At 36.5% G+C, this 60,378-nt stretch overlaps 1 protein-coding gene across 2 annotated transcripts; it reads left to right on the top strand.

Moving 5' to 3' along the window:
* Nucleotides 1–7,736: 7,736 nt before the first annotated feature.
* Nucleotides 7,737–56,355, top strand: LOC121423899 (microtubule-associated serine/threonine-protein kinase 1-like). Of its 2 annotated transcripts, none has more exons than XM_041619431.1 (19): nucleotides 7,737–7,824; nucleotides 11,833–11,981; nucleotides 12,698–12,864; nucleotides 18,314–18,425; nucleotides 18,922–19,101; nucleotides 21,712–21,810; nucleotides 22,583–22,712; nucleotides 26,183–26,268; nucleotides 27,553–27,638; nucleotides 28,346–28,520; nucleotides 29,193–29,284; nucleotides 30,705–30,785; nucleotides 31,288–31,358; nucleotides 40,304–40,531; nucleotides 41,166–41,390; nucleotides 42,087–42,354; nucleotides 48,675–49,000; nucleotides 50,494–50,711; nucleotides 51,044–56,355. In XM_041619431.1, exons 1-19 carry the CDS (start codon nucleotides 7,788–7,790, stop codon nucleotides 52,058–52,060), a joined length of 3,747 nt encoding a protein of 1,248 aa, XP_041475365.1. In that variant the 5' UTR covers nucleotides 7,737–7,787; the 3' UTR covers nucleotides 52,061–56,355. The 2 variants fall into 2 exon arrangements, with proteins under 2 accessions (XP_041475365.1, XP_041475366.1); XM_041619432.1 differs by having other exon boundaries at nucleotides 26,204–26,268.
* Nucleotides 56,356–60,378: the final 4,023 nt, after the last annotated feature.

Raw genomic sequence — 60,378 nt, forward strand, 5'->3', positions numbered from 1 at the left:
CATGCGATGTAGCGAAATGATCCTGCACTTTGTCTTGAGGCCTGTAATGTCAAAGTATGTTTCCAAACCCATGAAAACACAGAAAATTTGTTTGATATTTCTCTTTTTCATTAGATTGCAAGTATTCAGTCGAATGCATGTGAAAATTAATATAAGAATAAAGATACTATACATGGTACTCTATGAATGGCAAGCAGAGAGATTTTGAAATTTTGTCGTCCTCTAATATCTCAATCTTTCTTCATGTAGCTTGACCAGTTTGTGACCTCAGTCATCCTATAAATAAAAATCCACTTGTCTGGATTAGAAAAATGTAGCACAACCGTACTGTATATTTTATTCACATACATGTATGTTACATTGTGCAACCCTGTCAGTGAGAATGGGGTCCTAACGTGTTTTCTCCTTTTCTTCTCCCATCTCTAGCTGCATCAGATTGGGTGGTTTCAGACCGCCTCGAAGTTCATCAGTTCGTCAGGTATTCTCTGATAGGGAAATTTACCCTGATCAAAAAATACCAGGTATTTTGGTAATGTGAAAGCAAACTACGCGTAATCTCCCCGAAAGAAAATACCCGCTAAATAGTAGGTACTTGGCGAAATTACGAGAACTTTCGCGGGGATTTTTCCAAGGTCGCAGGTATTTTGGCGATGTGAAAGCAAATTACGGGAACTTTTAGCCCAGCGTGTCGTTGGGCGTGGGAGCTGTGGGTGGCTGCTGGGCTAGTGATTTTGAATCTCGCGCCTTGCCTGCTTATCAGACCATACTATGCGCATGCTCGTAACTTCAGGAACTTATCTCGAAGGGTATGTTTCGGGGCGGTGTGAATGCAGGAATTTCTGGGTATTTTTTAGCCGAAAACAGTTCCCCCCACCGATTTAACGGGGATTCTTGTGATTGAGGCGGTTTGAAATCACCTATTGTGACCTCAATATTCCTAATCAAAATCCACTTGTCTGGAGCAGATCCTCCTTTCCTGCTTACCACCGATCAATCACCATCTACCCTGTCCAGTCCGATTAGCATGTCTGTTTACCGACTTCATCTGCCTCAATCCTTTCCTTCTGATTTATTCCGTTCCATAAATTCATATTGTTTGTCCATCTTTCCTAAAGGTTGGCATCTGTTGAGATGCGTGTATTCTTAGTTTGTTTACAACTGTCTCATTCCTTGATTTTTCCCCACGAGTGCTTCCAAAGACCAAGTCGTCTCTTAATGTCCTGTATGTCAATACATGATGAGTATTGACTGTTAATAAATATTGATAATTTTAAATGGCAAGGATGTATCAACGTACTGCTCTAAGATTCAGCTGAATCTGCACCCTTCAGCTTCGACTGCAGCAAAAAAATTCTATATACATGTTTACACATGCAAGTATACAAGCTTACATAAATGTTTGACATTTCTTTACGTTGAATTGATTTTGTTATGAATATGGAATGTAAAACATGTGATATGGTACTGAAATAGATGTGAGTGAAAGCATATTACTTGAATATAGTAAGGTAATAATATGACACTTGCTCAAGGCAAACATAATGCACTGATTTTACCCACATTAGTTTGCACCATATTCTGTGATGTAAATAAGGTCTACGTTCTTCAAATCTGATGTTGCTGTGGTGTTTTTCTTTTAAAATTTGCACCTTTGCATTCTCCTTAAAAACTGCATTTGCCTTCCCATCCATCACCCATCTCATCAGTTTTCTTCATGTTTGCCTTCTTGGGGGCTGTTTACCTGATAAACCAATGTCAGCCAGGATCCCTGATCCTCTCAATCCAATTTTGTTTGTCTGTGAAGGAGATTTCTGTCTTGGCCTGTCTTGTGGTCTCATCTTCCGGCTGTTGGGAAACCTATCTTATCCAGTCTCTCTTCTTTGATGATAATTAGTGGTTATATTATGTTTTTGTGGTGCATCATACAGGGAATCTCTTTGGTATTCTCACTTCATCTTGCTCATCTTCCCTTTTCTCCAACCATGTATTGCCTGTCATTAGATCTTACCTCATCACTTCTTTAAGCCTCTACTTTCTTTTCTCCCTCATCCTGTTCTCTCTCTCGCTCTCTCCCTTCTCTTGCTCTATCACATTTCTCTTTCTTTAAAGCGAAAGAAATTGCTCCTCTTCTTCACACCTCTGTCCATCAACTCAATCCTCTCCTGTATTATAACACCCTCTCTCTCTCTCTTGTCTCTGTATCCTTTTCTCTCTATCTGTCTCATTTTCTCCATCTCTGTCTCCCGCAGTGTCTTTTTTGCTCTCTTTCCCCCTTCCATCCCTTTTCTCCCTCCCCATCCCTTCTCACTTCATCCCTATCTATCTTCATCTCCCATCATTTCATTCTACAAATAGTAGTATATCAAAATTTCTCTGTGTGTGTCTCTTTTCTTAACTCTCCATCTATCTCTTTCTCTCTATCTCGGTTTCTCAGAGAGTGTCTTCACCCCCCCCCCCCTATCAAAGTCTTATATTTTGTCTCTCCCCGGAACAATCGCTGCCCCATTCCTTCTCACTCCACCTTCCTGCATCTCCCAAGAATTTATTCTACAAATATTGATGTTTCAGCAACAACTATCTATTCCCCTTTACCCAAATTACCCCATCCGCAATCACTCTTTCTTCTTATCCTCCTCTCTTTGTTTCAGTGTCTCTTTTTCAGTCTCTCACTTTCCATTTCCATCTCACACCTGGATAACCTCAGTTTCTCACCATCTCGTTTTGCATTTCCACCTCTCACCGAGGGAGCATTTCATAAAACAAATAGTGATTTTCACTGTCTTTCCTTTTTAGCTATAATGCAGATCCTTGCTTCTGATTGGCTGATAGCAAATTAATTATTAAATAACTGACAAAACTATTCATGAAACACTTCTCCTAGTACGCCCTTTCTCCATCTACACCTTTTCACCCTGTTATTATTTAGGAAACTCTTCATTCAGAGAGATTTTTTCTCAATATATTTGAAAATTCATATTTTTTGTTCTCTGCTTTCATTTTTCTGGGAGGACGTGAAAGATATTGAGTCTATTCTACCTCATCACACAGGTAATATATTGCCTGTAGTCATTGTCGTCAAATCAACATCCAGCTAATTGTACATGCTGATCCTCTACCCCCAACTCTGAAAAGGAGGTCATCTGCAATGCGTCATCCCTTTGCAAGCTGCAAATGTCAAGTTCCCATGGCAACCGTACCTTTTAGTAGTCCCAATATTATTCTAAATTAATTAGTCTCATCCGTAGCTGGAGATGATTTTTACTTCAAAGAAGAGTCCGTGCAAGAGTGCTCAATTTGTCTTGGATCAAGGCAACATGGTGGCGGGAAAAAAAAAGATGACTCTTTTCGGCCTTTCTCACCACTGGTTATGTGTAACTTTATTACGATATGTTAACACAGAAAAGTGACTTCATTGAGATTTAGAGGTGAAGAATTGTGTTGTCTCCACTAATGTATAACTCTTTGTACCTTTGCTTTTTGGATGCTGAGGTGTGTAAACCTCATATCTCAAAATCAAAATGGCTGAGGAATGGCTCAGAGAATGCTTGATTTCAGATTTAAAGGCCACCGCACACTCTACGACTGTTTGCGATCCGATTTTGGAACAAATCGCAATTTGCTCATTTTCTGAAAATGTGAATGGAACATATTTTATTTGAGGTTAAAATTAATTGAAAGAATACTAATATAACCATTTTGTAAGGTTGTAAGCCTTTATTTTGGAGTAAAGGCCAAATTAGTTTCAAATCGTAGCCAATCGTACAACTGCTATGATGTCATAACGACTTGATATTAGATTCGCTTTTATTCTAAGAAGAAAGATAGAATAGGATACAGATTTGTACATAGGTATTCGTACGATGATTTAGAACATTACACAGTAAGATATTCCAAGTCTCAATATTAGCATCAAATTCTACTACATTTTATTCTGAAATCGGGTCGCAGACCAATCGTAAGGTGTGTGCCGTCGCCTTAAGACATCAACATTCTTTTGCCTAGAAAGAGTTCTCTACAGGATTTTAGGAGAACATTTCCAGACATTATGAGCCATATTTCTAAAATACAGCCTTATCTGAGCTGCCCTCAAAACATTGTAAGATCTGGGGTTTTAACAACCTTGTGATGTTTTAGTAAGAACAAAATGTACAAATGTCACATTTCAAACTTCAGATATTGGAGAAAAAAATCATTATAGTGAAGAAGACCCTTATATTTAATCAAAATGATAACTATATTGTCTATGCTGCATCATAAAAATCACTTTTTATTAGACAGTAAGTTGGCAACAGCCTCAAGCAGCCCCTTCTTGATTTATGAGTTTCCGGCTGCTAGTTTTCATCCAACATTTACCTTAGCCCCAAATATTCTTGGGTCAGACTGTCGACAGGTTTTGCCTTTGGCTAGATTTTATTATTTTCATCGTTATTTCAGCCAGTGTTTTTTGTCTCGCTCAAGTCTGCTAGCCCCCAACCATGGAGGTTTTCTTTTGCTTTTAGTCCCACCTGAGGGTTTTGGTGTGGGAGGACTTGAGTCCTGGGGTAGTAACCCTCTTGTCTTAACGAATCAGGGGAGATAAAACAGGATTGATTTTTATTTTGTGGTTTTCTATTACTTAAGCCACCAATTGTAAAACCTTCCAACAATAGTTCTGATGTGATTGTGGTTTTTCCCCTCTAGATTCCAGTGAGGTACTTGATTGGGATGCTTTCAGGTAGAAAATCAATATAATGCAGGAAAGTTTCCACTAATTTCAAATTTATTGGACAGTTTTTAGATACACTTATCCCCCACACCTTTCTTTTTATTCCAGACAAGCTTGTCATATTACTTTTTTAATTAATATTTTGAATTTTGATGAATTACTGGGAGAGGCATTATATATAAAGAGCAGGCAGTACAGTGGAAACACAGGAAGAATGCTGGAGGGGGGGGGGGGGGGGGGCAGAAATTAGAAAATTATCACAGAATGTTTTGAGAATACGAAATTATGAGAAGAGCAGTTGAATTTGCAAAATAAGGAGTGAGAAATAATATATGGTAAATGAAGCCTACATTTTGGGGGTGAAATAATGGCATTTTGAGTGATTCTTTTTATGGATCTGCAAAATACCATGTTGCCATCTACTGTAGATAGTTAATGTGTTATTTTAGCGTAAAAGTGTATTCATGTATTAGTATAAGATGACACTTAAGAAAAAAAGGAATATTTTTCAATTTATAAAGAGATAATGGTAACGTTGGGACCTGGAAGGAAAACCTGGCTTGAACCCAGACTGGAAGGTTTAGCAAAAAAAAATTGTAGGTCCTGGATCAGCCCACAACGCGAAGCACGGCACAGCCCGGGAAGCCTGGCCTCGCTTATTGTAGCTAGCGCTAGATCTAGGTCCTAGTGCACTTTCGCATCCCACAATGTCAGCAAACTGATTTAACTTAAAAATTTGTCCGAATCAATCCCCAAATATCGATCTTGACCTGATTTTCAACCACATCGAGCATCAGGAAGGGCTTTATTTCAGCCCCCATCCTGATTTTATAGTTCAAATTCTCAGAAGTAGGGTCTCAACTCGCATATTCTTTTTGATATTTGCTGAAATTAGAGGTTACATACGGCAAACGTGAAGTAAGAAAAACGCGTTGATAGCTCTATGTTCGTTAAGTGAAATCTGAATTGAAATGAAGACATTAAGTTCAAAGCAAAAATAATGGTATTTGGGATGCTCAATGTCATGTAAAGGATAGATTCAGTGAGATTATTTGAGGAAATATATGAGCTCAGTTCATGTATGGAGGTAAATGATCACATTATCTCACTGTTTGGTATTTTTTTAAGACATGACAGCTTCATATCTTTGTGCTGTTTTAGCTCTGAACCTGGACCGGCTTGGTCCAGGGGAAATCCCCCCAACTCGCCGGTCTCTGGGTTCCAGCCTAGCCTGGCTCCTAGCATTACATAATGAATACTACAGGCAATTTTACATCATACTTGCATTGTCGCTATATGTTTAGATATAAGCAAAATTAACGGATTAAATGGACGATTGTACATGTATTCAGGGAGTTCAATTTAATGAATCTATTTCCCTCTTTCAATCTTTTTATATTTACAATGATATTTTAATTTGCAAAAAACGCATTGGCCCGTATTGTGAAGTCAGGTTTAACTTTAACTCAGGTTTAAAGTTGTAGTTTAAGTATAGAAAGCCAATTGTTACATAAATCACTAACAGTAGAGATATCATACTTCAGCTCAGTTGGCTCTCAAATCATTCATAATTGTCTAGGAAGTATAAAAAAGATTATTGTCCTCACCATCGATGAATCAGGAAAGAGCATGGTAAACATTAGAAACGTTCCACTTGTTGAAAACTTTGATACTTTTGGCTTCCCATACTTAAAACACAACTTTAAACCTGAGTTTAAGTTAAACCCGACTTCAGAATACGGGCCATCATGTTTAGATAAAAAGCACACAAACTACCATTTCTTGAAGCTGTGTTTACTGAATAAGTTATTCATGCACAAATGAGTGATGGACAGACGGCAAAAAAATGAGACACATACAGATAGAGAAAGAGGCATAGAGAGTTGTGTTGAATAGAGATGAAGAAGTCATTAATATACACACAGTGGGTGAGTGAGAGATAGTCTAAGGGGGTGTTGCAAGAAAATATTTGCAGTCACTTGCAAATATTCTGTTGAAATTCTACAATTGATCGATCACTTTTAAGAACAATTGATCCAATCATTCGTAACTTTATGGAAATCCATCAGTGTAATAATTTTTTCACAGGAAATTTGCAAAATGTCCTTTTTAAACAAAGGAGAAAACACCAAATTGTCAAGAAATCAAGGAATTTATGGATATACTTCATAACTAGAAATTTTATTGAACAAACATGCAATTTATGTGTTGACTTTGCTGGCTTTCCATAGTTGCGATTGATCGGATCAATCACAGCTCTTTGTAAGACGCACATCAACAATCAATCACAAATTTACAATTAATGGCAAGACGGAAAAAAAACTTGCAATCGCAAGTTTTGTGCAATGCCGCATTAGACAGATAGAGAGGACGGAAAGAGGGAGAGAGAGAGAAGCAAACAAGAATAGCTTGTGTTTCATGCCTTGCGTGTATTGACCTGTTGACGTAATACTGAGGTATTTCACCCACTTCCCTGCAGTAGCCATATATGCGGGGGCGATGAACAAGCTTATTCCCTCTCAGTACTTTGAATTAGAAATGTGCAAGTATACAATCCAGGATGATTAAAATTCATCCCCATTCTTCATGTTTTTTTTGTTTATTTCAAATTTGTGACATTTCACTGTCATGTTCATTCCAATCTATAATGATTATGTAGAATATTGTCTTGAAAATCAATTTGTTCATGTCTGGTAGGAATTGAGTAAGTGATGATTGATAAAAACCCACTATTGACTACAAAACTATTTTTTCTCAAAATAATTGATCCACTACAAAGAATAAAATTCAATGCCTTTTTTGTTTGATACAATTTATTCTAAAATGCATTTTCCAATCTATTGATATTAAAGATCATAGATATGTATTTTTTAATACTGATCTTGTTTTTCAAATCATATTCATTCAAAGAGTTGGTGATTTCTGAAGTATTAGGTTTAGTAATCAAATATAATTTAAGAAAATTAATTTTAATTCCTCATTGATATTAAAGTAATTTGATTTGATAAATTGATCGTTCATTCTTCTCTCTCTATGATTCAGTTATGGCCGAACAAGGAAAGGGAAGAACAGTTCGCCGGTGATGAAACGTTCGAGTTCGCCTGGTTCCCATGGTGATGGTATGTACTTTAAAGGAGAATGAAACCTTTGGAACAAGACAGCTTGTGTGAAAACAGAAAAATCAAAGAAACAGATCAACGAAAGTTTGAGAAAAATCAGACAAATAATAAAGTTATGAGCATTTGATTATTGCGATCACTAATGCTATGGAGATCCTCCAATTGGCAATGCAACATAGATGTGTGATGTCACTTGTGAGCAACTTTCCCCATTACTTTAGTATATATTTCACTTAAATTGCCTCTTATATCACATCTATCAGTAGATCATGTGTTCTTTCTATAGGAGGGCATGTAATACAGATTTTTAAAGAATACATCATGGATAAAGAGTTTGTATCACCACAAGAAAAAGTAGAAAGAGACATTTTGAGGGTATTTTATAGTCCATTAAAGGGAAAGTTGTTCACATGTGACATCACACATTCCTGTCGCATTGCCAATGGGAGGATCTCCATTGCATTAGTGATTGCAATACTCATATGCTCGTAACTTTCTCGTTATTTTCAGATATTTCTCAAACTTTCTTTGTCCTTATTCTTTGATTTTTCTGTTTTCGACACAAGCCTACTTATTCCAAAGGTTTAGCATAAAGGCCTCTCAACAAATATGTACATTACCAACCTGTAAGTAAAAACCAAGATTGAATTGAATTTATTTTCATACCTCACAAGATAACAAAATAATAACATAATACAAGAAATACATTTGATTACATAGAAAGTATGTAAAGATGAAAGTAACCTTTTTATGTTATTACATGTTTTGTAAAAAAAAAGTAGGACTTGCCAAGAACATTTTTGAGAATTCAAACATGACAGTATCAGACAGGATCATAATAAATCAAGCATATTGGCCCTGTAAAATAAAAGATCCATTCAATAGGCTATATATTATAAGCATATAATATAATAATGGCAAATCTTAGACAAAAATTTACAAGCTTTTCTCTAAATATCAAAGCATCTCTCTTTATGTTACACCACCATGGTATTATTTTTAACTATAATTGATTTTACACAGAAGTCTCTCTTACTTACCAGGGGGCCGTTTCATAAAGATGTTTATAAGATTAAAGAGCGACTTTAAGAACGATTGGTGATCCTTTCTTACGCGCTTAACCATCGCCAATGAATATACCATTCTCCACAAGAAAGGATCACCAGTCGTTCTTAAAATCGTTCTTAACTTACGAACAGCTATATGAAACCCCCACCTGTATGATACAGATATTTTTTGTATATACCAATATATTTGATTTTTCAAATGAAATTCATGTCAATTGTTGAATTATTCAAGAATCTTACATTTTTACGCATTTGTATCTTAGGCAGAAAAAAAATTAGGGAGCTGGCTACATTTCACAACCTACTGCCTAATCGCCAATGTTGCTGAAGCTTTCACATTGCAGCGAATAGGGTTTTTAGGGGCTCCTCTTGTATTTTCCCGGGCTTTTTGAGCATTTCGTCGGCAAAATTGCCCCACACGTCTGTGTACTTTTAAAAACCCCGCCAAACAAAGTTTAAAGGGGTGTATAAATGTAGGAATCAATGTGTGGTCGGTTGGTCGATCCGTTGCAAATATTGCGCATTGAACTACTTCCTTATTTTTTTACCCAATTTTAATGAAACTTGGCACACATATTGGTCTTGAGGTAAAGATGTGTTATATATAATGTGTGTGTCAGAAATCATGTTGCCATGGTAACAGCATATTATATGGTGAAAATCTTGAGGTTAGAATAACTTCATAAATTTTCAATCAATTCTCATGAAATTTTGATCACACATTGGTTTCGAGGTAAAGATGTCCTGGACACATTGTGTGTGTAACAGAAATTGAGTTGTAATGGTAACAGCCCCAAATCAGGTAAAAATCTTGTGGTTTGAACTTCATCATCTGTTTCAACCAATTCTCATGATATTTAGCTCACACATTGGTCTTAGGGTAATACTACGCAAGGCATATTTTTTTCCATGTGTTGGAAATTTTTGCCATGGTAACGACATCGTCGGAGTATTAATCACCTTCAGTGATAGTTCTAGTTTTTCGCTGTTGTGTATTTGTATATATCCATCTCTCTCAACCCAGTGGAGGAAAAGATGAATGAGTATTAATCAGTAAAAGCTAACACAGGAGGGCACATGTGATCAATCAGTTTTAACTACCATCAGGGATGTGTTTATTGATTGATAATCTAAAAACACACCTCAGTTGAGAGGTTAATGTCATAGATACCTTGTAGGGTGTTAGATTAATCTAGGTGCTAATGTAGGATAACACCTATCTGCGAATATGTGATAATCACTGTATAGGGTATTAAATTGATTTAAAGGACAAGTCTATGGCATCAAAAAGGTGATATGAATAAAAAGAGAAAAATCCACCAAGCATAACACTGAAAATTTCATCAAAATCGGATGTAAAATAAGGAAGTTATGACATTTTATAATTTCGCTTAATTTCACAAAACAGTTATATGCACATCCTGGTCGGTATGCAAATGAGGAGACTGATGACGTCATCCGCTCACTATTTCTTTTGTATGTTATTATATGAAATATGAAATATTCTAATTTTCTCCTCATTGTCAAATGAAGCAACGATTAATTCCTCCATGAACATGTGATATTAGCATTGTTTAATACTGAATGGTTCAGTCAAGTTGGTCGAATCTGTAAAAAATGAAATATTGTTTAATTAAAACAATAAAAAACAAAAGAAATAGTGAGTGAGGGACATCATCATTTGCATGTTACTTAGTTGTACATATCACTTTTTGGTGAAAAATAAGCGAAAGATTAAAATGTCATAACTTTCTCATTTTACAACCGAATTTGATGAATTTTTCAGCATTATGCTAGTTTGATTTTTCTCTATTTATTCATATCAACATTTTTCTGGGGTGAACTTGACCTTTAAGTGCTAATGACGGCTAACACTCAATGAAACTGTTTCTATTATTAAAAAAAAAAGTATATAACATGTGTGAAGTTGGAGTAATTATTGGATGTTCATATCTGATACACTTCCGTTCTGAGCAATTACTGTCATAAAATGTACCCCATGTGTTTTTCAGATTGATGATAATGCTAATTGGAATGGAAGATCTGAAAATAAACTTTATATGTATTGATAGTCCACTCTGATGTCAATTTCATGAAATCCACCATCTGGGCAAAGCTTTGCATTGTCAAGTTTTCATATATATTTAAAACAACTTTGCTGTTCTCACTAAACCTTTATTTCTGTCAGAATATAAGGCAATTTCCTAGCTTGTTGACATTATTTTGTGCTTGAAATTCCTGTAGTACATCTTGAGAGTTGTGAACTGTCATTTGCTCGCAAAATATGACTCCAAATTTAAGTGAAGATGAAATATTGTAGTATTTCACTACTCTCACCTTGTAGAATCTAAGGTGCACCAAAAATTATTATAAAACGGGTTCAAGGATGTAGCCAATGGTGAGTGCGTATTCAAGTCACGTGTTCATGCTTTAATTATGCGCAACCTTCCAGTCGTGCATTTTTCGTGCAGCACTGTGCATTTTTTGTGCAGCACTATGCAATTTTTGTGCAGCATTAGTTCCAATAGCACGTGAAAACTGATACGCGTTCAGTAAAAGAGGCTGGCTAGGATTTTGATGCGCTTACTTAGGCGCGCATAGTAGATACGCCTGTGATGTCATAATTGATAGTCTTGTGATCTCTTCGTCTGTGCGATCGTACACAAGTTGGAGGGATTTGAACAAGATTTCCATGAAAAATTCTTTTTGCCGACCCGTTTTATAAAACAATTAATGCACATTTTAAGATTCGTGATGTTAGTGACGATGCGAGCAACTCTCGGGCATTCACAATATTATGCAAAAGCACTCGGCGCAAGCGCCTCTTGCTTTCGCATAATTGTAAATACCCTCGAGTGTGCTGCATCGTCATAACACACTCATAAATGTGCATTAATTGTATAATATCACAACCGATCTGCAATTCATTTTTAATACACAGGGAGTCCATTAGAAAGTCCTCGGGTACCAGTCCACCCCCATGCCCACTTCCCCTTCAACTCTGTGCGTCAGGCTGATGGTAGAAGGTGGTCATTGGCATCTTTACCATCATCGGGATATGGTACGAACACACCCAGTTCAGCTGTATCGGTAAGTTCACACTTGCACTTCCCTATCGTTTCCCCCAACATCACTCTTGTTCTTTCAGATCAATGCTGTCCTCAAGGAATGTCAGAATTATCACAATTGAGATGAACCTCTAGAACTTATCTAAAACTGCTATGTTGGACCCTGCTTTTTGCATAAAACTTTATATCAAAAGCCTATGGCAGAGATCTCTAAACCAACATTACATGGTCAGAGGTAAGGGAATTTCCAACCATCCATAATTCACACAGATAATATTCGCAAACAAATCACTCAAGGACTAGTGAGGATAATATTTTCACCTTTCAGTCCATGAAGATGATCTAAATTAGTGATAGTCCCAACTAGTTGTTTAGGTGACAAATACATTGTATATAAGTCAAGCAATTGCAAATTTGCAAAGATAATTTTGCGGGTCTTCTATAGAGTTTATGTGCATTGATTTGATATCATTTAACCCGATCAATTTTCTATTACGATCAATTACAAACCTATGCTTTGAATTTACAATCGATTGCAAATATTGATTGCAACCCTGCTGCCTCCCTTATGTCTTTCTTGCTATTACCCTGTTCAAGTCAGGAGCATTCTCACCTGTTATCCTACCAACCCACCCCTAAAGACACCCCTGACTCTTATCAATTGCAAATCTACAATATGAATTTCCAATTGATGGTAAATAATTCTCTTGCAACCCCTTCCCCATATCTTTCATGCAGTCGTCCTGTTCAAGCCAAGAGCGTCTTCACCAGCTACCCTACCAACCCACCCCTGAGGATCTCCAGCTTCTCTCGCAGCACTTCAGCAGCAGCGAGAGCAACGTAGGAGGCGATCAAGATGATGGAAGAAGATCACCTTCATTTAGACCTCGATCTAGAAGTCTTAGGTAAGCCTTTTCTTCTTCTTTTGTAATCGTCAAAGGGCTCTGCAACCTATCTTGTAGATGAAACTTAAATTTGTGAACATGCTACATGTATGAGGAGGAGTGAGGTGGAATTTGGGAATGGTTTCACAGAAGATTGTGGAAACTCCACCGAAACTCTTTCGTTGCTACCTTCCCATGATTCTCTGTTTGTTTTTAAATTCCTCATCTTGCAACCATCCATGTATAACAGCCCGATATTATTCTGCCTGTATTTTCATTTTCCCTCCGAATTGAATATCAAGGTCAAATCTGCCTTCCGTCTCATATTTTCCCCTTTACTTTTAGTATCTTCGTTAGTGCCTACTTCCTTCCCACATTGTTGTTTGAGAAAATTTCCTTTATTGTTTTTGTAATGGTTTTATTACAGTAGGATAAAGGCAAAGATTGGAAGACAAAGAATATAGATCGGTGGGTGAGGAAGGATGATTGATAGAGAGAGGGGGGGGAGATGAGAGAGACTGTAACAGTAGGTGGTTTCAGACCGCCTCAAAGTTCAGCAGTTCCAGGTGTTTTGGTAATGTGAAAGCAAACTACGCATAATTTCCCCGAAAGAAAATACCTGGTAAAATAGTAGGTACTTGGCGAAATTACGAGAACTTTTGCAGGGATTTTTCCAAGGTCGCAGGTATTTTGGCAATGTGAAAGCAATTTACGGGAACTTTTAGCCCAGCGTGTAGTTGGGCGTGGGTGCCGTGGGTGGCTGCTGAGCTAGTGGTTTTAATCTCGTGCCTTGCCTGCTTATCAGACTATACTGCGCATGCTCCTAACTTCAGGAATTTATCCCGAAGGGTATGTTTTGGGGCGGTGTGAATGCAAGAATTAATGGGTATTTTTTAGCGTTAACAAAGTTCTCGTAATTTAACGGGGATTCTTATGATCAAGGCGGTTTGAAACCACCCAGTGATTTATTCCTGACCATGAGTACAAACAAAGAGAGTGAAATTCCTGTGAAAAACATGGTCGCCAAATCAAACTTCCCCATCTCGCATTACGGGACCACTTTCATATCCAGCTCGGCCATCACGTACCTTATATCCCCTGGGGAGCGTTTCACAAAGCAAGAAGTCGGTGATTCGTTACTGACTGGTGTTGTAAGCTACTGAAATGTTTGCATCCGATTGGCTCAGAACAGATCGGTCACTGAAAATTGTTGACAAAGATGTTTCATGAATACTCCCCTGTTCTGCCCCCAATCCTGGCACTCTCCCTCTCCCTCGTGTTTGCATGGATTCTGCATTCTTACTAGCAGTGGGACGTGCTTGCAATGCAGTCAGAGAGCACGTCAAGAGTTGCATGCCTTCGGGCTTGCATTTAAACACATGTCAAATGTATCCTAACATGATATGGTAGATGAGAACCAGAAGGGAGTTTGGTTGTGTCCATTGCTGCTCAGTTACGCCCTTCTTGCTTTCAGGAGGTGATTGATGTCCATCCACGCCTCAAACCGTGCTCTATATGTTTAGCCAACTTACCTTGAAAATGATACAGAACGTGTTGGACAACAGAACAAGTTAATTCCTTTTCATATCAGGGGAGCATTTCATCAAACAGATAGTCAGTGATTTCTCTGAATATCGTTATAAATTAAGTCTGCAAATCCTTGCATGTGATTGGCTTAGAATATGTTGGTCAGTGAAAAAAATCACTGACAAAAATCTTCTCATGAAATGCTCCTCAGCTCATCTTTCATTCGAGTGCTATCTGCAACTGTACTACAAGCAGATACTGCAAAGTCCCTGCAAAGTAATGTGAATGAATTGTATGCAAGATATTGATATATTTTGTATTTTGATCATTAGATAGTTTATAGTCTATCCTCTATCTCTTTCTAAATTGATTTATCTAATATTGAGATTATTTGAAAGACAGGTACATTATAAAACAAAACTTCTAAAGATTTAAATATATTTTTACACGGTTATTCTCAGTAATGTTAGTAAACTTTTTAAGAATATTTGTGTGCACAGATAAATGTATTTTCGCAATTTGGAAAAGCAAATGTGTTTTCATAATTATATGTGTAGAAATAGTCAAATAGATGTGGAATTTGAAATGCAGTGAATTGATAATTTTTTGTACCCTTGTTTTTAAAAAAGAAATCTTTTCTTTCATTGTTCACATTTATTTAATCTCAAATTTCCATTTTTGATTTGCATTTTGATTTTCTCTTATTCTCTACCCTTTTGACCTTATGTTGTTTCATTTTCTTTTCCCACGTGTTCACTTTTGCTTGTCTTGCAACCTTTTTTTGCTATTGGTAGCCTATCTTGGCTGTCCTTGCCCGATCGACCAATCATCTCGTTCACATCCCAGTCTGCGTAAGCCTCAATATCAGAAAACTTCACCATTTTCCTTTTTGATATTTACTCTGCCTCATTTATAGCAAGCTGGTCTGTTTTCCTACCACATACAGTCGCCTATGATTTGATTTCATGCAATCTGTCTTGTCTACTGCACTAGTGTATTTTTCCATCTATTTGAGATGATTTTCAACAAATTTAGACAAACATCTTGTGTTGCCATCCAGATTTGGTAGTCTACTTCCACTAGAGCCCTAAAGATATAATGAGAAAAGTGGGTAAAATTTTTTTATCACATGACTATTGCATTTGAGGCTTTAGATTTGAAGGGAAAATAAGAATAACAATAACTTTGAGATAATTTTATGCCTTAAATAGCATTTTGACTACATTTTTACCCATTTTATTTTGTTTTAGTATTGTGATTGTCTTTTGATTAGTAATTATGGAATGATAAGTTGATTCCTACAGTAATTGAAGAAGAATTATCTCTCAATTCATCTTGTTCATTTGACTTAATATCTCTTATGAGTGTAATCATAATTATTTTGAGATATATCGCATTTATGGATGAAATACATGTATGGCTTTTGTAAGTACAAGGCATGTTGCATTGAATCTTTAACATCAGTACTCGTACCCTGGCAGTTTTCCCCATTTTTTATGTGGGGATCTTTATAAATGCATGCTGGTGAATATGTGATATACTGTGCAACTAACCCCACCAATCTTTATTGTTCATATGGAAATGTTATCAACAAAGCTTGTAAGTTCATGTTTGAATATGTGTTGGTCAGGGTTACATAAATTATGTTATGTATTCTTGTTACTCATTGAGTAAAAAATATGAAGCCTATTCATTGCATCTTTAGTGCAAAAGGTGTGTTGTGATTGGTTAGCCATTTACTGGATAAGAAAAGTTGGGTAATGTGAAACCTTGCAATGATGTATTGAAAACTTAAATGGTATTCTGGCATGGTTATATTAGTATTTTGTAAAAAAAAAAAAGATACAGGAAAATAAACATATGGGATCATTGGTTCTTCACGCTCTACTGGGTCTGCGGTATCATATGTATTGGGATACATACAAATATTATTTGCACAAGAATGGTTTATACACAGATACAATGCAATGGTAACGTACATGTATTCCTGTACTTGCCAAAGATTATTTCATGGGATTTATTTGGCTCAGAAAATATTGAATTGACAAATCATTCACCATCACACATTGACTTTTTTCATGAGGAGCTAGTCCAATAATTTATTTTCAACTTTTTTTAAAAGTAATTACTGTTATTTTACAATTTATAGTTGAAAGGGTCAATTTATTTTCTTGTGGATCTGATTGGTCAATCATTTACATGGCAGATATTTAGTTTATAGCATAGGCTTTTATTGATGAAATACTTGGGGATGTTAATCATGAGACAGGCTTCTTTTATCCTCGGTCTGTGGAAAGGCATCTATTCAAGATGAAATCTGTATTTTCTTTATCATTTTTGACGGTACAGTCACGACTGCCAGACCAACAATCCCTTTTACATTATTTCCAAAAATGTACATCAGTCAGAGTTTTCTTTTGTGTGGCTGCCTTTTAATATAAGTGATAAAGTGACATCCCTGTGTAACAAATATGTCTTTAGATAAGGAGAATTATTTTGTGTCAGTCTTTAGCAATGTCTTTGTTTTACCCTGGATTCCACTGAAAAAAAGTACATGTAGCTACTGTGCAGTTAACAGAAGAGATGTTTTAAGTTGTAAATATAATTTTAATGTACATGGTATGTTACTTGTTTTCTTTGGTTTAATTGTTTTGTGCCTAAATAATCTTACCCTGTATTCATTATCTTTTATGATAAAAAATTCACTCCCTCGTTACGTCCAAGTGTCAAACTCCTTCATTGCAAAATTGCCATGCAGATATACAGAATAACATTTTGATACTTCACAAACAAAAAGTTAAAAACAGATACAATAATGTACGTACGTATACAACCTTGAATGTATTTAAGTATGGACCTATTTAATACGAGCGTTATATAACCATAATTCTATCTTGGAGATAATGAGAGTATAAGACGTGATGATCATTATTTCTAGCCTCTTTTGTCATTATTATTATACTCCTGTATTACATACGTACGATGCGATGCATGGTCAAAGTGATGTGCACAATAATTTAAATTATAGTACCAAAACAATGCACTGCTCTACAATATAATATTACATGTACAATTCAGATGTGCTATCATATTGTGCATTAAATCATGTATCAAAATGTTACATGTATGCACTATAAAATATATCCTTGGCTTTGAGCAATAGTAATTGCATCATACTAAATAGCTAGTCCCATTCATTCCCATACAGTATCAAAAACATACGTGAATTTCTTAACCAAAGGGTTGCTTCTTTTGATTATTTCAAGTGTCTGGACACTCTGTTTTCTAAAGATGAATAATAGTAGACTTCCATATTTACTAGGGCTACAGAAATTTCTTGGTTACCCTGTTAGCAATGGTGGCATTTTATAATGGGTTACATGCGTGCGCGTCAAATATAGTTAGTTACATGCACTTGGTTAATTTGGTGAATTAACAAACTGGTCAAGCAATAAGGAGTAAGAATTTACCTTCATGGCATATTCTACATGTATGAGTATGCGATCCATGCATATGTTTCAGAGTATCGACAACATGTATACAGAATTACTTATAAATAGCTAAAGCAATATGTAAAAATAAAAAATAAAAAAATGAATACCAGTAACCACATTTGGTCATGAGTACATTTATAGATTGTCAATGTTGAGCTGAATAAGATATCCCCCTAAAGTATATGTGCTAGATAGTACATGTAGATGTTTTATCATAATACTGTCATCCACTATCACATTGGATCCTTGATTTTGTTCCTGTCTTTATTTTTAAAAAATGCATAAAATTAAATAGAGTGACTCTTCTTCCACTGTAACCCTAATGGGGGTACAAAGAAGTATTTATAAAAGTGTATTGCCATACACATTGGTCATATATATTGTCCAAATTGTGATATTGACTTTACGAACATTGCGTGTGTTTTTCTTTTGTTTCCATGGCGATGCAGTGGAGCAAGCAGTCCCTTGGTTGGTAACACAGATCATGAGATGCTTCATATGAATAGCCTTTACAAGGAGAGATTTCCCAAGGCTAAACAACAGATGGAAGCCAAGCTCACTGTAAGTTTAGATCCAGTGGCTCCAAAAAGTCTCCCGATTTTCTCCTTCTCTACCGTTTGTCTCCCTATTGTCTCGTATTGTCTTTTCTTCTATCTCCCTACGTAGTGACATTTTCCTAATAGCAACAGAGATTAATTTAATTCAGTTCTTTCAAGCAAATGAGGCCTCTGGGATATATTACTTTTCGGCTCACCAGGTTCATCGATAAAAATAAATTCGCAACATGTACAAAAAGTGTACGCCATACTCAACAGAAATTACCCCCAAATTCTGTCATACACAGTTGATCGAGTATCCATATGGAAATTTTGCAATTTAAACTCAGTTATTATTGATATTCGTTTTGTTGTCATTGTCATTGTTGTCTTGGCAGTATATTAACACTTTGAACACCCATATGATTTCGGTACAGTATACATTTCCTGCAAGCTTTAGCCCAAGTTTATTCAGGCAAAGGGCTCCATTTGATGTATACTGGTTGTATTTCTTATTGCAGGATTTTATCAACAAGTATTCAATGGATATGAGCCAGGAGGGGCACGATGCAATCTATGCTTTCTTGGTCCATCAAACTGTAGAACTAGCCCGGGACTGCTTGGAGAAATCACAAGAGGACCAGGTCTCCCATATCTACTTCACTGAGGTCTCACACAAGCTTCAAATGCTAGCAGAAGATGTAAGTAAATGATATTTTTTTAAAGTAATCTTCTTGAGTTTTAGAAGTGATATTCTGTTTATTTTCAGTTTTGATTTTATGTTTATTTTGTTTGCATACACTTGGTCCGTTAGCAGTTGGTCTACTTGTCTGATTGTCTACTACCACAGGGGCTAAACTAGACATACCAAGCCCCACGCTTTAGGTGTGAGACTTCTGTCTTTGGGACTCTTGCTCACCCCCCCCATCTCTTTTTCATGCCTGTATCGCAGCCTATCCCCTTAAACATTATATGCAATGCCTAGGATCTCATGCTAAGTCATGGAAAAGCTTACTCGTAGATTTGAACGTCACATCTCTGGCTAAACTCAATGGCCCGTATTCTGAAGTCGGGTTTAACTTAAACTCGGGTTTAAAGTTGTGGTTTAAGTATAGGAAGCCAAAAGTATCCAAATTTGTATTAAGTTTTATGTTTCTTAAGTTTACTGTGCTCTTTTGTGATTCATCGATGGTGAAGGCAATACTTCTTACACAATTATGAATGATTTGAGAGCCAGATGAGCTGAAAGTATGATATCTGTACTGTTAGTGATTATGTAACAATTGGCTGTCCATACTTAAACCAAAACTTTAAACCTGAGTTTATGTTGAACCTGTTATCAGAATACAGGCCATTTGGTTTTATCAAATTTGGTCTAGTTGCCACATTTGTTCTAACAATCACCTGGGTTCTCCGTTGTTTAGACTAATGCCCAGCTGGTCTATTATAGTCTAATACTTTGTCAGAAATTTTCTGGGGAATACAGACCAGGGGTCCGTTGCAGAAAGAGTTGCGTTTAAATGCAAGTACACAAATCAATCGCAAGTCCCAAATGTGCGATGTTGATTGGTTGAAAATCAAGTTGCGCATGATTTTTTTTTTAGAGTTGCGATTGATTGCTACTCTTTCTGCAATGGACCCCAGGTTGACTATGGCAAGCCATTCAAGCCACTCATTGCTTAGGATTTCAGTTGTGCATTCAGAGAGTAGAAAAATTGCCAATTTTCAAAGTATGAAAAACATAGAATAACTTGTAATTTTTCCCTATTAAAACAATGTTATAAAAAGATTAGTGTTACTAGGTTTGACATTTTAAAGTAAGAGTTTAATTCCCCACTTTTGTTTGCTATCATGGATTCTACATCTGTGTTGAATTTGTAAATAAATGGATATGAGGAAAGTGAAAACCAGTGTCAGTAATGTAGCGTAACAGATAGAAATAAGAACATCAAAAGAAACAGATGTTATTTATCCAAACAATGAGACATGTGTCATAACATGATATGAATCAGCATTTTCCTTTAATAGCAAGGCATCAAGTCCATGGGAGCATTTCACAACACAAATAGTCAGTGATTTTTCACTCGCTGCTGTTATAAGCTCCTGAAATCCTTGCGTCTTATTGGCTCCGAACAAAGAAGTCATTGAAAATCATCGAGTGTTTGATTCAGTGAAATGCCCCCCCCCCCCATGTGATTCACAAGGAGAGCAAAATAATGTGGTGATGACTGATCGACTCAAGATGTTCTTTTCAGAAATGAAGAAAATGAAAGTCAGTCATTTTCTTCCAAACAAACCACTTGTGGAGCATCCCACGTCACTCTTTGGGCTCGTGGGTGAACCTGGCATCGAAAACCTGTCAGAGTTGGATTCTTAGCTTACACCAAACCTGTCAAGTATGGGTCTCCAGAGGGCAGCACTTCTTTTTAAGCCACCTCCGTGGCATGTGATATGAATAATGTGGTGCTCCACATGCCTCCATCTTCTTATTATCAGGACCCAGTAACATGAAGCTTGGCGATTGATTGCCTCGCTGATTTCTTGCATTGATAGCATTGATTATTGTGCATGATCACTTGTAAATGGTCATCCCCAAGTTGATCACTTAGCTTTGTGTTTCAGTACCCTGATGTGTTTTGTCCACTTGTTTTTCACTCTTTTTCAAAGAAATCATTTGTTAGCTCTCTGCAATGGGTTTTGGGATGCTGCCAGTATTGCAAATCCCTTAGAGGTTCTATAGTTTTTATTCGGGAAGCAAAAAGGTCTTACTTAATAATAATATCAGAAAATGGAAGACGAAGGAACACTTGTGCTACATTTAGTTAAATAAAAATGACTTATTTGTATGAACAAGATACATGTAGGTTTTAACTGAGCTGAGCATCACTAGATTTTAAATGAATGAAGTAAAGTGAAATTCTTTAAACAAAAATAAGCTTTACAAAGTCTTATACATGTACATGCATCTATCAGAAGCATTTTATCATCAAAATATCATTTGTCTTATGTTTGCAACTTTAAGAAGCATTTGTAACATAGCATCATCAAAATATTTGTGATGGTTATATCAAGATTCTTTCATACATTCTTAGTTCCTGTTACGAATCATGGCTATAAATACATTTTCATCCAGAAAAATATCTATGTTCAACTTTGATGAAAGAAGGTAAAGGAGGGGGGGGGGGGGTTGGTTATTCAGAGAGCCAATGGAATTAGTTTTAACAAGTGGCAGAGCTATTTATCATTGAGCCAATGACTAATCATTAACTTTATAATCCAAATCTCTTTTTTCTCTATGGATTTTATTATAGGCTGAGAATAGATCCCAAGCCTCTGCCAAGTCATTTACGAGGGTAGTACGAGAGCTCCTGATCGTACTAGCTAGACCCGCTAGGCTTCTTGAATGCCTGGTAAGTACGCATTAATCATCGTGCCGAACGTCCCGGAGGACGTGCTTACATCATTGCTCGATGTTGAAACTTGAAGGCCCCGAATTCACTAAGGTGGATTTGTTAGGTTCTGTGGTTTGAAACCATACTTATGCAGATTTTTTTTTACATTGATTAAACTAAATTTTGAGTGTATATCGATAATGATAATAATAATGAATGCAAGCTTTTTTCCCTATTTTAGTTGAATTTGAAATATACATGGGCTTCTTGAATGCCTGGTAAGTGCATGTTAATCATTGTGTCGGAACCCCATGGAACATGCTTGCACTATTGCTTGAAGTTGAAAAGTAGATATGAATTGATTTGTGGTTTAAAGCCATACTTACGCAGATTTTGTATTTAGAGTGTATAATTGAGGAAGTGTCCAATGATGAATTCGTGTTTTTATCACAGGGTTTCCCCCTTTTCGTTGAATTTGAAATATACATGAAGTTTTGATATTCTTTGCCAAATCCATATTTGGTAATGTTGAAGTTCATAATATACAAATTGCTTAATGATTGGATTTACTCAAGAATTTCTTTACCAAATCACCCCCCCCCCCCCAAAAAAAAGTAATTTTTATCTGAGTGGAAGTGACTCAGTTGGCATTTCATTTCCTTACTGAATTTTTTTTTTAATCAACATCTTTCAATAAGTGAAAGCTAGAGGGAAACAGATCTTTTCTTTGTCTTTGTAAAATGGTGTTATCCCGTGAACGTCTTCTGATTCATTCCTCTTTATTGTATAGGAATTTGATCCTGAGGAATTTTTCCAGCTGTTGGAATCGTTTGAGGACCAGGCTAAGGTTGGATCCACCATTTCTGAAGACCTTCCAAAGTACATCATCCACCAGCTAGGCCTTAACAAAGATCCCTTGGGTGAGACATAATGTCTTCTCTTACATAACCCATTCTAGATCCCCATCCCTGTTACATAACAGAGTTGCGCAATCGTTGTTAGAACATTTCTATCTCACCTGTTATTCTACGTGGGGCAGTGATATTTTCAAAGAGCCTTTGTTTATTCCCTTAACCAGACCTGCCAACCAGTACGTTCTTGGCGTATTTAGTACGTTTTTTGCAACCCAAATACGGCAGCACGTTTTTCTTTTAAAAATAGGTTTTGTATACTTTTTTTTTACAAAATCGTAAATTTATTGAGAAAAATCATCTCTACATGTCTCTACTTCATAAAACTTACACAAATATGGTTATTAGATCAATATAATTTCAGGTAACTTTTTTTTTCAATCACTCAATCACTTTGTTAAAACCAGGGTGAGATATACACATGTTTCAATGTTTTTTCATATGCAAGAGCAGTACGCATTTTAGCCTGCATGCAGCTTAAGCGCCATGATGAGCAATTGCGCCACACATTTTAGTATGAAATACACTTTTTGGGGAAAAAATACAGGGTTTTTTTATCACAATACAATTTTTCATTCCCAGAGGTTGGCAGGTCTGCTTAACCGTGGAAAATGTGCATCTCACTGGATCAGGGGTCTGTTTCATATAGACTTGTTTTAATAACAAATGCATGGTTTCTATAACAAATTTACTATCGGCCAATCAGATTAAGTTATTTCAATAGCTTTTAACTGTTCTTGTAATTTGTTTTTAATTATAAGTTTTATGAAATGGGCCCAGGAGAATGCTTCATATTTGACCCAATGATCACGCCCAAAATTCCCAGTTGTTAGTTGAATATAGGTAGCGCATTACTGCACTGGTCAGAATCTAGAATTGCAGAATTATTTTAGAGGGCTTTAATTTTAGGCTACTGTGTAAAAGGCACCCCCACCCGTTCTCACATTCTTCATTCAATCCAACCACATGTGTATTACGAGGCAGTGACCTATTATCTTTTATGTAAACATTGTCCTGTATATGCACAATATTTCTTAAGTCACTTGCAGCATATATAGTAGTATATTTTGTCAGTGTACATGTATATGTATTAAGCTTTCCAGCAAATTCCCAAACGATTGTTATTTTTATTACTGTCTTGTGTGACTATTATGTTACAAGTGCTTTTGTGTTTCTGCACTCATTGACAATATACAGTACTCATTTGCAAAGTTGTAAAAGCTTTTAGCGTAAAATCACCAAAAATTATTATTAGAAGTGTTTGTTGTGGAGTTTTGTTCATCTTATTTTTTAATATGCACTGCAAAGTATATAATCTTGTGGATTTTTATAGTGTGTATGAAGTGAAAAGTGTCAATTTGGTTTTAATTTCGACATTTCCTGTTTCTTTTCTTCCAAACCACACCCTACTCCCCGTCTTTCTTTGTCTGTTTTCTTCTCAATACCACCCTGAAATAACATTTCTCGTCACTTTGCTAACATTAAACTGTTTGCTGACAAATCATTAATACCTTGATGTCTTTCTGCATGAATCTTGTGTAATCCCACTTTGTATTCTTTTACCATTGTGGTTTGTGCTATTCTACATTGGTGCCTTTTGATTTTGGTGTTTTTCATCTTCAACTTTCATTCTTCAACAAAATAATGTTCATCACTCTCATCATCACATCAAATATTTTGATTATCATTATCATAACCACTTTGACCACTGTCATTGTTGTATTATCATTAAAATTGCAATCATCTTCATTGTTGTCATTACCATAATCATCATCATCATTTTTAAATCGTAACCATTGCCATCGTCATCATCATCGACATCAATGTCATTACCCCCATTATCACCGACAAAACCACCACCAACATGTCACAATCATCATCATCATCATCATCTTCACTATCATCATTATCATCATCACCATGATCATCACTATCACAATCATCATCATCATCACTATCATCATCATTATCATCATCATCATCATCACTATCATCATTATCATCATCATCATCACTATCATCATCATCATCATCACTATCATCATCATCACTATCATCATCATCATCATCACTATCACAATCATCATCATCACTATCATCATTATCATCATCATCATCATCACTATCATCGCCATCTTCATCATCACTATCACAATCATCATCATCATCATCACTATCATCATTATCATCATCATCACTATCATCATCATCACCATCATCATCATCATCACTATTATCATCATCACTATCACAATCATCATCATCATCACTATCATCATTATCATCATCATCACTATCATCATCATCATCATCACTATCACAATCATCATCTTCACTATCATCATTATCATCATCATCACTATCATCATCATCACTATCACAATCATCATCTTCACTATCATCATCATCATCACTATCATCATCATCATCATCTTCACTGTCATCATAATTATCAATGTCATCACCCCAATCAAAATCTCACACTAAACCACCATCATCATCTTGCCTCTCCTCATGGTTCCTGTCATTCCTGATTATTCTTTAAATCTACATAAATATGTTGATCCTTCTCCCCTACCTTTAATCCATACCTTACCATCATTTCATCTTAAACTAATCTTGCCCACTTTCATCTACTAACATTTCACCCCCACCTTTTCCTTTCCGCTTCGCCTGCATGTGCAAACTTCCTCTCTCTTTCCTCCATCTATCTTCAAAATCTATGTTCAACACCACTTGACTGCTGTCACCCACCCGTGTGCTCTATCTACCAACCACCCATTCCCTTGCTGTCTTCATAATCTGGACATGATGCGATCCGGTTACCATGGGAATCAACATCACATTGGCTGTGGAAAACCTCCCTTGCGTGTACTGATCTCCACACCTCTCTTCCTTCAACTACATGTACCAATCGTGTGCCTCCAACCTTACGGTTCACAACAACCTCATCCTTCGTGCTGAATCACACACTAAATATGGGTTTGGTTCAATTTACCCTTTTAACCTCTCTTATAACCCCTGTTTGAAATGAAAATAACGTTTGGTGTTCACAATGGCATGCTTGTGCATTTTTTGCTGTGAATATTTGTATGATACATTGTACTTCCACCCTTTAATCGCAATTTTTTTAACCCTTGAATCGTAATTTTTTTTCATCTCACCGATGACGCAATGGCATTCCCATGTGTATTTATGCATTTTCCCATACCTATCAATTCCATGTTGCATATGGATTGACAAAATTCGCACACTTCCATGCCTGTTTTGACTATTTGAAATTGAATTTGAATGATGCTTTTGCATCTTTTCCTGTATATCTTCATTACTCCTCCTCCCCCCCCCAAAAAAAAAAAAAAATGAATCAAAATTTTGTAATCCTGCATAAATTATGACCCACATGCCCCACCTGTTGCATTTCATGTCATGTTTGTTTGTGATGGGTTCCTACTCACTCATCTCTGGTTGACCTCATACAGCATATTTTGATCACTTTCCAGATGTAGGTGACCTGTGTGGGGATTCCCCTTCCCCGCCCCGCCAGGATTCAGGGGAGGATGAGAAGGTAAGTCCTGAGGGGTGTTTCACAAAAGGTGGTTTCAAACCGCCTCGATCACAAGAATCCCCGTTAAATTACGAGAACTTTTTTAGGCTAAAAAATACCCATTAATTATTCCTGCATTCACACCGCCCTGAAACATACCCTTCAGGATAAGTTTCCGAAGTTATAGGAGCATGCGCAGTATGGTCTGATACGCAGGCAAGGCATGAGATTCAAAATCACTAGCCCAGCAGCCACCCATGGTGCCCGCGCCCAACGACACGCTGGCTAAAAGTTCCCATAAATTGCTTTCACATTGCCAAAATACCTGCGACCTAAGAAAAATCCCTGCGAAAGTTCTCGTAATTTCGCCAAGTACCTACTATTTAGCGGGTTTTTTCTTTCGGGGAAATTATGCGTAGTTTGCTTTCACATTACCAAAATACCTGGTATTTTCTGATCGGGGTAAATTTCCCAATCAGAGAATACCTGGAACTGGCGAACTTCGAGGCGGTCTGAAACCACCTATAGTATCTTGTGAGTGAACTTCACAAACTGATGTGTTCCTGACCAATCAGATGCAAGGAATTCAGTAACTTATAACAGTTGTCAGGGAAAAGTTGCTGACTTTTACTTCATGAAACATTCTTCTGAGCAGTGTTTGCAAATGTAAATGGTGAAAAGAAAGGGGAAAAAATGGGGCTATAACAGGGGGGCAAGAAAGATGAAATATTGGGAAATACTGCAATACATTGTATTCATAAAAGGCAGGGAGAAATGTTAAAGGTGAAGTATTCCATATGTTACGTTTGTTTCTTTTGTTTGTTCGTTTGTTCTTTCTTTCCTTAGTATTTTGTATTGTGTGAGGTTTTGCAACAACAGAAAAGGAGAGAAAAAAGAGATGAACATGAAAATAGAAAATATCTGTCGGTATTTTGCCAGATTTTTTTCTGAAAGTTTAAAATTCCTGCTCATAAAACAAAATTATCTATTTTCATATGTAGAGCTATCATTTTTATATAGAAATCATTTTCTTATCTTCTAAAAAGTAACTATTTTCAAGTTCTTAAAATCTAAAATGGGCTGCCTAACAGCTTTATTAACAAGTTTGGATTCAACTTGGTCCATGCATGCTTTTGTTTTTATAAACAAATCTATTTTATTCCAGATAGTATCTTCATAGATTTATTTTCCCAACAAATTTGTATGAAATATTTAGAATGTGGTTAATTACAGTAATATATCATGCAATGTGGAATGAGATGATAAGTAATGCAACATGTCATTGAATTCTTTCATTTTATCAAGGGAAATGTGGACAGACGAGACTGCTTTAAAGAACCAAAGGAAGAAGATTTTGAGAACATCAAAATCATCAGCAATGGAGCATATGGGTGAGTATCTGAACTTATTATTTCTGTCCTTTACTCGAGTTTATCATCTTGAGAGATGAGAATTGCTCTTTGAATTATGTAGAGGTGTTGTGGCTCAGTGGATACATCTTCGGACTTTGAACCACAAGGTCCGGGGTTCAAATCCCACCGCAGCGCTAGCGTCCTTTGACAAGGTGTTCATCTACATTTGCCACTCTCTACCCAGGTGTAGTAAATGGGTACCTGATAATAAGGAATTCCGTGAATGCTCGATGTGCCCGATCAGGGTAGCCGTGCTAAAGCCAGGGCAATAGTATGCAGCGCTTAGGAACATTTGTATTAAGCACTGTATAAATGTTGCATATTATTATTATTATTATTAAGAGCAACTCCTAAATTAATAGTTATATGTCTAATCTTAATTCTGAACTTTTAGATGTGTGATTCTTTTTGTGCTCTTTAAACTTCTTTTTGACATGTATTCTCGAAAGAAGTTTCAATTGTACCTTGGTACAAAACCATAGACTATGCTAATTTTATTTTTATGAGTTTACATATTTTATTGCATACACTTAGAAAAGTCCAATTGTAAATGCACACTTTTGGCAAAGGGCCCCTAATTGAAGTGCACTAATTAGAGAAATCCTCTTTGAGAATACAGGCCTTTTTGTTTAACATAATAGTTTGGTTGTTTTTAAAACTTTGTTTGCTCATCTTTCTCAATGCAGTGCTGTTTATTTGGTGCGTCACAAGGAATCCCAACAGAGGTTTGCTATGAAGAAGATTTGCAAGCAGAACATCGCCCTTCGTAACCAACGGGAGCAGGTCTTCGCTGAAAGGGACATCCTCACGTTCGCTGAAAACCCTTTTGTTGTTGCTCTCTACTGTAGCTTTGAAACAAAGGTACAATTAGAACATTTATTATCATACAAATAATGCACAGGTGGGGATTGTGTGGTGATGCAGTACACTTGAGGGTATTGTAAATAGTGTGGTGATGAAACACACCTAAGGGTTTTTGCAATGTTGCATTTAGCAAGACACACTAGCGGGGAGCAGTTAGCTGTGCAAATTCTTCAAGGAAAGTGTCCCGAAGAATCAATCCCTGACTCTGACTTGCGTATTGGCTATGAAAAACAGCAAGTTTTTGTCATACTTGTTGATTTAAAGTTTCAATTAGGATCTCTTTCTGCAGATTAAGTGAGAAGTGCTTTTATATCATTGTGAATACATAGGTAACATCACAAACCTCAACCTGTGCATTACTTGATTTATTGTGACAGTCATGCATTTATAGAAAAGGAAACTTTAAAGTTCCCAAATTTACACTGGTTGCACCAATAAGCAGAACAGCATCTAGTTTCCATTTTGACAACACTAGCATAGTCGTAAAGTATGAAACTAGCTTCAATTAGCACATAAAAAACAAATCAGGAAAGAGAAATTTATTAATCATTTATAGTCTAATCAAACTATACTAATCACCTGCTATTTTCAGTGTATTAACTTTTAGGTTAAATCGATGCAATGATCTCTATAATTTGTTTTGTTTCTTTTATTTTTTGCCTTGATCAGAAATATTTATGTATGGTGATGGAGTATGTAGAAGGAGGGGACGTAGCTACATTGATCAAACACATAGGGCCACTCCCTCTAGAATTAGCCAGGTAAGAATACTACCTTGTTTTTAAGATATTTACTTCTTTTTTTTTTACTTTATTATTAATCGTCAAAATCTTACTGTTATCTGTATAACCTATTCACCAAGCTTCGGCCCATTTAATAAGGACTTGTCATAGTAACAAATGTAATTTTACTATCAGCCAATTAAATTGAAGTATTTCAGTAGCTTTGTTATCAGAAAAGTTTTGTGAAACGGGCACCTGGACCCTGCAGGAGTCTAGTCACTTTGGGTGAAGTGGACCAAGAGAGCTAATTGATTTTTTTTTGTTTAAATCATTGAGTGTTTTCTTTATTCAATGCAAAATCTACTTAGAAGCTACCAGAGGAAAAACCTTGATTTCTATTTCTTAATTCCTTCTTGTAAAGAAGTGTAAACATTGGTTTCTTCCTGTATAGTGGTGCCACCGTGAGGAGGCAAACTATCACTTTCTCAGCAAGTTGGATGTACTCGCTATCTATCCTCAGCTTCGCTTCTGAAAGATAGCTGCATCCAGCTTGCCTCTAAAGTGACAGTTTGCCCATCACCTTCACCAACGGTGATTATTTGCTTTCCTTAACCAGTCCTCCTTTTGTTTTTGTCTGTGAGGTCAGTCTCCTCTTTCATAACAGGATGTATTCATCAACAAGGTCAACCTTCACATTCCGTCATTACAACCCCATGACGTATCACGCACTGATTTATGATCACAAATTATGATGACTTTGTTTTGATACCTAGTGTGTTTTCTCCACCCCCTCCCTATGTATTGTATCCAAGCTGTTTTTTTTCTGATTGTATGCTTTGTCTTTGTTTTTGTGATGGTTTGACGTCATTGAATGTTGAGAAAACATGCTTCAGGGATGCTCTGTGACGTAGGAAATAGGTTTATAGAGGAGTTATGACTTTCTGTCATTAAATGACAAGAAAACACATTTTGGAGCCTTGTTATCATTTTAATGATGAGTAAACATGTCTGGGGGATGTTTTGTGATGTAAGATTGTCTTTAAATGAAGATATTTTTTTTCAAGAATAGCTTTAAAAATAAGCAGCAGATGAGAACCATCCTTGTTTCTACTATTTTCTAAAGAGGGGGGGAGGTCATCATTCAATATTTCATCGATCAATATGAGATCATTATTGGTATGTCTTTTATGCTTGAAATAATAAATAAAAATATTGTTAATACCATCTTTTAATCATTCATCATTTATCACTGAAATTATATTTTGCTGAAATATTACATATTTCATGGTTTTGATTTTCATTGTTAATATTATATATTGCTGAACCAGCTTGTATTCAAATATTTGACTTTATCTTATTAAATATGATTTTTTTTTAATTCTCATATCATTCAGATGACGTTTCCTGAAGCAGTACATATTTTCATTGCTTTGGATTCGTTTTCACTTTTATCTTACAGATTATATTTTGCTGAAGCAGTACTAGCCATTGAGTATCTACACAGTTATGGAATAGTTCATAGGGACATCAAACCTGACAAGTAAGGTTTTATTATCCAGTTGAACTTTTCTAGGGTTGCCCTTCTACCCCCACCCCCACTGTTTTAAAGATGGGGGTATTTGATTTCACTCAGAGATTTCCAATAAAAAGGGGGTGTTTTCTTTTCAGCTTTGATTCTCAATAGTAATAAGATTCAGTTCTTTTATAGGGCAAAACATATAGCTACTCATGTCCCTATGCACTTGGATGAAATTAAGGAAAGAAATTAGCAAGTATGTAAAGAGTGTTGGGCACTGAATTCATTGCAAGTTACATTTGGGTATCAAGTGACGAATTCAGTCTTTGACATTAGGTCCTGATGTAAGGGTATAAAAGCATGACATGCAGATTATAATTATCAGTAAAGTTGTTTTTATATTATTTGAATGCTTCTGCGATGGGCATGTGTTGGTCTTCACACTGTTAGCCCATGTTTTAAGTGTATATTTCATCTTCCTTTCAATGTCGTTTCAATCAATGATTTATACTGTTTTCCCCCTCAGTATGTTAATAACATCAACAGGACACATCAAGCTGACTGATTTTGGCCTGTCGAAGATTGGAATCATGAGCTGTGAGTATCTCGTCGAAAGTGTGTTTGATATTCACTTGGTCTAACAATTATTCTACTTTTCAGATAGCCTGATACCACATGGGATAAACTCCGTTTCATAAAGAGTCACAACTGTTGTAACTTTGCCATTATGGCAACTACCATGGTAACAGGGCTCAGCAGCCAATCAAAATCAAAGTTACCATGGTAGTTGCCACAATGGCAAAGTCACGACAGCTGCAACTCGTTATGAAATGGGCCCATGGTCAACTATCAATTTTGTTGAGTTGCTGTTAAGTTCACAATCCTCATTTAGTCTAATGCCCTGTTGATCAAATTTCCATTTTTTAAATTCTTTTTACTTTGTCAAATGAAATTCTGGTTCATGAACGGATCATCTAACCAAATAGACTAGTAGTATTAGACCGATATTATACAAAATGAGATAGTCAAACTGGAAATAAGACAAAATTTTAAATGGGTTGAATGGCTATTAGACAAAATCATAAGTAGGACTAGGGAGTGGGCCCATTGCATCCACGTAATAGTAACTACCTTGGTAATAATGCTCATCAGCCAATCAACACCTTTAGGCACGTCATCAAAAGTCCCTTATGCGTCGCTACCCGTCGCGACGCAAAAACAGGATGTAAATTCAATGCCCCGTCGCCCCTCGTCGCTTCCCGTCGAAGTCCGTCTGCTTTTTATTCAGCCGAGGCAGTTTATTGATTGGTTTCGGGACGCCCTGCGACGGCCCAATTAACGCCTCTAATCCAATACATCGCAACCCGGATGTGAGCCTCGATCTCGCTTCAACTGTACTATTTTTTCTGATGATCGGGAAGACGGCTTGTCGTGCGTGCGCAATACTTCCATTCTGATCGCTTCTGCACGAATCTTTTCTTGATTTATGTATTTCCTTCTCAATTTGTTTTTATATCAACAAGTGCTTTTCCTTTTCCGACTTTGTTGGAAAGTTACGATTATTTTGAAAAACGGTGTTCGACAGCTTTAATTCGATCGAACATCGAATTTTGAAGGCGGAGAAAATTGGGTCAATTTTTTTGCTCCGACGTCGTCGCGTCGATGCGGCTATGCACGCATGAGCTGCATGCATATGCACTGACGGTATGCGCTGGCCGGGTGAGCGTTGCACAAGCAGATGACAGAGCAAAGTTCTTTTGTATTTTCCATGATAACAAAATACAAAAAAAGGCCGGGGACCAATGTAGAATTCTTCCCGAATTCTTCTCAAAATATCTCCAACAATTATATTTGCAGATGAAAACATAAGTTTAAAATGAAACAATACTAAAGACATGAATCACGCAGAGTCGATCCGAAAGATTTTACTCACTCTCACGAAACAACAGGCGTGCTTGTCAGCGCCAGCAAACAAGTACAAACAGCGGAGAGCGCTGTAACTTGCCTGAGATTGTGTAGTTGGATCCAAAATGTGCTCCAAATAAATTGATGGGAATAAATATGTAATCTTCTGTGGATGGTCATTTGGATTGCTATTCAATGTTGATATAAAGATTGTGAGGAAAGATTGTGGATATGAGTTATGACGATGTTCGAGAATTAATCCTGATAATGACAATCCATTTTTTTTTTAAACAAGAGCATGCGATCGAAATAAATATGAATGTCTCGGATCGAGCCCTAAATTCATCAGTTATAATTACGATTTAATAAGATTTTATGGTCATACTAAGAATATTGACGATGTCATGCAGCAAAGTATGTTATGTTCATATGGAAGAATTAATACTGGCATGTTTTTTTTTTATTGACGACGTCAGCAGAGTTTGTTATGTTCATATGGCAGAATTATTTTCATTCCATCTCTGGACGTCTCTTAGTTCCGAGCTCCGAGAAAAGAAGCAAAATGCGCATGCGTGTTCGATGACGTATGGCATATTTCCATTCAAGAAATCAGAGCCCAAAGTTGGGCACAAACTAGCTTCAAATCGATGGGGGAAAATATCAAAAGCAATTTTCTCTGTTTTGTCATGTGAAATGTTATTATTTGGTGATATTACGATTTTGAAAAGAGTTTTTGCATGGAGACAATGTTCGAGAATCAATCATGACGTGATAATCATTTTTTTCAGGTGCACTCAAGTCGATCGTCATAAATTATGATGTCCTCCATTGAAAATTGAAACGAAATACAAACGTTTCGCCAGGGTGACCAGATTTCTCAAAATGAAATACGGGACAATCGACAAAGATACGCGTAGAAGGCTACACAGTGTTAGACTTGTGAAAAAATATAAAGAATTGGAAGGGAAGGTGAACGAAAGAATGAAGGAGAGAAAGAAAAGAAATGAATTGAGAGGAAAGAAAAGAAATGAATTGAGAGGAAAGAAAAAATGAAGGGGGATTAAATGAAGGAAAAATAAAAGAAAGTTAGTATAAAAAAAGGTGAACCGTCAAATCATTGTTAAATATTACGATTAAATAATGTTCTATGGTCATGATATTAATATTGTTCTTGAGAGCAAGATTTATTTCACGTTGATCGCGTCAATTTCCCGCCATTTTCTGGTTTGATTAAAGAACAGTACTGCGCAATATGATTGAAATAAACTTCAAAGTAATGATGAATAGCTATAGGCAGGCATAATTACACAGTCGGTTTCATTTTGGGGGGAAACAAATCAAGTATTGAGTAGTAGTCAAGTTGGACATTACTGATATTTTGATGATTGATTGTTGTGAACCAAACGAATCGGCCGAAGTATTTTTTTTCGATCCACCGATTTTGCAAACTCAGGCTTACAAATAATACTTCTTCCGAGATAGTAAGCGTGTGTTCTGCCAGGTATATGAAAGTAATTTGACATCACAAGCAACTCGAACGAACTTTAATAACGGTAATGTCAAAGCGATCGGGCATTAATTTGGGATGGTGATTGCATCTACTGCATTTTAGTTAAAAAGTTTCCAGACTTTGTTTAAAAGTTACATAAATCGTATTTTACACAGGATAGTAGAGAATTCATTCTGCCAGGCAAAGCAACCTGAACGATTTTTAATAAATGTCCGAACGATCGGACATTAATTTGGGATGATGATCGAGTCTATTCCATTGTAGTATTGTTCCGACATTGTTGGAAAGCTACATAAATCATATTTTATACGGGATAGTAGGGAATTCATTTTGCCAGGTATAGCAACTTGAACGATTTTTAATTAATGTCCGAACGACCGGACATTAATTTGGAATGATTGCGTCTATTCCATTGTAGTATAGTGTAAGTGTTCCGACTTTGTTGGAAAGCTACGTAAATCATATTTTATACAGGATAGTAGAGAATTCATTCTGCCAGGTCTAGCCATCATTTTGAACTATTTTTAATAAATGACTGAACGATCGGGCATTTATTTGGGGGTGATGATTGCGTCTACTCAAATATAGAATAGCTTTCCGACTTTGTTGGAAAGCTATACGTAAATCATATTTTATACATGATAGTATAGAATTAATTCTGCCAGGTCAAGCAATTAGAACCATTTTTAATAAATGACTGAACGATCGGGCATTTATTTGGGGGTGATGATTGCGTCTACTCAAATATAGAATAGCTTTCCGACTTTGTTGGAAAGCTATACGTAAATCATATTTTATACATGATAGTATAGAATTAATTCTGCCAGGTCAAGCAATTAGAACCATTTTTAATTAATGACCGAACGATCGGGCATTACTTTGGGATGATCATTGCGTCTACTCCATTAAAGTATAGCTTTCCGACTTTCAAAAGCTACGTAAATGATATTTTATACGTACAGGATAGTATAGAATTCATTCTGCCAGGTACATACCTTGAACATTGGCGGCGGAGCAGAAGATTATCTTTTGTGTTGGGGGGGGGGGGCGGCTATTGTTGCGTCCCCCCAAACACAAAAGATAATCCTCTGCTCCGCCACCTATGACCTTGAACATACCTTGTCAGGTAAATACCTTGTAGTAGTAGATAATTCATTCTGCCAGGTATAAGTAGTTTCATATCGCTATAGCAACCTGAACGATTTTCAAGAAATGTCCGACGATCGGGTATCGATTTGGGGGTGATGATTGCGTCTATACTCCTTTCCGACTTTATTGGAAAGTTACGTAAATCATATCTTATGCGGGATAGTAGAGAATTCATTCTGCCAGGTATACGAAAGTACTTTCATATCGCTATAGCAACTGGAACGATTTTCAATAAATGTCTAATAAATCGGGCATTATTTGGGATGATAATTGAGTCTTCCATTTAGTATAGCTTTCCGACTTTGTTGGAAAGTTAGGTAAAATGTTATGAAATTATATTAAATATACACAGTGGACAGTATGTTGCCATTCATTTGAAGTGTGTTGAGATGTATTTAGGGTGGCGGGTGTTCTCAACCGCCGTCGATCGCGCCGAAATTGGTCCCGCACAAGCATCACACATTACCCCTACCAGCCATTGACAATATATATATAATTTTGTTGAATCATTATAAAGGAAACATTACTTGCATAATATATATTAACACCCAATTTCACGTAAGATGTTTATGTCAGTTTTGGAATATAATTTATAGCTTTGGCAAAGAAAAAGGGTATTTTTTTAATTATGCAATTATATGATTTTATAATTTTTTATGTATATTTATTTTATTTCATCTTTGTATTTCAATGTTTTATTAACAATGGAAATTATTACAGATTATTCAGCGGCTAAAATCAACCCTAATTTAATTACGCAGACCAATTAGAATGAGAATTGAACCCATTCTGGTTTTGTACTACATAAGCATGTTCTCAAGTCTTTACCGGGCTGAGAATATATCAATTTAAATAGAGTAAAATTCACAAAGTAAAATGCTGAAAATTTCATCAAAATTGGATAACAAATAACGAAAATAACGAAGTTATTGAATTTTAAAATTTAGAAATATCCTGTGAAAAGAGTTATATGCACATCGTCATTAATATTCATATTCGAGTCTATCAGTGGACGATTTAATTAAGGAGAGGGTGGGTGGTTTGGTAATAAAATATATGTTAGTTCTATATAGATTTTGAACATGTTCGTAATAAAGCCATGCCTTTACGGAGCTTTCCGGCTTCTATTCACGAGAGTATCAATCAAGTTGCGGTGGGGGACAGTAGCGGACCGTGACCCGGAGGAGACAAAGCATTGGGGGGGAGGGGGCACTTCATTGTCTGTGAACAATGCTGTGCCCCCCGTGCTTTGTCTCCTCCGGATCACGGTCCGCCACTGGGTGGGGATAACGGACTATCAAAGAATATCTGTCTTTACGTGATGAATGGAATGGCAATACCAAGGGATCGTGCATAATGTTCATTAAAACATGCCTTTGCGGAGGTTACCGGTTTCTATTCACGGGAGTAAGCGAGTTGGGGTGGGGATTACAGATTATCAAAGAATGTCTTCGTGCGTTTAGATGAAAAGATTGACAATGCCAGGGGATTGATAAACGCAGGGGATGAACAATAGCTTGAGATTTGCTCTTTGCAGGGTCAAGTGACCCATATTTTTAGGCCCAAAGCATTTTTAATATTCAATGTATACTAATATTTATCCGTTTCTCCGTATTTAATATTAATGCGTGTTTTACTCAATATAACTCCCATTTTATTGTAACGGAAATACTCATACACTGGTAGACGCGCATTTAGCTGATTTCGAGTCGTTGATAAAGGATCCCGCTCTTAAAAAAAACTATTACTACACAAAATGTCAGCGGGGCAAAATTTGTGTTGACTTTAAATGTGGTTTTAATTGAAACTTTAACATACTTTTCCAAATTGATCTATTTCTGCTCTATACAAGTAAGAAAAGGGAAGTTTAACCATATAACGAATTCCCCAACATAATTGTTTTATAATCGAACCCTATTTTCAGCGTGCTTAATTCTTCTCCAAGGGCCTCATTCAAAGAGGATAAATTATATGGGGTATAACAATAAAGACAACTTCTCCTTTATATTATAGAAAGTATTCTTATTTAGTATCCACTTTAATTATCGAAGGAGTACAAAATGAAAATAATCTTGAAAGAAAAAAATAACAATGGAGTAGGTTGAACGGGGAAAGGTTCATTTTTAATTCAAATAAATTCAGTCCTTAGACATGAATATGCACCTGAATTATACAATGTTATACATATTTTCATTGTACTGTCACTTAGAAAACAAAGTAAAATGTGTAAGAAAATCGAATTCAGGGTAGATTCCGATAGTTATAACAAACATTATAATTATCTGATATATTTTTATACCATTTTAGATAATACATATACTTTTTATTAAAATTCAGATATAGGTAAGCAATGTCGGGGAGTACATATAGCGCCGACAGCGCTAGACATCGGAATATAATCTATGACCACGGAAAGGATGTCGAGGTAAAAAATGTGATGACCAAGATAAAAATAATATAAATGACTACAGAATGAGCTCCGTGGGAGGTTAGCGATGACGGGAAGTAAATAGCGCCGACGGCGGGAAGTACTTCGACATCGGAAAGTAATCTATGACCACGGAAAGGATGTCGAGGTAAGAAATGTGATGACCAAGATAAAAATAATATAAATGACTACAGAATGCGCTACGTGGGTGGTTAGCGACGTCGGGGAGTATATAGCGTCGACGACGGTAAGTACGCAGACATCGGAATATAATCTATGACCACGGAAAGGATGTCGAGGTAAGAAATATGATGACCAAGATAAACATAATTTAAATGACTACAGAATGCGCTCCGTGGGTGGTTAGCGACGTCGGGGAGTAAATAGCGTCGACGACGGTAAGTACGCAGACATCGGAATATAATCTATGACCACGGAAAGGATGTCGAGGTAAGAAATATGATGACCAAGATAAACATAATTTAAATGACTACAGAATGCGCTCCGTGGGTGGTTAGCGACGTCGGGGAGTAAATAGCGTCGACGACGGTAAGTACGCAGACATCGGAATATAATCTATGACCACGGAAAGGATGTCGAGGTAAGAAATATGATGACCAAGATAAACATAATTTAAATGACTACAGAATGCGCTCCGTGGGTGGTTAGCGACGTCGGGGAGTAAATAGCGTCGACGACGGTAAGTACGCAGACATCGGAATATAATCTATGACCACGGAAAGGATGTCGAGGTAAGAAATATGATGACCAAGATAAACATAATTTAAATGACTACAGAATGCGCTCCGTGGGTGGTTAGCGACGTCGGGGAGTAAATAGCGTCGACGACGGTAAGTACGCAGACATCCGAATATAATCTATGACCACGGAAAGGATGTCGAGGTAAGAAATATGATGACCAAGATAAAAATAATATAAATGACTACAGAATGAGCTCCGTGGGAGGTTAGCGATGACGGGAAGTAAATAGCGCCGACGGCGGAAGTACTTCGACATCGGAAAGTAATCTATGACCACGGAAAGGATGTCGAGGTAAGAAATGTGATGACCAAGATAAAAATAATATAAATGACTACAGAATGCTCCGTGGGTGGTTAGCGATGACGGGAAATAAATAGCGCCGACGGCGGGAAGTACTTCGACATCGGAATTTAATCTATGACCACGGAAAGGATGTCGAGGTAAGAAATATGATGATCAAGATAAAAATAATATAAATGACTACAGAATGCGCTCCGTGGGTGGTTAGCGATGACGGGAAATAAATAGCGCCGACGGCGGGAAGTACTTCGACATCGGAATTTAATCTATGACCACGGAAAGGATGTCGAGGTAAGAAATATGATGATCAAGATAAAAATAATATAAATGACTACAGAATGCGCTCCGTGGGTGGTTAGCGATGACGGGAAATAAATGGTGCGGACGGTAGCAAGTACTTAAACATCGGAATATAATCTATGACCACAGAAAGGATGTCGAGGTAAGAAATATGATGACCAAGATAAAAATAATTTAAATGACTACAGAATGCGCTCCGTGGGTGGTTAGCGACGTCGGGGAGTAAATAGCGTCGACGACGGTAAGTACGCAGACATCGGAATATAATCTATGACCACGGAAAGGATGTCGAGGTAAGAAATATGATGACCAAGATAAACATAATTTAAATGACCACAGAATGAGCTCCGTGGGAGGTTAGCGATGACGGGAAGTAAATAGCGCCGACGGCGGAAGTACTTCGACATCGGAATTTAATCTATGACCACGGAAAGGATGTCGAGGTAAGAAATATGATGATCAAGATAAAAATAATATAAATGACTACAGAATGCGCTCCGTGGGTGGTTAGCGATGACGGGAAATAAATGGTGCGGACGGTAGCAAGTACTTAAACATCGGAATATAATCTATGACCACAGAAAGGATGTCGAGGTAAGAAATATGATGACCAAGATAAAAATAATGTGACTACAGAATACCCTCCGTGGGTGATAAGTGATGTCGGGGAGTAAAGAGCGCCGACGGCGGTAAGTACTCAGACATCGGAATATAATCTATGTCGCATTTATATGATGAAATCGTTTATTTCATATAAAAATCGCAATTAATGCAATAAAAAGGCATGCCTGTGCAAAAAATAGATATATGCAATCACGTTCGCTTCACGCAACCCGGAAGTTGTTAGCAGTCTTATCGATCCGTCATTGTTATTTGCGACGAAGCGAGACGCTCCAATTAGCGAGTCGGCAAGATAAAAGGATGTAACGGGAAGGGATATCACCCAAAATGAATGGGAAAAGGGGGGTCGTCGGGTTGCGTCGGCTCTCGTCGCTCCCCGTCTGGAATCAGACCCGGATCTTGATATTCCGTCGCGACGAGTAGCGACGCATAAGGGATTTTTGATGACGTGCCTTAAGTTTGATGCTTATGATGGGATTACAAGGCTGGTGTTACGTACAGCTTAGTTATGGCAGAGGCATACTCATTTCATTTTATCACCATTTTCATTATTTTCTTCTTATACAGTAACTACAAACTTGTATGAAGGCAACATTGACCGAGACACCAAACAGTTCCAGGACCAGCAGGTGTGCGGGACACCCCAGTACATCGCCCCTGAGGTGATCCTCAGGCAGGGGTACGGGAAACCGGTGGACTGGTGGTCCATGGGCGTGGTCCTCTATGAGTTTCTGGTAGGATGCCCCCCTTTCTTTGGGGAGACTCCGGAAGAACTCTTTGCACAGACAATTCATGGTAAGTGGAGGGAAGCAAGGAGTGTAGAATGTCTCAATGAAATTGCCAAGAGTTGCGGTTCTGACAACTCATAGATTACCACTTTGTCACAGAAGTGTCGGTTACACATTTACAGATGACTTAACGGATCAGCCAGGATCCTAATCTGTGCCATGTACAAGGCTGTGATTTCTACATTTCTAGGTGTATCAAAATGCTCCAAACAGGTGTTATTGCTCAAGAAACATGTATCAAGTATGGTTATGAACAATGTGGTCATCTCATTTAGCGATACCCGAGGTATGCCTATGCCCCAAAAATGTTTCTATAGTGATGTCAACAATTTTTTTGTAGACCCATTGCACAAAGAGTTGCATCATAAAGCAAGTCAGAAATGCAAGCATCTGACTTGCTTAGAAATCGGTTGCTTTGAGATACCAATATTTGTTAAATTGGATTAAACTGTAATTGAATTAAACTGTAAATGTTCTGATAAGAATCAGATAATCTATTGAGTATATCAAGAACTGTGTGTATTGGTGACGTGGTTATTGGTGATGCAACAAATACCGGTAAGTGGAGTAGAGATTGATTGCTCCAAAATGTGTCCCCTCCTGCCATAAAAACATATTTTTGACCTACATCCTACCTGCAGTCATGATCGAATGGCCTGATGGAGATGATGCGCTCTCCGAGGAGGCCATGGACCTGATCAACAGCTTCCTACAGCAAGACCCCCTCTTCAGGTTCGGCACCGGGGGCGCCGAAGACGTCAAGGCACACAAATTCTTTCAAGGGGTAGACTGGAACGGTCTGCTCAGACAGAAGGCTGATTTTATCCCACAGCTGGAAGGGGAAGAAGACACCAGCTACTTTGATGGTGAGTGGTTTAGACGGGTGTTACAAGCTACTGAAATGTTTGCTTCTGATTTGCTTATAGGAAGTTTGTCAAGGAAAATCACCTCTGTGGTGCTGTCTGTGTTGAAAGATGTGTCAATGGTGATTTTGATTTTAATAATTGGAGTTAGTATAAACTACTGAAATACTTGCTCCATGTACGATGACAGGAACTTTGTCATTGAAAATCAGCAACATGATAATTCATGAAATATGCTATTTAGTTTTATTTTATTTGGCAAGTGATGATTATTACCTGAATTGATCTAATTACTGAGAGTTTGTGTTGAATGTAATTTGTATGAGCTATTTAATGAATAAGGTGATAAATTGTTGGAAATATTGTAGAATCTGTGCTTTTACAAGGCCTATGGTCTTTATTTATGCAGTTCCCCTTTTCATTTTCACCTGTGTTTATGAATCATTTCTTATGTCTTGTATTATACATATACTTTTATTTTTTTATAAAAGCTTTTGCTCTTAGGGGCACTCTAATCATTTAAACTCTATTGTACATTCATGTATGAGTTTGTTTATATTTTGGTTTGTATATTGATTTTTAAATGAGTGAATAAAATGAATTGAATTGAAATCAAGAATTAAAGAAATGCAAATTGAAATGACTGGAATGGAATTGAATTGAAAAGACTTGATGTGAATTTAAAAATTCTCCTACCAGCACGCTCTGAAAGGTACAACCATGACTTAGACTCGGATGATGATGAGGATATCCCTGAAATTGGCAACTTCTCCACATACTCTCCGCGGTTCAGTCGATCATGCAGCAGCGTATCACAGTCTTCAGACGATATGGAAAGGAGGGAGCGGTCTCACAGTGCTTCACTACCCCTTAGTGATCTATCCCATCATTCCTTGCCTGCTCGGAACTCGCCGCAGCTCCTCACAGTAGATGTCGACAGGGGAAATAGTCTCCCCCTCCCAGACAGGTAAAGCTTTGGCCCCCCTTTTTTTTGCAATTTTTGATGTGACCCCTAAATATTATTTTGGAATCGAGGAGTAATGCAAGAAGCGATAATTGCGACAATTGCTCCATGTGAAAATCTGCACATCGAACCCAACTTGAGACTGTTCTTCAAACCTAGACTGCACTTGCTTAGTATTCTAAACCAACATTGGTGTCACGACCTTGACCTTTGGACTATGGCTCATTTTCTGACATCTAGTTTATGTTATCCCATGGACAATCTCTGTGCTAAGATAATGGAAAGTCAAAATTTTGTTCACATTGCATGATTCTGTTGTTTACTGAGGTCTTTACTGGTGAAGAAAAATACACTTTTGGTTATCATTTTCAGATAGTTTGCAATTAATTTAGTGTCAAATGAGCTAATAGATTAATCCTTAACTGTGTTGTAAATGGCTATCCATCCTTAAACCCTAACGTTTTTCTATACCAGAGTTTGCATTAAGCCAGAGTTCAGAATATGCTCCTATGTTTTCAAAAAAAATTATGGCAGGAGCGATTGCCGCAAGAGCAATTGTCGCATCACCCTTTTGGTACACCTATGCTTCTCCCTTTCTGTGCAGTGTCCCAATCAGTTAAAGGGGAATAAAACCTTTGGAATAAGTAGGCTTGTGTCAAAGAAACAGAAAAAGCTTGGGAAAAATCAGACAAACAATGAGAAAGTTTTGAGCATTTGAATATTGCAATCACTAAATGCTATGGGATCCTCCCATTGGCAATGAATGTATTGAATTTATTACCAAATATCACGGTCAGGTACAATTACAAGGAATAGTACATCACATATAAAAAAAACATTTGGTAATTGGAGCTAACATAATAGCAAGATGCTAATCAAGGTTAGCCCCAAATAATGTGACAAGGATGTGTGATGCCACATGTGAACAACTTTCCCTTTGATGAACTATACCCCAAAATGTCTTTTTTTGCTTTTTCGTATGGTGGTACAAACTCTTTATCCATGATGTATTTTCAAAAATCTCTATTACATGTACATGCCCTCCTGAAGGAAGAACACATGATCTACTGATACATGTGATAAAAGAGGCAATTTAAGTGAAATATGTACTAAAGTAATGGGGAGAGTTGTTCACAAGTGACATCACACATCGTTATCGCATTGCCAATTTGAGGATCTTCATAGCATTAGTGATCACAACATTCAAATGCTAATAACCTCATTATTTGTCTGATTTTTTTCAATCTTTTGTTGATCTTTGATTTTTCTGTTTTCACACAAGCTATCTTGTTCTAAAGGTTTCATTTTCCTTTAAGCAGTCATGAGGTATGCTAGATAGAGTGTTTATCACACTTTTCATTCTGTCATGGGCACAAGACTTTGAGCAGCAGTACACATATCTTTTTTAAGACTTTCTTTGGTGACTTAGATAATATTCCACCATGCTTGTTCTTTCCTCACTGACCTTCGCATCCTAGGGAGTTCACACGACTATCGAGGCGTTTCTCGGCGAGCTTCGCCACCGATGATCACGGCTCTATTTCTATTTATCGAAATATTTTGAGAGACAGGTAAAACGTTTGCCTGAGACAGTTCCATGTGCAGTCAGTGGAAAAGTCTGTCCAGTTGCAATTTCGCACACTGCTTTCTGTCATCTATATTTACTCTCAATATTTTTGTGACAGCACTATCTGCAAAAGCACAATATGCAAAGTGTTGTGAACACAGGACCCTGTTACACGAGCTTACAACAATCAATTGTTCGACCAGTGAAATATGCCCATTTACCTTGATTATTCATAATTTTTTTCTCCTTCAATTTTTTATTGTTGGTTGTTGCTGTGTACAGACCACCCTAAAATGACAATTTGCCTCAAAATGGAGTACACCGTATCTTTTGGTACACGTTACAGAGCTGCCAAGTAGTACTGATTTTCCGTATTTAGTACTGAAAATAGAGTAGAATACTGATGGTTTCCTGCAAAATACTGATTTCTTAAGTTTCAGTTGATGTGTCGTCCTATGGTATTCCTGTGAAAATGCTAATTTCCTCACCAAAATACTGATTTTCAGCCTTGAAAATACTGAAATGTTCTTGTTCAGGTTGGCAGCTCTGACGTTATCGTTCTTGGTGACTTGGTATGCTTACATGCTTGTGTGACAGGGTCCATCTTTTTGCTGTGTTTTGATTGTGCAACAAGTGATCAAATGTTTCATTTTCTATCTAAAAAGATTTTGTTGCTTTTAATGTCTTCACTCTCTCATCGGGAGGCTTTTTTACTCTGTCACTTTAACACGAATCTTCAATATTTTTCACCTACACCTCACAATACCAGAGATTAACTTGTGATATAAGTGAATTTGTGGAGGATCAAAGTCACTGATTTTGGGGCACCTAGGAAATAAATAATTTGTGATTTTCACTGGCCATTGTTATAAGCTACCAAAATCCTTGCATCTTATTGGCTCATGACAAATTTGTCAGTGAAAGTAATTATTTGTTTAATGAAAACCTCCTCTGATACTCGTAAAGGAAATGAAAAGGATATTATATGCAGAAAAAATACAATTCATGTGGGTTGTTGATTATAAAGTGGAGGTTGAAAAAAAAAAGATTTATTGCAATAATTTGTGATAAATTTATACAAAGTTTAGACATACCATTCTTGATCAGCTCATTTGATATGTTTGAAAGTAAATAAATGTGACGGTTGCATACATTAGCTGTTCATAATTTTAAGGTTTTACTTCTTGGTATAGTTATTATTTTTTGCGCTTCATTTTCTTTTGCATCTAATTTTTGCGCCATTTTATTATCTATTTACAATGCAGACAATATTTTTATGTTACTTTGAAAATCAGCATAGATTTTCACATGTATATATTTGATATCTTATAACTTTGACTTTTTACAGTCGTTGTTGATGCTATCTTGAAATGAAAATTGGTCATTTCATAATTTGTTTGTTAATTAATGTAAATGAGCAGTGTCCAGATTGTTAATGAAATAGAAATGTTTAACATGAGTCGTCATTGGGAATATTGCTGATATATATTGAGGTTTCAAATATTTCACAATTTAAAGAACCGCTCAATATCTGTGCTTACCAAAAGCAGTACAGTCTTATTGTTATCAAACTTTCGAGGGCTCGTTTAAAAAGATAAATTACTGAATATTTCAAAAGTGTGCTCATCTATCATAATCATATGCTTCCAAAAAAAAAAGAAAATGAAGCATAATCAGTAATCCGATGGAAGTGCGTTTACGATGAGCATTTACGCAGAGTGTTTAAGTAAAAAATAAAAATAAATGCATCCAAAATTGTCCATAATTAAAGCAAGGGAATAAAATTCGATTTTTGTTTTCTTGCAAACAAAGCACATTTATGTACATGTAATTTACATGCTTTAGATTTTGTATATTTACACTATGTGCACATTTCAATAATGTCTGGATTGTCTATCTTGTCAAGATGAATCTAGTTTGGTAGATGTCTCTATTTCTACATTAACAACCCTGGTATTTGATGAGGGCTGGTGTGGTTTCTTCAAGTTGAAAGTACATTTTTTTTTTATTTTTTAGATTCAAGCTTCTGTGAATTAATGGAAATTAAACCAAAAACTATTGGGTTTCATTTTTATTTGATTACACATAGGAAGAAATGGGACAGAATGCTGTGTTTTAAATGACAGGTTATTTGACTGCAGTCCTTGTGGTTTACTGTAGCTGTTGTGTTGTTTTTCACGTCATTCGCTAGTTAATTTTCATATCGTTATCAACACATTTTCTTTAAAAAAATATTCCATTGAATTATGAAAATATCTGAAGCACTCTACATGATCCTATCTTTTATATTTTTTTTCATTTGCAAATTATACAACAGTACAGAAGTGTACATGTATTTGATATTCATGAAATATTACATAGCATCAGGTCAATGACCACTTATCTGTGATAACAAGCATTGTCTCTTTACCTATTACCTGGTCCCAGCATCTCAAAACTTTAAAAACCACATAATCATAGGGATGATTAAAGGTCAAGTCAACCCCAGAAAATGTTGATTAAAATAAGTAGAGAAAAATCAAACCAGCGTAACGTTGAAAATTTCATCAAAATCAGATGTAAAATAAGAAAGTTATGACATTTTAAAGTTACACTTATTTTTCACAAAACCATGATATGCACAACTCAGTGACATGCAAATGAGACAGTCGATGTCCCTCACTATTTCTTGTTTTTATTTGAATTATGCAATATTTCATTTTTTACAGATTTGACAATAATGACCAACTTGATTGAACCATGTAGTATTAAGCAATGCAAATTTCACATGTTCAGGGAGAAAATAATTGTTGTTTCACTTGATAATGAGGACAAAATTAAAATTTTTCATATTTCTTATAATAAAATACAAAAGAAATAGTGAGTGGATGACGTCATCAGTCTCCTAGTTTGCATACCGACCAGGATGTGCATATATGTATAACTGTTTTTTGAAATTGTGCAAAACTTTGAAATGATTTTCATAATTTTCTTATTTTACATCTAATTTTGGTGAAATTTTCAGTGCTTTGCTTATTGGATTTTTTCTCTTTCTATGCAAATCAAGTTTTTGTTGGGGTGGACTTGTCCTTTAAATAAACCCCATTACATTGATTACCATGTGCAATCACTGGCGTAAATACATGATGTCATGCTATTCAAGTGGAGAGGGTGGCACATTCTCCCTTGTACAGTAGGTTTGCTGCTTGAATTTATACCAGTGTGTGAAATCAAACCATCTATATTATCAAGTATTAAGCTTTGTGTTTGAAACAGACCTCAAGATATCAGTCACTTCATTTTTTTTTTTTACGGAAGATAGTGCTATTTTTTCAGAAGAAATTGCTATTTTTTCTGTAAAAAAATCCTGACATCAATCTACATGTTCATCAAAATGTATTTCATTGTCTGGCACCCAATAATTACATTGTTTAATTTGCTTAGCACAATCAAGGGTAGCTATTTTTTTCCTTTATGTTTTATTTAACGTATCTACAATGTTGATTATTCAAAATCGTAAAAGCAGCATAACAATATCAAATAAGTACAATAGATGTATAGGCAAACAGAAAGTCACCATATAGCTACAGTTAAAAAGAATTTAATCCAAAGCCACAAGCATTTAAAGAGCATGACATTACACTTGTACACAGTGATCAGAATGAAATTGTAGTATGCATTCATGGTTACACTTCGTAATTCCGAAGGTTCTTTATTCTGAAGATTCGTAATTCCGAAACACGTAAATTGCCTATACCTCGCTGTTCGTTAATCCGAAAACGAAAAAGGGTTCGTTAATCCGAACATTTTTGGCGTTATTCCAATGGTTCGTTAATCCGAAAACGAAATGAGGTTTGTAATTCCGAAGGTTCGTTAGTCCGAAAACGAAATGAGGTTCATAATTCCGAAGGTTCGTTTGTCCGAAAACGAAATGAACAACGAACGTCATTTCGGATAAACGAACCTTCAGAACAACAAACCTTATTCCGCTTTCGGATCAACGAACCTTCGGAATAACAAACCTTATTTCTTTTCGGATTGTCGAACCTTTTGAACAACGAACCTTATTTTGCTTTCGGATTAACAAACCTTCAGAATATATGAACCTTGGAATTACGAATGTATACGGCATTCATCACAGATATGATTATTTGTAAAAAGTTATCAGTTCATGTAAATGTTCATCTAATCAGTTTAACTCGAAAAATAAATGTTTTTAAGACCCTACCTATTATGTACTGTGTTGCCCTATTTCGGTGTAAGGAAGCAAGCGACATATCAACTGAAATTGAGTTTTGTTGTGTTTACAGTTTGCAAAGAATTATATTCTTCCATTCCAACTTTCATAGAAAAACACTGATACATTTATGAATTACAGCTGGTTAACCAGCTTAACCTTCATGCTATTTCCTTGACATCTAATCAATTCACTTTTTACAGGAAATAACACTTTGTTTCTTGCAGTCTTTTGTCAAAGTAGAGCAGTTTTGAAATAATGTATAAGAATTTTCTTCTCTTTATCTATTCAAGCCTACGGCAAAGTGGCATCTCTTCCAAGATTAACCTGAAATTGTCCTTATTCATGATGCATTGCATTTGAAGGTAGTAGATTCTTATCACAGTATAGGTTCTAATGATAGGATTATTTTCTCTTTCATTCTATCCTCTCATTTTCTTTTTCAGAGCACTGTATGAGACTCCATTGTAATTTGCATGGTGTAATAAACTGAATGTTATTACTATTCTTAACGTCCCCTCTTGTCCTTTTCACTCACAGGACCGCATCTGCCAGTGCTAAGACGGGCGAGCATTCCGATGCTTCCTCCTCCTCTCCCTGCACCCCGCCTCACGACTCCTCCCCACGCTCTCGTCGTCGTACCGGCATCTCCCACAAGCCGCCCCTCCGGGAGGTTCTCCCGCGGTTCTCCATCTCTTTCGACGAGGACAGCCCGTTGGCGTCGTCCCTGGAGTCTCAGGGGTCATTAGGGTCATCCGGGTTCCTGGGTGCAGGAGACGGGAAGAACATAGGGTCCAGTGAGAGACAGAGTAGACCGGTAGTCAAGTCAGCATCGTCTAGTATGCTGTCTCTAATTATACCATCAGGTAAGAAGTTGTTTTATCTTCTTTACATATTCCCGCAAAGGGGCTGTTATACCTGGGTCCCATCTTACAAAGAGTTGGGATTGTTTCCGATCAACTTCAACTGTATGGAAAACCTTCATTATCATAATTTCCCCTTCAGGAAATTTGCATAATGTCCTTCTGTAAACAAAGAGGGGTGTACTGAAATATCAAGAAACAATGAATATTGGAATGTACATCATGTCTAAAAATAAAATGAAAAAACATGCCTTATATGTGTCAACCTTGCTGGCTTTTCATAATTTCATCTCTTCATAAGATGAGCTCTTGATCGTTTTAGCCAGTGTAGCTAACAAGCCGACAATGTATGACAAGACATATTATCATACTTGTCTGTTTTGTTGATATCAAGATTTCAATCTTGATCCCAAGATTTGTCATAGGTCAATGACACAAAGTGATTGTCTTGGCATCAGGAATTAGATTCTCGATACCAAGAATTTGATTATTTCATATCAAGTGACTAATTATTGATATCAAGAAATAGGATGAAATGATCAAATAGCTTGCCATACATACATCAATATAATATCTGCCAAAATATCCTGTGGCCCATTTCATATGGGAGTTACAACTGTTATAACTTTGCCATAATTGCAAAGAATAAGTTTAACTTTTTGTAAAACAAGCCACAGGTGTGACAGCCTCTTCTACAAGAGTAAGGGGGAGGGGGGGGGTCTTTAGAGCATTTCCACTGATGTGTTATATACTTCCTCTTCTAAGTCAAATTTTCCCCTTTTAGTCAAAAGAGATATCTGTGGTACCAAATGGTTTTACTTTAATGGGCAGTGTTACCTGTATTTCACTGTTTTAATGTCTTGCTTTACTTAATTCAATACCACAAAATTCTATCAACCATTAAAATATATGAAATTGTACAGTACCCCATCCAAGCATATTATGACAATCCTTTCATTCCTCTGTGGTTCATGGGGGGTGTTTCATGAAAGGGCTTGTAGGACATTTATCTGACCCATTTTATCCGACAGTTACCATAGGAACAGTGCCTGTCAGCCAATCAAAATCATGGAAAGATGTCAGATCTGACAACTTGTCGGATGAAAATACTGACGAATCGCTCCCCAGATGAGCTCCATGTACCTTTTATCAATTCTCCTGTTGGAGAATCAAGCAGCTCCCAGGATCCCTCCATGATGAATATGACGCCCCTTGACTCTTCTTATCCAACATCTCTCGATATGAATCATTGAAAAAAAAACTTTTATTCACCAAGTTAATCCTCTGTTGTTCCAGACGAGCTCCATGTGCCGTCTCCCATCAATTCTCCCGGTGGAGAATCGAGCAGCTCCAAGGAAGATTCCCCTTACAGGGATCTCTCTATGATGAGTAACGGGAAGCCTCTTGACTCTTCTTATCCAACATTTCTCTATATGAATCGTTGAAAAATACTAACACAACCTTTTCCCCACCCATTCAATCCTCTCTTGTTCCAGACGAGCTCCATGTGCCGTCTCCCATCAATTCTCCCGGTGGAGAATCGAGCAGCTCCAGAGATGATTCCCCCTCCAGGGATCCATCCATGATGAGTAACGTGAAGTCACCCATCATCATCAGGAAACCACCCAGGAGGAAGACCATGGGGTTCCATATGCAAGCTATCAAGGTCTACCTAGGGGAGTCTAACATATACACACTGCATCACCTGGTCAGGGTAAGTCAACAGTATTCATCCACATGGTCTGCTTCTCATTTAGGTTATTACTGTTTCAGACGTTAAATTAATACTCTTTTGGCTCCAGATTGATTTGACTCATTTGAATACCAAAAGTACTTGTGATTGAAGAAAAATGTGAAAATGTATATTTTAGTGGTTAGGATATTTACATCATAGATTGAGGTGTGGGTATTTTGTTACAGATTTGTACATAGATAATTAACTTTTCTGAAATGGTTAAAAATGATTTTTTTTTAATGAAATAAGTGCAGTCAATTCCTACGTAGGTAATATGTTATTGATTGTATTTTGTTTCTTTGTATGTGCAGCATGTTGAGGAAGGAAGTCCTGCGTACGAAGCTGGTTTACGACCAGGGGACCTTGTCACTCACATCAACAATTCTCCCGTTGAGGGCCTGATACACCGAGAGATAGTTGAACTGATCATGAGCAGCGACACACAGGTTGTAATCCATGCCGTACCCATGGATAAGACCACCATTCAAACTTGCGGACGAAGGAATTCAACGTCCAGTAAGATGGCCCGGAGGAAGAAACCCAAGCGTAAACGGGATTCCGTGGAGCGAAGACGGCGAAGTGCAGTATTCAGGAGGTCCAGTTTGAAACGGGCGTCTACCGATGGAAGCAGAGCTAGTCTAGCAGCATTAGGAAGGCAAGGAGGGTCGGAAACCTCGCCAAGGTCGCCAACGTCACGATCGCCGCGTTCCCCGCCCATGTTCCATGTACCCAACGAACATTCAAGCAGTACGCCATTAACATCGTCACCTAACAGTTCTCCGTCGTCAAGCTGCCCGAACTCGCCTGCAGGACACTACACATCATCCAGACCAAGCACGTTGCAAGGTCTTGCTCACAAACTCCCCTTTTCGTTTAGACCTGGTGGGAATCGTAGGAAGTCGGTCGGTCACATCCCACTGTCCCCACTAGCTAGGACCCCGAACCAGTCCCCAGCCCCAAAATCTCCTGTTCGTAGCCCCAGCCCCTTGGCTGTGGTGACTAGTCTTGGGCACTCTCCAGGGAGTTCCAACACCACCCAGTCCTACCCTGCACACATGCTGAGCAGCCCAACGCTCGCAGCGCCCATGAAAGTAAAGACAAAGAAGTACATGCGATCTCGGAACCTTGAGACCCCACCGTCGCCTCTCTTAAGAAGGGCGCTCTCCCCAGACCATGAGAAGGTACCCTTGGACATGTTTGATGTTCAGCTTAGACCTAGAGCAGACTCCGCTTGCGATGCCCTCTCAAGAGAAGAGCGAAGCCTCAAGAGATTAGGAATCGTCAGCAAAGAAAGGGTCGCTGAGAGAAAATCCACAGGGTCGACTTAAGATTTATCTTAAATCATGTGTATAGAAATGCAAAGTATTCAATCTGCTATATATGTATATTTGACAAATTTCTGATTTGACTGTATTTGATATCGGGGCATTTGATTTAAAGGCCCTCGAGCACTTGTCATGCCGTGTCGTACAAGCCACTTTCAAGATCGAACCATAGATGGTTTAATGTGAAATCATGACAAGACTTATTTTTTGCTGAACAGATATACAACAGAGAAAAGCATTGCAATTGTACACCAGATAATTGATTAGAAAGTACTTATGAGTCATCATTGGTTCTTTATTCTTTGCTATTGTGCCTGTATGCTTTGCCAAAGATCCTGAAATAAGAGATAGGTGATTGTGCAGATATAACCCGAGTAATAGCTGGAGTGACTTCATCTTGAAATCTTTTAGAATCATTGCTTTGGTCTCATACCCTAGACTACCATTTTTAGCATATGATACGTGTGCACTGAACATTTAAGTGTGCAGAAAATAAAACATGGCAGTCCGGTGATTATTTGATAGTTAAAATTAGGAGATGGTTATTTATGTTCAGTAAGTTGGTTTAATAATTAACCTTAAACCATAGTATGATAAAATTATCAACATGCACTACCGGTACTTTTATCACCTTAACTTCCAAAATGAGCATCAAAAGGGATTGATTCTTCAAGGTTCAAGGATGCATTATAGGCAAATTAGAGACAGCCATTTTCTATCCAAGTTTGTGATTTGAAATTAGGATGGCTACATAAATTCAAAGTTATGTTTGTAATATAAGAGTTCATTACATTGTATTTTCTTTTATGAAGATTCTTTTTTTTGGAACAAATGCCAAAAATGCATCAAAAACAAAGAAATCACAATTAAGGTGTTAAAACTGCTGTTACCAAATGTGTATCCTTAGAATGAACTGCAGGTTAATTTCATTTTTTTTTATCAACATATGTCTCATCTTAAAAAGTAACATTGGGGCAAAATTAATGGGTTCAACATTTTCCTCAATTGAAATTTAATTTTAGAATGAAAGATACTAGAAATCTGGTCATGAAAAATATGGTATTCTTAATTTTCAGCATTATTGAAGTTAATTCCCACTAAACACTGTTTTATCTCTTCAAATGAACCTTTGATGAAATAATATATTCGTGTTTGATAACAGTATTATTGCATTAACAAAATTACTTGGCATTTGAATGAATGGTTCTTATGAACGAAAGGTTTTGTCTTGCATTTGATGATGTATCAAACGTAGTGGTGCATAATGCAAGGAATAATGTTGCGTTATGAGTAAGCTAGAGAATTATTCTTGCAAGAGTGGATAAATTGTATATGATTGTACAGAGGATCATTTATTTCTTGACAATTTTTTTTCATGCCAAACATTGGTTTCTTGTTCAACAAACACTCCGTAATCTCCTCATGTGCAGTGGTTTGATAAAACTATATTCTTGTTTCAATGACAATTATACTGTCATAATGATGGGATTTAATGGGTAAACTTCAAAGCCTAAAAATGGTGATCCACTTTTTGTCACATAAAATCTGTGGTTTAAACTGGGATAAGGTGTTCTAAGAAATATTATTGATATTATCTTTAACAGTGTAATTGGACCATTAGCTCCAGCCATACAATCAATTTATTTGACAATTTCTACATCTTATGAGCGATGGAATAATTCTCCAGTGCTAATAGTGACCATCCACAGTAGGAATGGGAAAAATTATTTCATTCAGATGTTAACTGCCATTTGAAGATATGAATTATTTTCTTCTTTTCTTCATGATTCTTCAGTGAAACATGGCTCTCTAATTGCAGGGAATGTTGAAGTGAAATTAAATTGCTGTTTGAAGAAAAAATTCCTTGCTTTTCATTGGTTTGGAAATAAAATTTAAAAATGTATATTTTTGCATTCATTGACCGAATGATAAATATAATAAATCTCTGTTCTATTTTACCCTTTAATTGACAGATTTTGGGACAAAAAATAACTTGAGTAATTTCCTTTGTTGTATAGCCAGATAAATATGTTTTGTCTTTCAATGTGTCTTCTATGGACAACCAAGGCACAGTGTTTTAGCTTGCTTTGTTGCCATGGAAATAATTATGTACAAAAACTACAAATACATTCCTGAGGTATGTTAAGCAGAGCTGGTAGATCTTATTAGAGGGAGGTAACTTGATAAAACACATGAATCTTAGAGCCGATGCTTGTATCGTCAGATTACATTGTGGAAAAGGTCTTCAAGAATTCTTCCTTTTATATAGGAATGGCTCTGATCACATATCAAACTCATGTGTTGCGGGGAAACTATATTCGCCTCACTATGGCTGTGGATGTGACATTTTTTATTTCTTTACAGAATAGAGTCCTAGATTGTAAAGTTTGTCCTTTCCATTTATAAAGCCAGCATGGAGACTATATATTCTGGGGGGTGTTTCACAAAGATTTAAGTATGACTTAGAGTCGCACTTAAGTGCCTAGTTGCGCGAGGTATAAAATGCTTGACCGCATTGGTCAGATCATGCAAAGGGGACTCGCACTACTGCGTATTGATCAATAAGATTGCACGTTGCATTTCAGATACGTGTTGGCATTTAAGTATGACCTAAGTCATACTTAAATCTTTGTGAAACACCCCCCAGATGACATATTGCATTGTCCCTATCATGTACAGTTGATGATGATGATGATTCATGGTAAGTCTACTTATAGACTCATGTCACTAAAAATAGATCCCCATAGCCATAAGAGTTATCTCCCTCTAACTATAAACTCTTGACCTTAATACACAGCTCTTTGATTTATGTGTAAGAACAAATTTATTATTAATTACAGCTGATGCCTCCTGCTGTTCCACCTATTAGATTTGGTGTTGTATCTCAAAGTGCACTCTGTAAATAATACTGTGCTTGAAATCGTGCACACACGTACATGTAAAATCTCTATCAGAATTTATTCTATCTTGGAAAGATTGATTTTTAACATTTGTACTATTTCTTCTATCAAAGCTTTTCTATCAAATTCTAAATATATTCCTATATAGAAGTGTCTTGAAATGGTGTCAGAGTTTATTCATATGAGCATATTGGATTATTGTGGTAGTTGTAGGCGTGATAGGTAGCTTCAAGGTAGCGTCACGAGGGGGTACAGAACTAAAGGGATGTAGTGGGCGGAGGAGGGGTGGATTTGTTTTTTTTCCTTGAACAAAGTATTGATATATCAACAAAGAGATGTTTTATATCAGGCCTTTTTTGCTGTTCAGGACCAATGACCACTCAAATCAAAGCAAGAATAATGAGCATTTACTCGTTGCCAAGGAGATCAAAAGATTTGCTCACAAACAAGATTTTTTTTTCCACAAACTGTTAAAGACATAATGAATCTAGGGATGTCATGAAATAGCTTTGTATATTGTAGGCCCTATTATCATCAGAATAGATAATCTTGGAGTGCATTGGAACATACAAAAGCTTACCATGACAAACTTATGTTTCTCTTCTTAAGAAAATCCCTATGATACTGAAATTTGGGGTGCTATTTTATGAAAGTGGTCAGTTCTGTTAATTTCATTGCTTGGATTGGCTGAGCACTGGTTTATCTTTGTTACTATGGCAACGTAGCATCAAATTATCAGTGCTGAAGAGCTTCATGAAACGGTACATAGCTATTTCATTCATGATAACTATTCTTTCCATTTAATTCATCCTATATTAATGCTAGTAGGATATACACTTGAAGTTTTTTTTTTCTTTTTGCTTTTGAACTTCAGAAAGGGGGGGGGGGCTGATAAATTGTTAACATCCCTATCAATCTTCAAGAGCTACCTGTAGGAATTAATCTACATTCATTGTGTAAATACATGATTTACTGCAAGATTGATAGTGTGCTTTTAGTGATGTGTTTGTGTGTGTTTAGCAAGTATATAATACTCTGCACATTTTGCAATGCCACCCGGTCTTGCTGTGTAAAATAAATGCATATATATTTTTTCATACTTGCTAGAATTCCCATGGTAGAAATTTGATGAGTAGTGGAGTATTTGAGGAATGAGTTGAACTTTTCTTCCTTTTTCCAAGGTTTCTATTACACAAGTGTTTTCGGTTGATCTTTGATTGGCACTGGCCAATCGAGATCATTCTTGCTAGAGCATTTTATTCAAAACGTGTCTGGGAGCCAATCAGAATTCTTTCATATTTGCAATTCATGAGAATATTTTTTTAATACAAAAACATGGTGTAATTCATTTTAAGAATTTGACTCTGTAGGTTAATGTTAAGCATCTATTCTCATCACTTTGAAAGAAACAAAAAAAAAGTGAAGCATTCTTTGTCATTCAGTTGCAAATGATGGACATTGTTGTGCATATTTCTGATACTGATTCACATCATATCATATTCTTACATAAGAATAGAGTGGACCCAATGGCCTGAATTCACAAAGGTAGTGTTGAATGTGCTGAATTTAGCAGAATCATTGGATGAAATCTGCTCTTAGATCACAGAGTCAAAACCCTTGTAAATTCAGGCCATTCAGTTAAGTGAAGCTAGTACATGCATTGTATTCCATTATCAAGAATCACCTACATTTCCATTACATATATATTGGGTACAGAGAGACGTACTGTTGTAAAACAAGAGGGGTGCCCTTTTGTTGTCAGCAGAAGGTTTTACTTGCCACCTAATTCACCTTCATATCAGGTAAATGAGACCTTTTGCTCCTCAATTGAAGGTGATGTTTTAATTACAATTTATCTCATATGTGATGTTAAGTGTGTAGTGTATTACATGATGCACACATATATGTTACCCCTTTTTGTTAGAAGTGCGTTCTGGTGCATGAATAACGGTCACATTTAGACTCGTTACACCCCATGATACATACCTGTGTAGAGAGCTCTTATCGAAAGTTGGTATAAAAATATTGTAGAGGTACACAATTTATGCACATTTTACACATTCAGCATCATGCATCACACAAGGGCATTTCTTTTGGATGCTCTGTGCGGAAATGTGACTGAAATGTTTTTTGCATCAATAAGATTAAGTCAATATTCACATAGAGGTCATGCACTAGTGTTGTATTAAAGCTGTCTAAAGGATTCATAAGAAGAAAGGCTGAATCTGGTTAATGTACTTATCTGAAAGAGGTAAAGGTATTTTAAATGAGAATGTTAAATACAAATGGCCAACATTCTGATGAATTCACAAAAAAAGATTGGATAAATTCTCAAGCCTTTGATATTTTCATTGTCCACATGTCTTTGTAGCTGATATGTTTTATTTCTATTATTTTTTGTGTTTCAGAGCTGCCAAGTAGTACTGATTTTCAGTATTTAGTACTGAAAAATGAGAAGAATACTGATAGTTTCATGTAAAATACTGATTTCTTAAGTTTCAGCTTTACATGTGGCCTTATGGTATTCTTTGAAAATACTGATTTCCTCACCGAAATACTGATTTTCAGCTTTAAAAATACTGAAATGTCCATTTTCTGGTTGGCAGCTTTAATTTTTGCATTTTAGATCATTCCTCCCTTGTGTCTCTGTTTCCCTTTGTACACTCATCCGATAAATTCTACCATCTATTCTTCCCTTGTTTTTCTTCATCATTCGACCGAAAAAAAAAACTATTGAAAAATATTTAGTTTTCATAATTTATATAGTAAAATTATTATTGATTGAATTTCTATTTTTTCCTGGATGTATTTATTTTATTACCCAAAATTAGTTTAATTGATTGCTGATATACAGTGAATTGTATTCTTATGCATAATGGTAATGCTGAATGAAAACAGTATTTGATGAAAATTAGTTAAGATGATGGTTCGGTGTCCTATACTAATTACCGTGAAAATGATTAAGATGAGAAATTTTTTTCATATTGTGTGAACCTGTTTAATGTCAGATTGAACGTAAAGGCCTTTTGATGCTGAGGAGAAAATATAAATGAATTTCATCTTCGAGAAATCTTTAAATACTATACTGATGTGTGTGTATATATGTGTATACAAGAGCAAATGAAAGTGTACAGATTTATTATGAGCTACCTGTCTGTGTAGATCCAAAGTACTATGTCATGTGTCGCATTGTGATGCCCGTGTTTTTATTTTTTGAAGTTATACCTCGATGTACAAAATTTATTGAAGAAAACTTTGTGAATGTCTGCTGCTATTTGGAGAAGAAAAAAAAAAAGTTGTGAAAACAAATATGAGAAACCATTAATAAAGCATGTCTATGAGCTATTACCAAGACAACAGCCTTTTTACATTGTTTTTAAATTTTGTTTTCATAAGTCTCATGAGATACAAGGGAGATTGTGAGATATAGGAGAGAGGGATAAACATGTAGCTAAGAGAGAAAGAGAGAATAAAATAATGTAGAAGAGATCAGAGAATATTATACCGTCGCACCCACCACGAACCGTCCTCTCTGCGCACATCGATGCGAAAGTTAGTTTGGCAGAAAACGCATTTAAAGAAGAAAAAAAAGAGGACGATTCGTGGAATAGATACAGTGCGCTATTGCGCCTTGTGATTTCACCACAAACCGCCCTCTATGTTACGATGCCCACTGTAGCGTAAATAATTCACTTCAAGAAAATATAAAGATACGGGATGAAACTTTGGAACCTGAACTTTTGAACGAAGACACCGGTAAATAATTTGCTTTCCTTGTAGTTGCACTTATTGCTGGTTTTAAAAAAGCTTTTCTTTAAATGCGTTTTCTGCCAGACTAACTTTCGCATCAAAGTGCGCAGAGAGGACGGTTCGTGGTGCGTGCAACGATATAGTAGAGAGAGAGGAGAGAGAATATATATATGGGAGAGTGGGGTTAATAAGGCCATGGGGTAAATAAGGCCACCTGTTGATTTTTAGTTCACTGCTCAAGAATGGTAGGGTAAAATGGATTACCGTTTGTGTAGTATTAGAGAAAGTTCCTTAGCAATCATCGGGCCGTCGATGTTGATATTGAACTTACCTCTGATCGATTATACCAGCTCCAATTGTAGAGTAGATACCATGCGCATCCATGGGGTCTCGAAAAGCACCCTCAAGTATTTTCCATATTCTGAAAATACACCCCTTAACAAGTATTTGCGTGTGAAACCCTACCCTTAGCAAGTGTTGGAAACAAAACGATGCCCTTGGCAAGTATTCCCTGAATTGAACCCCTAAACAAGTAGAGCGATTATTGTTATATGTCACGGATGTCGGTTTTACCATTACCTTTACCATGCCTTGACCTGTACATCGGGTTTAGTAAGGCCCCACCTCCCGCAAACAGACTCTAATTTAGTCTAAACACATGACTTTTATGGGGCAAAAAAGTACATCCTTAAAACATTGTTCTTTATTATATACCCTTGCAAATTTGACCCTAAACACAGAGCTTTCTTATTGAAATAAATACCCTTTTTCATTATTTAGTGTTTATGTATGTATAACGTGCCATCTTTTTTACTAACCCAGGGAGCTCCCTGGGTTACTTTTTTATGTTTTTTTTGGGGGGGGGGTTGCATATGGTATCCACTCATCAATGTTTGCCCCCCCCCCATCCAGGGTCTTTTCTTGTTTTTATTATATATATATATATATATGTGTGTGTGTATGTATATAGCAGAGTCACAAGAGAAAGAGAATGAGACAATAAAGAAGAGAGATATCGAGGGAGACAGATGAAATAGATATAGCAACGAGAGGTAGCTACAATATAGAAGAGATTGAGATCTATAAACAGATGCATGTAATTAATTAGTTAATTACCATTCCCCTTTTCGTGTAAAACTCTCAACTTAGTTCATGTCACATCAGACCATTGCTTTGAATGTGTGTTTCATTTATGAGTAATTGATTTTTTGCCATACTTTCCCATTCGTCATATTGTTTAATTTTTTCTGTTACACATAAATTTATTTACCTTCCTTTATATGGTAGCTTAAATTCAGTTGATATCTAAGAAGTCGTTTCCCTGAATATACATGTACTTTGGGTATGAATCTTGATTGTTTTTTAATCATTATTTGTTATATACTTACTATGCTGGGGTTTTTTTTGTTTAAACCCGCACATAACCGTGACAAATGTCATACACAACAATTCATTTCAGACTCTCAAAACTCAATAAATTGACCTACCATCTCTGTCTCTAATTTGATAAATGACTAATTTCTGATTTGACCTAATCTGCATTTTATCTATTTTTTCTTAAGTATTAATTTGATAACCTTGTTTTTTTCCATTCATATTACAATGAAGGTTAATTTATATAGAAGTATTGTAATTACATGTTGAATTTATTGCTATTTTGTGTTATTCCAT

Source organism: Lytechinus variegatus, chromosome 11 (assembly GCF_018143015.1).
Source record: "Lytechinus variegatus isolate NC3 chromosome 11, Lvar_3.0, whole genome shotgun sequence".
Taxonomy (NCBI): domain Eukaryota; kingdom Metazoa; phylum Echinodermata; class Echinoidea; order Temnopleuroida; family Toxopneustidae; genus Lytechinus; species Lytechinus variegatus.

Coding starts and splice junctions, on each gene's coding strand:
- LOC121423899 (XM_041619431.1), top strand. CDS start 7,788: ATGAAACGTTCGAGTTCGCCTGGTTCCCATGGTGATG. Junction 40,532..41,165: donor CTTTGCACAGACAATTCATG/GTAAGTGGAGGG, acceptor TCCTACCTGCAG/TCATGATCGAATGGCCTGAT. Junction 42,355..48,674: donor AGTCTCCCCCTCCCAGACAG/GTAAAGCTTTGG, acceptor TTTCACTCACAG/GACCGCATCTGCCAGTGCTA.